Genomic DNA, 72,089 nt, shown 5'->3' with positions numbered 1-72,089 from the left:
TTGGAATCTTGGAGACGTCTGGGGGGATGCTCGGCCCTGGCGGGGCGGGGGGGGGGGGGGGGGGGGGGGGGGGGGGTCTGGGGCTCTTTCTGCTAGCCTGGCTGCATCTTCAGGCCTGGGGCAGTGCTTGGGTTTACAGTAGCGGTTCCTGCACAAACATTGGTCTACAATGTACTGGCCTTGGACTGTGGGATAAAACTGGTACTGGGCTTAACTTTAGACATGTTGATCCTAAATACCTGTTTTAGGTATTACCACTCACTCCTTCTCTCTGTACACAGCCACCACTTTTATAGCTAAGCTCCACACTGGTCACCAGACTGGTTTGATTACACAACACAATACGCACGATATACACAACTATAACATCACATCTCACTCTCACTTTACAATAATCAGCTCTTCTCCACCCTTTCCATTTTCTACCTTGACTCCCTCTTCCCTGTTCCCTTCCCCCCATCTAGGTGTAACACTGCCCTTTCTTTTTATGTCCTCCTTTATAAAGTATGTCTTACCTTTCCTTATAGGGAGGGCTGGTGATGGTCACATTATACAATAAAATAAATTATTTTATTTAATTACACTAACAAAACATGAATTGCTGTCTATGAAATATTGCATTTCTTGTAATGTTGACCTTTAACATCATGTGCAGACAAAGAGAGAAACATATAGTATTGTTATGTCAAATCTGGAAGTTTTGTTTTTTTTCACAAAATGTGAATGTCAATAGAAAAACATTTTAAATTAAAAACAATCTTTGATGAGCCAACACATCACTATCTATCTTTTATCAGTATCTTGTTTTTGTGCAATGCTTTACTGTAATAATATTAATAATTTGTAATTGAAACCTGTTACTAAAATATTTAAATTGGCTTTTATTTACTTGTTTGTGTAATTTTATATGTGAAACACTTTTATCAAAATTAAATAAAATGTCTAAAAACATTCATTTTACTCATGTTTTCTATTTATGTGAAGCGTCTTTGTGGATATTGTATAGACCATTATGTAAGTGTTAGAAATTATTCTGATAATAATAATATAACAATAATGTAAATATCAATTGCTTGATATATAAAACACCATATAAGAGGGGCCAAAAGAAAACCTGTCCTAGAGCACCAAAGAGGATAGTGTTGTCATTGTGTTAGTGGCTAGTGGTATTATAACATGTAAAATAAATATATTTACTGTCCTCAAAATAGATGTAAATGTTTTAGCAAAAGTGTGAAATGGTAGAAGTTCTAACATCCATTGTTCCTCACACCAGCCTCACAGTAAATAGTCAGTCACCAGATTATCTGGATACTATTTGGACCGTAACACTGTTAAGATCACCTACACCATAAAACAATGAACTTTAAACGTGAGCAGCTTTATACGAGCTAAAACATCCACCATTTGGCTGGTCCTGAGCTCTACGTCTGGTGTCAGCAGTGAAAGTGTGGAGATGTTATCTCTGTGTGGCTACCGTTAGCTGGAGGTTAGCTGTGGGCTACATGGTGCTGCGGTGTGATGGACGTCTGATGGTGGCTCAGAGTGGGAGTTGTTGTGGTAGAATGTTCTCCTGTGCATCAGGACTTAAGGCCTGTCTGAGGGAATGGGTGAGGAAGCTCCATGACTTATTTACCTGTGATGTACCATGGTGATAATTGATGGACAGAAAGACATCATTACATTATGTTACATGTACCGTAATATGCAATATTACCTTAAGTTGTTTAGATTTAAACTGACTTGTAGAATACTTGTACTCTATTTTCTTCATCAGCACTTTAAACATATTTTATTTTTATTCATAATTGTAGTTTTAAATGATAAATGTCTTTTAAATCCTCTTTTTGTGTATTTCTATAAACATAACTTTGTTTGACTGGTGCTCAGGGACTATGGAGGACCAAACCTGCCTAACGTATAAATAAATAAATGTATTAATAAATATTGGAATAAATAAATAAAAGAATGACTATATAAATAAAGAGATAATTAAATGCATAAATAAATTAATAAAAACTGGTAAATAAATCTGACATAAACAAATAAATGTCTTAAATTGATTTATACATTTATTTATTTATTCATGTATTTATTTCTACTTTTATTTATTTCAACATTTATTTATTTCAACATTTATTTATTTCTACTTTTATTTATTTCAACATTTATTTATTTTAACTTTTATTTATTTCTACTTTTATTTATTTATTCATGTATTTATTTATACTTTTATTTATTTCAACATTTATTTATTTATACTTTTATTTATTTATTCATGTATTTATTTCTACTTTTATTTATTTCAACATTTATTTATTTCAACATTTATTTATTTCTACTTTTATTTATTTCAACATTTATTTTTTTTAACTTTTATTTATTTCTACTTTTTTTTATTTATAAATTATTTTTTCAACATTTATTCATTTCCACATTTATTTAATTCCACATTTCTGTGTCCGTATGCTAATGAGGTAGGAGGGACTAACCTCAGTCTCATTCAGGATTGGTCAACAGAGCGATCCAATCAGATCCACTTCCTGTTGCAGCAGATGGGCGTGGCTTAGATGAAGAAGTGAAGATGGCTGATTTCAGAGTTTTAGTGAATGACTTACGAGCTTTAGCTGATGAAGTTGAAAACAATTCACCAAATGACGACCTTCACTTTTATCTGGATAGTTTTATTAACAGCTTAGCTCAGCTAAACTCTGATATGGATTTAGAAGTTGACCCAGCAGTGTTTGATGGTCTGGAAGAAATTTCCCACCAGTTCTGCATCTTCTCAGAGACTGAAGAAACAACCTTCAGATGCCCCTCCTACTTTTTACCCCCATATGATTGAGGCTCACCTCCATTCAGAGAACACTGCTCTGGACATCACAGAGATGTTCAGTGTGAGTGAGAGAACAATTAGTGTGAGGATGGTACATTATGAGATAAGGTCATTTTAACCTACTTCTGTCAACATCTGTTTTGTAACTCTTGTTTGTTTGAAAGTAGCAACAGTAGAACTATATTAGTGTGTAAATATTACTCATGTTAATGTGTATTGATGGTAGGCTAGGCTAACGTTGCATTGCTATTCCATTTCAATACTTATATTATGAAGCTATAGACTGGTCATATTATATGGCATATGTTCAGGTTCTAATGTCATGTAGACTACACAACAATTAGGCTACATTAAAACAATCTGGTCTGTTTTAACAGCACATCAGCCCTTGTCCTTAATATCAGCTAATGTATAAAGTCATCTAGTATTGTTTTGTCCTTGTTATCTCTAGCATCTGTCCAGGTTAGCAGTAGTTTTAATTTAGAGTTCAGTAAAACTTACTTTGTCAAAACAAGCACAGTTGTAGCTATAGTGTGCTAATATATGTACATGTTTGATCATTAAAAATAGGCTACATTATTATTAGTCTATGAGTTTTTATTACATACAATGGTTAGATCATTTCACAGACAGTTTTCATTTCATGTCTATTGTGACCTTTCTCATTGTTTTGGATAAACAGAGTCCATGATTTATTCACTACATTGTAAGACAATGATTTGGATGAAAGTATAACCTACATTCTGCAGCTCCATCACAACTGTGGATACAAAATGATGGTTGGACACCTGAATACACAAGGCATACACATACAAAGTAAGTATTATTAGTATTTAACCTAAATTGTTCTGGGATTATTCATCAATAAATTGGTATTTGTCCTACTTGCTGATTTATTAAGATGTCAAAAAGAAGCTTCTTTACTGACAGTCATTCTAGATTTTTGGCTATTTGTGAATTTTCTTCCAGGTTTGGGAATGGTTAACAGTTTAGATATTCTTTATCTGTGTTTATTGTATACATATTCATACCTTGTCCTTTCTGACTCATACACTAACATTTACAACACATGAAAGCAGGTTTATGGTCCTTGATTAATATCTGGTCAGTATCGGGTTTGAACCCATGACTTTGGCATTATTAGCACCACGCTCTGACCAGCTGAGCTAACTGGCCTATGAAGCTGCAAAAATGTGTAAAAATATGGTTGAGTTAAAACGATTACGGTTCTAAACACCCAGAAAGTTGGCAGGTGAAAATTCAGCAGTACTCATCCCTTAGCTTAAAGCTGCAGTATGTTTTTTTTTTTTTTTTTTTAATGTTATTTGGTGAAAAGTCCATAATCATCTTTGAGCATATTGTAATCCAAAGTGTTCTGAGTAGACAGTGAATCTTTTCTCCTTCTCCAGGCTCTGAAAATGAAGTTGATCAATACAGAATGGATGTCAGCCAATCAGAGTTCTTTCTAACAATGGGGCCATCCAATGAGCTGTTTTAAGCATTACTATTGGCTGCTTGAGCTGCTCATTAAAAGTCAATGTGTGTTCTTGATCTGAGAGTAGATAAAGTCTCATGACTTTATATTCCAGCAGAAATCTCTAACGTGACTTTTGTCAAAACAAGAGGAAAAATGAAGACTGAGGTGGAGAAGCAACAGAATAAAGGCACAAATGTTTTCATGAGGAACAGAGTCACAGAGGTTCCTCTGACTCTGTGTGTGTGGTGGACTTCACTTGATCTGCTTTCAGTCCGTGCACAGTCTGCCCTGAGTCAGAGAGAGAGTGATAACAAACGAGATAAATAGCTTGTAAAACTAAGAGAAACATTATCTAAGGTGGAGACAGAGAACAGACACATTTCATCTGCAGTGTGGAGTGTGTCTGCTCTGATCAGCTGCTTGTGTGTGAAGATCAGCTGTGGCTCTGAGCCTCTTACTGTCCTCACAGCAGTGAGTGATACATGCTTTAATGTCTCTAAAACATCAGAAAACTCTCCAATAACACAAGATAAAGTCTCTACATTTGTTTCTAGTCTCTATGGACAAATCTTTGCCCAGAAACTAAAAGGTTTATGTGTGACTCACTAAAAATGAACAATATTAATACTTTTGAATGATAATCTTTGTAAAATGCCTAGTCAGCTGATTGAGGCTGTGTGTGTCAGACACTTTCTGTATCCACGGACCAATCAGATCATTCATTCATTCATTATACACTTTCATTATACACTGTGGTGACGCTGACAGCCTCAGCAGGAACATACAGCAGTGGTGCTGCTATACACAAAGTTTGGGGGTCCTTTCTCACCCCTGTCACAGGAGCGTGCACGTAGCCAGGCTGAAATCACCTGGGTTAAGAGAGTGAGTTGATATCTCAGTTCATAGTGTAGCTGCTCTCTGACAGAGAATGTTTGGTTAGGTGAAACCCGCTAACAGAGATAAATCCAGGATATACGTATCCAGCTTTGTAGTACAGGCCCACAGAGCTACACATCTTTAAACTACAGATGATCAGTGTGTGAGTGTGCGTGTGTTTTCTCACCCTGCAGCATCTGTAGCTTCAAACCCTCCATGAGTGGCTCTGATTGGCTGCAGGCAGCTCAGAACTAGATACTATGGCACAAATAATCCTAAACTTCCTCAATATCAGCGGATATTATTTAGATATATAAATAAATGTGTTTATCACATAACAATGGATATACACACACACACACACACACACACACACACACACACACACAGGGTCTCATAGCTCAGAGGTTAAAGCACTGGTCTTGTAAACCAGGGGTTGTGAGTTCAATTCTGAGGCCTTTACTCACTATTACCTACAGGTCACAGACTGATGGGGGTGGGGCTAAGGGTTTCGTCAGGGCGTGTTCACACCCTTTAACTGCTCTAGGATTGGTTTGAATGGAAAGCGTCACTGGTGTGTGAAGTCTACAGAGGACCAGGGTCACTGGTTCCACCACGTGGAAGTTGACTTTTATTCTGAAGGATAAGACACACAGCAGGCTTAGCCTCAATTACATTTTTCACTTAACATTACGTTTTCAATTACAATGCAGTTATATTTTTTTATCCTCAGAAACTTAATTACAATTAAGTTCTTAATTACTAATGTTTATTACAATTCAATCAATCAATCAATCTTTTATTTGTATAGCGCCAAATCATAACCAATGGTATCTCAAGACACTTTACAGTAGAGCAGTCTTAAGGACGGACTCTTCATTTTATGGATACACACATATGCATATATACGTATATACACATACATATAGAACGACGGACCTTCATTTTGCTGACTTCATGGATGGGGCCCCTAAATGCTCTGTCTCTCTCTCTCTCTCTCTCTCTCTGTCTCTCTCTCTCACACACACACACACACACACACACTGAAAAAAAGGCCACTCTAAAAATAAGCAAAAAAAAAGTTAAAACAAGATATTTTTGCTTGAAATAAGCAAAAAAATCAGCCAATGGAACAAGTGAAAATTCTCTTGGTAAGATATCTTGAAATAAGACAATATCTTTAAGCCTTAGAAGATTATGGTGATCTTGAAATTAGCTGGGAAAACTCCTTTTTAGCTATAATTTACTAGTATTGAGATGTTTTTAGTCTCATAATAAGCTTGTGATGCTCAAAAAGAGTATTTTCCCCTCAAAAGTAGCATCTTCACCCTGTTTGTTACAAGCATATTTAACTCATTTTTATTTATTTAATTGTTACACTGTTCTAGATTTAAGTCCACCACCTTCTTGAAATGGGATTAGAAACTGGCATTTTGAGACAAAACGTCTTGAAGTTATCATTCCTGACTCATATTAGGCAGTGCTCTTTTGCAATAACAAGACATAATTGACCATTCTGTCATCATTTTAAGTGTATTTACCTTATTGTAAGTGCTACAAAAGTATTACTGTTCTAGACTCAAGACATTCACCTACTAGATTCAAGACATTAACTTCTTCTTATAAGACAGAAAGAATGACAATTAGTCTTGCACTTTACCAACTGTTTATTTAAACAGCAGCAAGTCCCAGAGGACTGCATAAAAGGGAAACAGCTTAATTTACCTCAACATTTTGGCTCACAGTATCTATGGAACTGCAATATAAAAACATAGCAGAACATGCCAAATATGTGAGTGAGTTAAGGCCAGGTCCAAACATCTGACCAATGTGCCCCTCAAAACATGTACAAAATGCACATTCAAAGCACTTGCTACACTTAAACTGCATCTGCTGAACAGACAATTAGCTGTTTAAACTCAATATCAACTGTTAAGTTAAAATAAAAACATAAGCAGAATCTGCACTAAATTATGCAAATAACACACAATATATAACATCGGTATGTACTAATGTTGTTGTGTACCCCAAATTAAACTAACTTTCAACTGACAATCAATACCAATGAACAGGAACTGTAGTACCTTTTGAAGGGAGAGGGGCAGTGCTATGCTACACCATATCTGACCACTGGATTTATTGGCCAATAAAAGCTTTCCACTCAGTCATGCTCTTCTTGTAAGACGATGTGAGATCTCTCTCATGGATTTTGTCTAAGAGGACCTCTGTCTGGATGACTGAAAGCAGAGTGGCTACACACTTTGGATAAGTCAGGTGTAGTGTATAATAGTAGGCCATGAGGTATAAAACACTCTCGCTAAGCTCGTCTTTTGGAAAGGTGGTTATTGCCACATCTCCTACCGCTAGGAGGCAGTTGGAGGGACAGACAATCACGACTGGGCAGGAGAGAGGGCATTTCTTCAAGTAGGAATTGGGGTCTTCTGCTTCCTGTAACACATAACAGATATCCTTCCGTTAGGATAAAGCAATTTGGTCATTTGGAACCAAGGGTAGAGGGTTGTTTACAAAACACAACTTTACAAAGCAAAATTCTGACAAAAGTTACAGTATTGAGAAGCTCCACCTTAAAGCGCTGTTTTTAAACTATCCCCAGTGCATTTACTGTTACACACACATCTAGCCTTCCAAAAGAACTAAAAACCAAGGCAAGGCTATTCTTGCTTGGCAGCAGGTTTTTTCACTCTTATAATAACCATGTAATGCATCCGTTCTTGTTCATACTGTGACATAACCAAAGACATCTACCCAGTGAAAATCATCTTTCTAAAAAACACTTAAAAAGGTAGGGTCTGGGATTCTCTTTTTTGGCCATTTTTGCAAAATCACTTGAAATCCTATTTCTAACCCATTTACAGCCACTAAGTTGGAAGCACTGACATGGAAATGAAACAAGTTAATCATCTGTGGAATGGACAGGTCTTGAAAAACTCCAGCCTAATATTTCCAAGACCACCTAGTAGCATTGGACAGTAAATTTGTCAATCAAACGGTCGTCGAATGGGTGGAGTCAGGGGCAGCGTTGGAGGCAAGAGGGGAGGACCATTTGGGTTGTGTATTTTCAAAATCTGCCAGCTGTTTTGCGAATCCCAGACCCTACCTTTAAGGCTTAGAACATACAGTATGTGAATAGGAATTACATTGGGTGTTGTCTGGGGAAGCACCTTCAGTTATCATTTTTACTACAGTCAAAATGATCCTGCAACATTTTACACAGCTCACCTCAAGGACATGCACCAGAGCCTCACTCGCATCTCGTACCCTCTTTGGAGGAGCAGACGAGGGGAACAGTGATGGCAGCACACGTAGGATCTCAAGAGCCTGTTCAGCTGTTCAGGAAAAAATGTATGAATTTAACACTTGGACAAAGTGCACAAGGTAAAATCAGATAAAAAAAAAAATTTAAAAAAAGGTGTACAACAGACAATGCTTAAAAAACAAAACAAAACATTCAGCAAATAATCGGATAGCAACCATAGATGAAAAAGGACGACAAAACACTAGCTCATGTACTTGACAATAAACATGCCTGAAGGTCCACTCTTTACCCTATTCTCTAATAACACCAAGAGAGCATTCCCTACCTTTGTCCATTCCCATTGGGGGTTTCAGCACCTTTTTCCATACTCCAAAAAACTGCACCCTCTGGCAGAAGTCATGCCATCTTCCCTTCAATTCATTGATGAAGTTGGCATTATCCTTATCCAAAATGCGCTGAAGCTCCTCCATCACCTATGATTTAAGAGGTTATTGGTATTTTAAACATTGTGTGTGATACCATGGTTTTAATCATGCACAGTCAATAATGACTTACATGTCCAATGTCTTTAAAACAAGGATATGCTTCTAAAATCTTCTTGGGTCTGTCCTCCTCACGAACGGTATTTGAATCAATGAATGCTCTTCTGGCTACAAATTCCAAATCCAAGAGATGAGAGACATCCTGGTGGTTTGGATTTTTTCTTTTATACAAAGTTTGTAGGGTCTTGTAGTGCCTGACCAAGTTTGCTGGACTGTCAACATCTGCAGACTTGTTAGCTGTAAGACACAAAAATGCATAATTAATGCATCAGTTTAAAAAAAGTTCATCTCATGTTGTTGGATGACAAAAAAAAAAAAACCATCAGAAATGTCATTATATAGCACCTTACAACAACGCTCAGGTTGATAAATGTTCTTTACAACTGTGAAAACCCACAAAACAGATAAAGCAGAACTATACAGAGCAAGAATTACCAGAAAGGGACAAAGTCAAAAACACGCCAAAACCATACAGTAACAACAAAATTATTAAAAGAATATAAAAAACACCTTAAAACCAAAACATCAAAGTGCTAAAAATCTAAAAAGCCTGTTTAATTAAATGGGTCTTGAGTTTAGCTTTGAACAGCGGCAGGTCAGTGATGGAGCGTAACTGTTGGGGAAGATTATTCCACATTGTTGGACCTGCCACTTAAAAAGACCGGCACCCCCCATTGCTTGTATCTGGATCGAGGCACCTCCAACAAATGTTGACCAGCAGAATGTAAAGCTCTGCTGGGCCGGTGGGTTTTCAGAAGCTCCGACTGATAAGGTGGTGCAAGACCGTTCAGGGCTTCTAAAACACCAGTAGCTTAAACTGTATCCTGAACCGAACTGGGAGCCAGTGCAGAGACATGAGGACAGGAGTGATGTGATCATGTTTACGTGTTAGTTAGGAGGCGGGCGGCAGAATTCTGCATCAGCTGTAAACGGGAGGTGCAGGTTTTGTTAATACCGACATATAAAGCGTTGCAGTAATCGAGTCTGGAGCTAATGAAGGCATGGACGGCCTTCTCCAGATCATTGCGGCTCAGCAGCCGAAGCTGAAAAAAAGCTTATTTTTACAACAGAATCTACTTGTTTGTCCAGTTTTAGGCAGCGGCCCAGTTTCACCCCCAAATTCCTCACCATCTGGAGGTTAAGACCAAGACTGGGCAAAGCCATTTCAGGTTTATTGGAGGCATCAAATAAGATCCACTCAGTTTTATTATTGTTTAAATGGAGGACATTTTGGGAGAGCCAATGTTTTATGTCTTTAATTAACAATTAACATAATATGCCATAAATAGTATATTATCTTTTGTTGTTGTTATTATTATTATTATTATTATTATTATTATTATTATTATTATTATTATTATTATTATAAACAAAAAACTACCATAAAAATCATATATTAATATTAGATCAACTTTAAATATCAGCCCTGATCCTAAATACCAAACAACTATTCATTTCTGGAATTTTAACCATTTAAATGCCATTTAAAAAACAAAACAAAAAAATAAATGCATGAGAACTAATTGCAATCTCATAAAATTGCATGTACGCACAAAACTACACCCCTACACAGATGCACATACCCTGACTACACACAGTCATGAGGCAGTTGGACAAACTCACCATCAGGACTGGAGAAGGCAGAGGGTGCTTCTTCAGGAAGGCTTTGGGATCTTCTTCCTTCAACACATAACACAGAAATATTTCTGATAGGATAATGTACTTTAAGGATAATTTTGGAACTAAAATTATTTACATTCAATTAACAAGAGCAAAAATGCCACAGATGAGACATATGGGTTTTAAATACATAACATTTGATATGCTGGAGAGGATATAGAAAGTAATAATACCAGCTTTTTATTAATACCAGATTTCTGGTAGAACTTAATTTTTACAATAATGTTAATACTTTGAAAATAAAACAGTACAAATATAGTGTAAACAAGAATCCTCTGATGATGTCAATTTAAAAGCTTTTCACTTCTGTCATGTCAGTACTGTTATGATGATCAATAAAGTGGGTTTATTAGTTAATCTAAAATATAAATACCTCATAAGGACAAATGTGTAAATGCAAAGTTGAAACTCACCTTCTAACTCACTTTCTTTACCGTCTAAGCCTGGGCTGCTAGTTCCTTCTGTGGACCGATCCAGAATTATAGTTGAGTCGCTTGAATCCATTTCATCCGTGTCTGTTGGCGGCTCAAGACAGTGCCTCTTTGAAGAGCTGCAAAGATTAGTCAATCAATTAGTTGTCAACAACTAAAATCAATCCATCTGACTTTATTTGTATAGCACTTTTCATACAAACAAAATGTAACACAAAGTGCTTAGTAATAAAGCAATATCCCCCGCACACATCCAAAGCAATTACCTTGTGGTCAAACACTAAAATAAGAGCATCCATTAAAAAACAGGAAGTGAGGAATTTTTTTTTTTAATGTCCAAATATGATTGAAGTTTCTATAATGTGAAAAAGTTCTAGCTTCTTTAGTCCTCTATGACAGTGACATTAATATCCTTAGGTTGTGGACCAAACAAGACTTTTGAGGACATCACCTTGGACTTTATATTGACCAGACAACTGATCAATTAATCTTTAAAATGATTAACAGATCAATCTTTAATGAAAATAATCTTTAGATACAGCTCACCTCTTTGAATGTCTCCAATCTGGGGTTCTTTTTTGGGGGGATCTCACATTTTGTAATCTTTTGTAGAGCTGTGAGTACACAGTGAGCTGCACAAGAAATTTAATACATTATTCAAATCACTGCTAAAAATGTCCAACATGAAACACAGTCATCAACTGGATACATTTCACTTACCCATGTATGGAGGCCTTGGTCCTGCAGCATGGGATAGTACAGCACAATTCTTTTTGCCATTGCTGTAATTTCTGGCTTTGATGGGTATCTGTGTGATTCTCTATCACCCTTTGCCCTCAGGATTACGATCATACTGGTCATGGTGTTTCGAATGAGCCGGCATCTGAGCTCCTTTGACATCTGGCAGTTAAGCTGTTCACCTCTCTTCGACAACTCAAAATACTGTTGTCGGACTTGCTCAAGTTCTGTGTCGGTGTGCAACACATATTCCGGAAAGGTTAATTTCACAACCTTTTCAGGGGTTGTGTACTTTGCAGGACTTGCTTTCACAGGAGTGGATGTCTGTTGCATTGGTGATGTATTACAGGAGGAACTGCTCGATGATTTTGAGTGTTCTTGGCCACACTCCTGTAAGATAAAAAAAGATAATGAACTACTGCAAAAGCAACATTTGTTTTTTTGTGACAACACAAATGTAGCATTGACAGCTCTGCACATGTATAAATAAACAATGTTCCATTTTAGGGGTGAATTGCTTACATCAACTAACTGAACACCTATCAATCTAAACTGAATTGATCACACATGTAGACTACCATGGCTGTTCCAAAGATACCATGCTGTTAGCTCAATGTGCTGCTGCCAACTTAAATAGGTGGATAGTTTCGGCCACTTAACTGAGAAACTGACCTCATCCAACGCACCATGACAGGCACGCCAGACTGCTTTTCTCCGTAAGAAGTTCTCTGGGCCTGGGAAAAGATCCCGCAAGTCTTCACGAGACAGGGTGTTCATCATTGTCTCTGTGATGTTTGCAGCTATGAAAACATTGGAAGACAAACATAGCAAGATGAAACAGTGCCATAGCAATGAAACTGAATGAGACTGTTAGAAGTTGACACTACATTCAAATTAGGCAGGTAGTAGGGATGTAACGATTCACTCAACTCCTGATACGATTCGATTCACGATACTGGGTTCACGATACGATTCTCTCATGATTTATTTTACAAAATGGGAATGTAGACAATTTTTTTTTTGGGAAAAAACTAGAAAATACTATTATTTTCCTTTTATATTTCATTGTCAAAAGAATCCCTTGATAAACTATTCAAAACAATGAAATTTAACTAAAAATAAATCTTGAATGAAATAAATAAAGGAATAATAGAAATGAAAATGAAGCCTATTAATTTAAATTCTGGTTCTATAATAAACAATGCAAAACTGCATAATAGTTCTTTTTCTTTTTAAAAGTGCAACTGAAAATGTATTTTGTGCCTTAACAATTGGGCTTAAAAAAAAAACGTGATTACACTGATTTAGGTCATATTTGTTTGGACCAGCAGAGGGCGCTGGTAACACAGTGGTCGGTTGGCATGCAGAAATTCTTGCAGTGAAGAAGAGAAGCTATGCTAGCAGACAGAGGTAATAGAAAAAGGGGACTTTTACAGATACTCAAGTAATATTACAGATATTCTTTCGGTGCTAAAGGGGCAATGAATCATTTATTAACATATTTAAGAGTAGAAGGCGGCCAGAAAGAAAGTATTAGCAGACTCCGCCCGCCGCCTACACTTGTACACTTGCCCTCTGCTGGTTAAAAAAAGTACTGCGATTCAATTTTCAGAAAATCGATATCAACCGTGATACCCATGAATCGATTTTTAACTGCCTTACGATTAATCGTTACATCCCTAGCAGCTAGTGTTAACCAGCTTAGTATAGAAATACAGAAACCTCATTGGTTGCTGTTGGATGGCATATAGACGTTACTAGTACAACAACTACAGCTGCCACCAACTAAGAATTTTCCTAGTGACCAACAATTTTCATTTGACCATTAGTTTACTAGTCTTCACAGTTTATGAATTTAGCTGGAAAATTCACTTTGCTTTTGGTCTGAACACAACATAATATTTATTATAATAATTTGTTATATAAAATTTGTCATAATATAACATTATCCCCAAAGCGCAATTGAGTTCCTACAGTTCACCGATCACACACAACCCTTCACACAACAGGTGGGAAGGAGCGTGATGTGACCAATGGGAGAGTTTGAGGCCCACAGTCATATGTGGAGCAGCCAGGAAGCAATTAGCTTCTTCTTTAGCTTCAATGAGGTCTCTGCATTCCTACGTTCAAAATGATAAAGAATAATATTTGCATACATTACCCCTTAAAATCGACACTGCGACATCATCCAATTCTTCCATGCTGTTAGCTGACTTAGCTAGCTAGTTAGCTCCGCTAACCGCAGTTCGCCTAGCTGTCTCTGCTCGACTGCAACGATACACAATATATACTGAAAACGCACAAAACATCGATAACATTCAAAGTGTGTGAGGGATGAACTACAAAGAATAAGCACGTATGTCGAAGGCTCAGCTTACAATGAAACACACCGTCAATCCTAGTTCAGCTAGGCGGGAGCTGGGTAGTCCTGACCTTTGACCCGGACCAGCATGCTTTGCGAGCAGCGAGATGCCGAATCCGCGCTTATTCTTTATAACGTCAGATTACATTGGTTTACGCCCAAATTCTCATTTGCAGCAGCTAGCGGGCGGGTGTAACCATAGTAACGAGGTTTTACGGCAGACTTGCTCTACCGCCTGTGACGACTAGTTAACAGTTATCTTGTCTGCGACATCATTGCTTTCAACATGATTTGGCGTTGCTTCATGTGCTACATATTTGTGGCATTGTCTCTGAAACAACTTCTGAGTCACATTAACACCATGCACAGTCGCAGCCCTGACTTTCGCGTCGTGTGCGGGATTGATGGCTGTCCAAGCGAGTACAGGGTGTATAACTCCTTCTACTATCACGTGAAGTGGACACACGCGCATCACCTTCTCCATGTTGAAGCGGCGGAGGAGGAAGGGTCGATTAGTAGAGGTTTACCTGGAGCAGGTGAAAGGACAGCCGCAAACGACCAAACTAATGCACGCCCTGTGGCTGAAGCGGAGGCCTCTAGCATCGGCATCCCTGCGGTAAGTTACACTAAGCTAACATTTAACGTAACATGTAAGTCAACTGTGCGTGATCCAAGCGCGTGCACTAAACATGTTTGTTTTTAGCCTCAGGTTGTAATTTTAAGATAAAGTAATAGCAGTGTTGAAAGTAATATGGTTCTGTAATTCCACTAGTTTTGGCAGTAACGAGTAATCGAGTAACCAGCCTACTGAGATTTAAACATATGAGACTCAATCCTGATAAACTTACCTTGGCTGAAAGGTGTAGTGGAGTGCAGATACGTAGATATAGTGGACTGCAGCTTTGTTTATCTGCCTCCTGCTGCTGTAGGTAGACAGTTGTTACTCATCCATCCCCAGGTAAATGCATTCAAACTTAATAGCAAGTCCCGTTAGTTAAAAGTTGTAATCCAGTGTTGAAATAGGTTGGAATCAGCCGGATGTTTACATATGCGTTCAAGTTGGGCTCAGTAAAATTACTATTAGGCAAAGTTAAATAAAATATCATCATGATGTGTTCAAATGTCAACGTCAAGAAAAATAATTTAGGTATACTAAAATAATTTAAGTGTATCGACACATTAATTAGAGAATTAAAGAAATGATTTATAAGTAACACAAGTTCCTTTTCTGACAACTGCTTAATTTTATATGCAGTAATTGGTAACTTAATTCACTTATTTGATTATTAGTTTAATTTGCTTAATGTAATTATTAGTTATGTAATTCAGTTGCCAGACTTAACTGAAAAAAAATCAGTAACATTAATGTTAGTCATTTAAATAACAAACTAGAAATTACAGGTTATCCTTTAACAGTTTCAATCAAGCATAGAGGCTGTAATATGTGTATTATTGGCTTATCATTGGCTGGTGAGACATGTGTCATGACAGTGTGTGACAGGAAGTTGTCTCCTTCTAGCTTATTGGACTAAATGTTAAGTTCAAAGGCCTTTAGTAATATTCATTTATTGGCAAGAGAGCAGGTGAAGGAAAACAATTTAGTATGTGTGTAAACCGTAACACTCATGAAGTACAGATTTTTTCTGATGCTGTCAAAGTCATTGTTTTTTATAGTAGTTTTTTGTTTTCTTTTTATTAGTAGTTTTTGTTATTTTATATACTCAAAATAAGGACACCAATCAGTAAAATATGCCCATCTTGTACCTTTTTTTTATAGGAAGAAATCTAACCAGCTAGCTTACCCAGGTAGTTGTCAGATTGTCTGGAGGTGCTACCTACAAATGCCAATATTTTCCCTGTTTTAATAGATATGTTTATTGTGAATCTTTTTCAGAGTGGATTTCAAGAAGATGGAGAGGGTCGCATGAATGTTGACCTTTCTAAACATGCAAGTGCATTTCTTCTTCAAGCCAGAGAAACGCATCGACTGACACAGGTAATTTATGCCATTGATTTTCCAATTAGTTATATTTAATTTTTAGTAGCAAGTTTAAAAGCAATAAGCTTAAACTTTCAAATAACTCAGCCACTGTTCAGACCTGAAATCTTGATTGATCTGATCACAGGTGGACAGTTAAAAGTATGTCAGAGAAACACCTGACATTAGAATGTGTCTCCACATGCTTCTTCAGTGACCACTTCTGATCAAATCTCACTTCCCCGCTATATATGCATATGGCCATATACCTTGCTTACAAAATCTGTCCATCCACTATATTTGTTGAGCATGAGCTGAAAATAGAGACAACATAATACACCCAACACTTAAACTTTTATTTAGCACTGTCCACTTGTGATCCTATTGCTCAAAACGCATTTTAAGACAAAGTGTAAACAAAGTCTTAAAGCAGCAAAAGGCAACAATATTTCATGATAGTTTTGCTGGAAATAGCCTATTTTGATCATCGCACGTCACTAGCAATATGTAATTGAAGGGTTATTACTTTTTTTTTTAAAGTGTCTGTGAATTTGCATGTTGACAGCATTTTTATATAAATTTTATAATGTAGTATTTTTTTGTTTGTTTGTTTTCTGCTCCCCAGAGTGCTGTTAACCAAATGGTGATTGGAGTCCAGCAATATCAGGCCGCATTATTGGAGAACCTTAAACAGAAAATGAGCAACGTGATTGAGAGACATTCTGGGGGCCCGGTTCAACTAAAGAGTGATGCAATGGGGATATTTGACCAGTTTGTCGACCCTTTCTGTCAAATTTCTTCCACCCATTTGCAGGATAAGACAATCAAAGAACTGTTAAAACCAGTTGAACCAGAGATTGTTGTCGCAAAACAAACAGTATGCTATGTGAAACAAGGAGACTCCAGAGTTCTTACCATTAAGGACCATTGTTTTCATTATATACCGTTGGTGAAAAGTTTGGAGCAGCTGCTATCACATCCAAGAACAATTGCAATGATTGATGAGAGGCCACAGACATGCAAGGATGGATTTTTTCATGATTTCATTGATTTCCCACAGCATTGCAGTTAGTTTTATATACTGATGAAATTGAGCTATGCAATCCTCTTGGATCTCGGGCAAACAAAAACAAATTGTAATTGATTTATTACACTTTAGGTAACATCAACCCTAAATACAGATCAAGACTTGCTGCCATTCGTCTGCTTGCCATGGTAAAATCAAAAGATATTTCCCGTTGTATTGATGAGATATTTCAGAGGATTAACCATGACTTAACTGAGCTGTGTGATGGTGTCCAGCTTGTCACTGCAAATGGTGAGAGGACAATTTATGGGGCACTTATGTCTGTGTGTGGAGACACTCTAGCTCAGCATGAAGTGGCTGGATTTAAGATAGGAGTGGGATTTGCCTACAGTAAATGCAGGCACTGCAAATGCAAGTTTGAAGACATGCAGGAGAAATTTAATGAAGATTTGTTTGTTAAAAGGACAATGGCAAGTCATTACAGGCAATGTAATGACATTGAGAAGGCAAATACTGACTTTCTGAAAGAAAATCTAAAAATGACATATGGCATAAACAGGAGAAGCAAATTAACAGAATTTCCTCACTTTGATATAATCAATCAAACCCCACAGGACATCATGCATGTCATTCTTGAAGGGGTTGCCCCTTATGAAATAAAATGTGTTTTAAAGCATCTTGTGCTTTCAGGGCATTTGGACTTAGATGTATTCAACAGTGCAATTATTTATTTCCCTTATTCTCCTATGGATGCAAGGGATAAACCTTGTCCCATATCTGTCAATACACTGTCATCAAATGACAATCAATTGAAACAGTCAGCTGGGCAGATGCTGGTTTTGTTAAAGATCCTGCCATTTCTCATTGACAAAATTGGAGAAAATGATTACACACAAATGCTACTTAAGTTGTTAGAGATAGTCAAAATTCTGTTTTCACCTATTATTGCTCTCTCAACTCTTTCAAGGCTGAAGCTTTTAATAGAGCAGCATTTAAAACATTTCAAACAGCTGTTTCCAGATGCAAATATTATACCTAAACAGCATTACTTGCTGCATCTTCCTTCACAGATTAAGGCACTTGGTCCTGCAGTGAGGCATATGTGTATGAGTCAAAGCATTGCTTTTTTAAGCAGTGTGCTTTGAAAAGTAGTTTTAAAAATATCTGTAAGTCTCTTGTGAAGCACAACCAACTTTATGAATGTAGTCAGAATGTGCATGAGAAACATCCAATTTTTTCAAGTGAAGTTGACATGGGCCCAGCCTCTGAGGTGAAAGATGCTCACTATGTTGAAGGAAAGATTAAAGACTTCTTAGGAATAGAGCATGTCGAACATATAGTTTCAGTACGGTGGATTATGCAACATGGAAATAAGCATACATGTGGAAAATCTTTGGTTATTTCTATTGTTATCAATGATACTCCAGAGTTTGCACTTGTGAAAAACATTTATATTTTAAATGCGTCAGTGTATTGTTTTGAATGCCAGCCTCTCTCTACAGTTGGGTGGAATGATCATTATTTAGCTTATGAAATAGAAGTTCCCGACCTAGCGCAAGCCAATATTTTCATGGATGCTGAAAAGCTTGTTGATTATACACCATACTACTTTGTTAACTTCAATAATAGCATGTACATTCCCCTGAAGTATGAGCTCACAGATGTCATCAAACATCATTCTTCATGAGTCTTTGAGTGGGGTACTTGTGCTGATTTTTTTTTTTTAAGGACAAACACAATTGATGACAGCATTTATTTTTACTTGTTACTTTTGGAATAATGTGGTGCAGTATGTATGAGTGTAACAGAACAGAGAAGGAAACATAATTCCAGCTTTTGCCTCTGTCTTTTTTACATATCACATGGTCATGGTTTGATGGAAATGTAAGAAATATAGCCACACTGTACTGCATTGTGAGTTGGGCATGTTGCAGTTTTCAATAAAGCAGATTTGTTGTCTCAATTCAAGTTAAGTCTATTTCTTGAAACAAGACAATTCATCTTTTGCAAATAACACAACAGCTTAAAAACCTTGTGAAATGTCAAAAAAGCTTGTTTCATCTGACATATGACTCAAAACAAGATGTTTTCAAGACAGTTTCACTTAACAAGGTATTCAAGATGCACTGTCTAAAAACAAGTTCCTTTATCTCACTTAAATCTTGCTCTTTAGGTGATTTTGTCTTATATTAAGTGTGATAAAATATTTTGACTAGAAATTAGAAAAAAATACTTGGCAAGATTTTGAGTTTTTGCAGTGCGCCAATCAAGTACGGTGATTCTAACCATGGTTCCACTATTCTTCTAGCTATTGGTGACCCCAGTCACCACTGAACTCAGTCAATGAAGACGAGTGATGTCCTTGATGCAAATGATGATTTTTGCTTATCTAGATGTAATAGAGGATGATTTTTGATGATTCATGCCATTGATAATAATGATGAAGTTTTTTAAGGTTTATTTCCACATTTTTCTTGATATATCTGTGCCTCACAGAAGAATATATTCAATGTTTGACAATAACGATGCTAATGGTTAACCCTGACAGACAGCAAAGGTGGAATACAATAATTTCGTTTCTTGATTTGGTCGTTGATGGCAACCAAAAGTGAGGAATGTTATGGCAATTTTTTTATTCATCATAATATCGTCAAATGTGTGTTCATGTGTACAATTTGTCATGTTTTAATACATGATGACTCCATTACTCTTCGCACTTTTGAACAGCTGAATCATGTTAGATTAAACAGTACAGATCGTATTGTACTCAGTGCAAAACAGAGTCTCTGCTGAAGGCCATACACACAAAAACACACACTATCAAGGATAGATAAGAGTGGCGCCCAATCTTCCTCATAATATACACGTCTTTATCATCCTCAAACATTTCCACTGTTGGGCATCTGACCCCCTCCTTCTCCTCACCTCAGGGTGGAACTTTTTCTGTTATCTGTATGAAAGCTTAAGCTGTGAAACTGTTAGTTAGAGTGGGTCTTGCCTTTTTGCTCTGCCATGAGCCTTTTGCCTTTCATTCTTTCAGGATGGAAGCTTCTTTTTTACTCCTTTTTTATTTAATTTTATAATAAACCTTTTTTATAAAATCATCAATGCCTTGCCTGGACTCCATCATTCAACCAGAGCAATAAATCATGTCTCCAAATGAGGTCAACCGCAAATTTGCCGTGACACACCACTTTTAGTGGTGTCTGAGACTAACAGCTCTAGTGGAAAGATGATATGTCGTGTTGACTTCAAAATAGTGTTGGATGAATGTTATAAGATGGGAGCAGGTCGCTGATAAAGAAAAAACAGGCTGCGATCAGTGGAAGGGGCCTATAATGTCACTGGAAAATCCTTCGCCGTCACATTCTAAATACTGTATCTTGGTTATTTTTCAATGGATTCACATCAAATTTACATTTATTACTGACCCCAAGATGAGCAAAAAGTTACATTATGACTCTGCCCAAAACCAAAAGGAAGTCGCCCATCTAGTCTGTCTGTCTCACAGAAGACTCAGAGACATGTCTGTCTGTCTGTGTGGCTGTGTGTCTGTATGTATGTCTGTCTGCGTGTGTGTGTGTGTGTGTGTGTGTGTGTGTGTGTGTGTCTGTGTAGCTGTGTCTGTCTGTCTGTCTGTCTCTCTGTGTAGCTGTGTGTGTAGCTGTCTGTCTGTCTGTCTGTCTGTCTGTCTGTCTCACAGAGGACTCAGAGACACTGAGGAACCATAGGACCAAAACCCAAACCCAGGATAGAGAGTGTCAGTGAAGGAGGTACAGACGGTGTGGATGAGTGTCAGAGAGTCAGAGGAGACTTCATAGAAGGACAGACATCCAGCAGTACGGTCCACATACACTCCTACTCTACCAGAGGAACCACAGGAACAGGAGGAACGTGTGATTATATTGTTGTGTCTGAAGGAGTAAAAACCACTGTCGTATTCCAGAATCCAGGACTGATTATTAGATCCAAACCAACAATCATAACTCCTTCCTTTTCTTCTGATTCCTCTGTAACTCACTGCTATAGAAACATATCCATTCCACTCCACCTCCCAGTAACAGCGACCAGTCAGACCAGTACTACACAGAACCTGATAGTAATCAAATCTGTCCTGATGATCATGATGAAGCTCCTCCTCCTTCAAACATGTCACCATCCTGTTGTTGTCAGACAGTCTGAGTTTTCTGTTGATGGAGTTTGTGTCGAGGTGAATGTGACAGAAATCTGATGAGACACAAAGAAACAACCGTTGATCATGTGATGCTTCATTGTCTCTGTATCACTGACATGTTCATTCACTCAGAGCTTCATGAGGACACTTTGAATGAACACACACACACACTTACACTTCCTCACATTAGCGTTGATCCACTGCTCTCCTACATGGTCCGCCCTGCAGGAGCAAACACAGGCAGTGATTTACACACCTAAAGAGTCCAAAGTGCTGCTCAGAAACCTGATGCCATCTCCATCAAGCTCTCCATGTTTCTACTGGTTTGTCTTCAACAGCTTCACCTTCTTCATCTCCTTCAAAGTGTTCCTCTCTTCATCCTCACTGATTGGTTCCACCTCCTCTGATCTTAACTATACACTATTATATATATGTATATATACACTATTTGGTCAGCTAGGCTGAAATCCAATCAGAACTCATGTGATCATGTGATCTAACGTATTGATCACATCTAATCTGTCTGTGTTTACAAACATTACTATCATCATAAATCAGGTTGATCAACAATAACTGAATATTCAGCAGGGCCACAGGAAGTAGTGGTGCTGGGGGTGCTGCAGCTCCCCCTATTGGTGAGAATGTAGGTGTTTAAATGTAGTCTATGAAAAATATTTAGCACAATTTATAAATTCCTTATGAATATTTAGGAAATTATTTTGACACACGTAGGCTATTACGTGTATTTTGTATTTGAATGTAATTATTTTTAGACCTAATCAACACAGGTTCATGTTGACGTTTGAAGACATGGGTACGCAGCACCATGACCCAGAAAAGACTCACACACCTTTCTCTGATACACACCCACACACAGATTCTGACTCTCTGGACATTCGTCACCTCATGAGAGACTTTATCTCCACGCCCCCAGAGCACACCTCCACATCTGGACACCTGTAACCATGGCAACCCTCCCTGCAGCTCAAAGTAAGAGCATGGTGCCACCGTACACTTTCATATTTATTCATACAGTTTAACGTCACACTACAGTATTTTTACAAGGTGGTGGTGATGGAGATGGAGTGTGTTATTATGATTGTGTGTTCTGTGTGTAATGGATGTGGAGAGTTTTTAAATAATGTTTAAATAGTCAGATTATTTCCTTGTGGTGTGCATAAAAGGATTTTGGAGTCACGTGACATAAACATAGATGGTGCAGTGACTCAGGTTCATGTCAGCTGATCTAATCTATTGCATTGTTATAGTGTTATTGTGAAGTTTAGCTAATAGTGCATATATTCATCTGAGAACTGATGATGTCTGTGCGTTACAGACCCTGGCTGTGAGTGTGCACCAGGGGCGTAGCACCACATTTTGGGTCCTGGGTACAAACCATCTTGTTGGGCCCTTCCTGTAACTTTTAATATGTACACTTATTTCACCTTGAAACTATACTAATATTCTGATATAAACTTTATTTTTTTGTATTTTATTTGAACTAGATTTATATATTTCAGAGAGTTAAAGTATAGGATACAGTTATTTGATATTATATTGTATTTGTATTGTGTATTTGAAAAAAAATAATTCCAAAAACTTTAAAAATAGAATTTTAATCAGTTTTTACCTACTTTTTAACCAATTACGAGACATTTAAACCCCATTTAGTTCCAGGCTGACCTCACATGGGTTAAACAAATACTTAAATAAGTCAATAAATAAATAAGTTGATCTCCAAAGCCACCAAATATGACAACACAAAATACTTTTGTTTTAATGACAATTTACCAAAAACTTCTTGGGTAATGCTAAAATAAAATAAAGAATCAGGACAACTTTGTTTTTTGAGAATAGCCAAACACAGACACATTATAAAAACATATAGACACAAACACCAAAACATCAACCTATTGCAAAACAGGAATATAACAATAATAATAATAATAATAATAATAATAATAATAATAATAATAATAATATAACAATAAACATAAAAATAAGAGTAATATTAACAATAATAATATCATTATAAATATGAAATAAAAATAATAAGAAAAATGATAAATAATCTAAATGAGACTGATCTGTGACATGCCATCTACCAGTGGCTGTTAGTGATTGGTAGATGACCGTTGCTATGGACACGCCCCCCCCGGCCTGTGGTTCTTGCACTGGCGGATCTGCGTCGGGGGTGGCTGGTCTGCTGGTTGGGTGCGCCGGACCCCGTGGGCGCTGTGCCGGGGCGGGGGTCTTTGGTTGAGGCGTCTTGGGGCGCGTTCTCCTGCCGTCCGCCCGGGAACTGGCTGCCGTTTGGTGTGGCGCCGCGCTGCCTTTGGCGGGGTGGGGCGGGTGGCCTGGGGCCCGCCGTCCTCCGGGCTATGCTGGCGTCGGGGGGGTGTCTCGTGTCGGCACGCGTGTGGCCGGGGGTGGCCTCCGTGGGGAGGGGGGGCTCTGCTGGTGCCACTTGGTGTTAGTTGGTGGGACCTAGCTGGGGGTGCTTGGGTTCGCCCGCTTGTCGGTTGGTGGGTGGCGGGATGGCCGGGGCTGCCTCCCTGTAGAGGGCATTGTATCGTGGTGCCCGGCGGGCCTGTGCTGGCCCTGATGCGGGCGCGGGCTTCTCTCCTGCTCGGCCGCTCCCTGTTGCGGCGGGGGGGAGGCCTCCGGCCGTGCTGCTCGGCGTGTACCTGGGGTCCGCTGTGCCGCGTGCCCGTCTGAGCCATCTACCCTCTCCGGTGGCCCGCCATGTGGACGGGCCGGGCTCGCACCAGACAGGCCTCCTAAAATAAACACCTCACTTCACTCCCAGCTGGTCTGGCTCACTCACTTGGTGCACCACACACCCATACCCAAACCTTGGGGGGCTGGATGGTGGGGCTGAGGGTGGAGGGTGCCGCCACCTGTGCTACTGAGTAGTGGCGCGGGGGCGGCATTCCCACCTAAAATTGCCCTAACAATCCTTCCAATTTTAATCGCACCTCAACACACCACCCCCCGGAGGGTCGCGGGTCTCTCCGGGCAGTGTCGGTGGGTCCGGGGCGCCCGTTGTTGGGGACTGCTTTGGGTGGGTGCCTCCTTTCTGCGGTGGCGGCCGCCGGTGGGTGGCATTGCCCTGTGGCTTGCGCTGTCCGGTGGGCGGCGGGGCCTGGGCCGCTGTCCTTGCGCCGTCTGGGGCTGTGCGGTCCTGCTTGACTGTGGCCGGTTCGTGGACTGGGTTGAGGGGGGGGGTGCTCCCCGGTGGGCTTTTTCCCGAGGTCTCGCCCTTGGGGGCTCCCGGTCCCGGGGGGGTGCTCTTGGGGACCGGCGGGCTTGACTGGTCCTGGTAGTGGTCTTCCGGGGTGGGAGGTCCGGGCCACGCTCTTGCATACCAGTGGGTGCGACGTGGGGTGGCCCCTGCTTGGGCGGTACCCAGAGAACTGCTTCTGGTTTGCGCGCCTCCACAGGTGGGCGACCCCGGCCCCCCCGACGAGAGAGGACGCCACCAACCACCCAGGCAGGGCCACCCCGCCAGCCACGCGAGCCCATGCATCCCCAGCAAGGCACCGCAACCCCATACCAACGTTGCCAGCAGAACACCCCCCTCCCACGGAGGCCACCCCCAATCACCTACGCGCCACCTCGCCCAAAGCGGCGTGGCACCCCGCTGAACCGCGGCCAGTTCCCGGGCAGACGGCGGGGGGGCGCGCCCGAGACGCCGAACCCAAAGAGCCACCCCCGCCCAGACACGGCACCCATGGGGCCCGGCGACCCCAGCCAGCAGACCAACCACTCCCGACGCGGATTCCCCACACACACCCACCCAGCATGACCCAGGGGAGGCCCCAGTGCGGGCGAGGCCCCACAACTCACCCTTCCCTCCCCCCGAAGCTACACAAGTCTGCCCCTGCGGTCCCCCAAGTGAGCCCCTGGGGAGGCAGCGGCCCGGCCCACAGCGCCAGCGGCACCCTCAGCAAAGGCGCGTCCCAGGGAACTAGGCCAAGGCGCCCACCGCAACACCCCGCCACCCCACCCCAGCCCCCGCCGCCCCGAAGCCATGAACCCCACCACCCCAGGCCCCCAGACGAGCCAACGCTCAAGCAACCCACCCGGCGCAGCCACACCCGCCCCCCAAGCGAAGGCCACAGCCCCCCCACCAGCATCCCGGGCCGACAGGAGCCCCCCACGCCAAACCCAACGGGAGAGCAGGCACAGCGCGAAGACGGAGGAGGGGGGGAGGACGAGACAGCGGGACAGAGAGCAAGAGGAGAGAGTGGCAGAGAAACATGCAGGCCCCCAGCCCCAAGGGCCACCCAGACGTGCACGAAGGGGGCAGGAGAGCAACACCAAACCGCACAGGGACCACGAGAGCACCCGAAAGGGACGCACGCCCCCGCAAAGGCACCCAAAACACCCCAGCAACCCACTCAAGCCACCCAGGTCAAGGACACCCCACAAGCCCATGGAGGTCCAGGGCTACAGTTAGATCAGTGTGTTAGTAAAGACTGGTGCTATTACTCACCTTGTTTATAACCCACCTCCTCACTACAGCTGAGTAAGAAGCCGGGGATGCTTTCAGTTCATTCAATCGATACATGTAACGCACTGCATTTAGCGTTCAGTAATGATAACGACTTTGTAACGACATAAAAAGTAATTAGTTAGATTACCCGTTACTGAAAAACAAACGCTGTTACCTAACGCCGTTATTTTAAACGCTGTTATTCCAAACACTGGTTGTGAGTGAAAAATGTACCAGGGCGTGCCTTTGAGTGAGTGATCATGTGATAAAAGGATAGCTGTTTGCACAAATATATACATACACACATACATACACATACATACAGACTTACACACATACCAGTTTTTGTTTAATTCTTTGTAATTTTTTGTTTATAACATTATTTCATATATTGAGGAATCATATATACTGTATAGACCCTGGCCCAGAATGCAAAACAGTGGCTGATCACCTGAGGTTATAAAAACAACCTCACCACCTAAAACGTCTAATCAAAGGTGGGGGGGGTGAACTGTACATGGTACGTGGTCTATAGATTTAACTAGGACTCTTTAGAGAGATAATAAAGACATAAATACAATCAAAAATTAGTAATATTTAAATAATCATAATCAACCTTTGAAATTTATATAAATATAGTTTTTTGTTCACAGGATACAGACATCACCAGCTGAGAACAGAAACCATTGGATAAGTATTTGATTTAGTCTATTTTTAATTATGATTTATTCATTTTTAATAAATACAATAAGTTACAAGAAAGGGCAATGATAAATTACTTTAAATGTAAAATAAAATAATCTGAAACAAACCACCTGCTCAGTTAGGAAATAGAACAGCTGATAGAATAACACTAATTAACTAATATAGATTCATATAATTGTAATTTAAATGAGTAAGCGATATCACTGTGCTTTAATTGATTTTTATTCAACAAAAGTTTCTATATTATATTGATGGATTATTTTTACACAGTTTATATTAGAGGGTTTTTGTCGTTTGTGCTTCAAAAGCTTCCATATAAATTTGATAAAGATTGATAATAATTTCTGAAAGTCATTTCCTGATTGGTCGCTGTGGGCAGGCAGGACCGTGAATGTATTTTTCCTCACTAAGAAATAAGAATCAATCAGTTAAGGTTCCTGCTGTGGGTTTTCACATTCACATGGAAAGAGAAGTGATATTAAAATAAAATACACACACACTACATAGCAATCATAGACTCACCACACTATGTGGTTGTATGTAATAAAGAAATTATAAAATCTGTATTGAATAATTCTTACAACACCTTTTGTAATCATGTGATGTTTTATAAGATTGATTTTGATGAGCATGTATTCAGTTATTGTTTGTACAGATAAATATAAGTGGATAATTTCAAGTTTACTGTGTATATTCAATTTAAACACAAATCATGTTTGTATTCTGTTCTGTTCTACTTATAACTTTTTTATTATATTAAAACAAAGTCTAACAGTAAATCCAAATAAATGTAATAAAGTTAAATAAAAGTTTTTGGCCCACTCTAACAATTGTAGGGAACCAAACCCTCCAAGTTGATCTTTGACTTAGGACACTAGTTTCACCAGTCAATGGAGTCAGAGAGTCTGTCTCCTACTGTGAAATGCAAATATGCCCCACAGGGGGATCTTCTCCCTCTTCCTGTCCGAACAAAAGAACAGGAGAATCCAAGAACAGGTTTCCTCCTATATCACCTCTCTGTTACATTACGATCAAAAGGAAACAATCAGTCAATGTTTACATGCTAAGTTTTCAAACTCTGGGCTCCGACCCCCTGCAGATGTTGTCACCTCCAGAACCCAAACCACTGGTAAATGGAATGGACTTGGACTTGATTTTATATAGCGCTTTATCCCCACACTGAAGCAGTCTCAAAGCGCTTTACATATCAGCTCATTCACCCAATCACTCTCACATTCACACACCAGTGGGACAGGACTGCCATGCAAGGCGCTAGTCGACCACTGGGAGCAACTTAGGGCTCAGTGTCTTGCCCAAGGACACTTCGACACATAGTCAGGTACTGGGATCGAACCCCCAACCTCTTAGATCAGAAGACGACCCACTACCACCTGAGCCATGGTCGCCCACTGGTCACACAGGACGTTGGAATAACACTAGCTCTCCTGCTCAAATGAGAACAAAGAACATGTGCTTGACTGGAAAGTCACAAAAGAAAGGATTATTGTTACGGGTTCCTATAGAAATTGAAATTGCAAATAGTGTCTGTCCTATGCCACTCTTTTCATGTAATTCAATAACCAACAGAATGCTATTTTAAAATGTTTATCATTTAAAAGGTGCTTGAAATACTAGAAAACATCACAAAGCTTAGTTCAAGGTACTGAATGCTAACCATATGATAAAGAAAATTCCTTAACCCGAATTTTGACATTCAGGTTTATTAAGTACTAACTATGCTATTTTTCAGCCGTGTCTGTTATCTAACTGTTTCATTAGAGATGAACTAAACATAACAACCCTGGATCAACCTGTCACTGCGAAATGTTCATGGACATAATATTTTCTGTTTAAATGTTCACCTGCACTACTCATCAATGCACTACTGCAATATTATCTTATTTTTATTATTGTATTTTTATTTTATTTCATTATTATTATTATTATTATTATTATTATTATTATTATTATTATTATTATTATTATTATTATTATTATCTTGTTGTTTTTATTTAGTTTGCACATATTAGTCTAACTACTCTTATATTTATGTTTATACTTCTTTTTTTTCTTTATTTTTCTTTATTCTAGTTGATTGTTATTATTTAATGTTGCACTATCTGAGAGAGCACAGGTTACCAAAACAAATTCCTCATGTGTATTCATACAATCTTGGTCAATAAAGTTGATTCTGATTCTGATTCTGATATGATGTTGAAAAGATGTTTTGAAATATGTGGAATTAATTATTAGGCATTATTTTATGTTTAGGAACTCCCTCTGTTGTCTATGTCATTCCACTACACACCCACACTTGAGACACACCCACAAGCTGAAAGCAGAGACATTGACCAATCACCGATATGATCTCAGAATGATCAACCAAGACACCTCCTCCAAAAGGCGTCTCCAAATTCTTTTAAAAAAGACGCGCTGCCCGAAACTTCAGTTTTGGACGCGTGCGTTCATGCTCACACGTGTTCCCTCATGTTTCCAGTCTTTCATTTCATTTTTATTTTATTTGTAGTTGCATCAGTAAGACTTTTTAAGAACCTTGCTCGCAGTGAAAGCCTAAGACGCAAAAGAGCGTGCCTGAAAGCCGACCTTCCAACATCTGAATCGTGGACCAAACCGTGGTCCCTTTTAGTCTGAAACCGGCTGCGATCATCCCAGAAGGGGTTGTGGATCGGCCAATAGAAACCCTGCTGTTTAACAAAACAGAACTCAACGGCGGCACGCCAGCGCAGCTATACTGCCACACGAACGATGTTCCTGCAAACCCAGAACGTCTCCAGGTCCAACCAGACCGCATCTCAACGTATGGACCAGTGAACAATGGACTAGCAGAACTGACTCACTTAAACTACCATACAACCTCATACTTACACTCCACTCACAATCCACCACACATATGTTTGTCCGTCTTCCCCCGTCTGTCTTCCCTCTTTGTTATGATTTTATTCTTTGATTTTACAATAGTTAGTCTTGATTAGTTTAAAATAGTGATTCACTTTACTTCATGTAATCCTCACCTTATTAGCTTAGAAATGCATTTCATCATGGTTTAATCACCGCATTGTTCTTGTTTCTTACTGGATTACGCAAATAAAAGGTTAAACTGTAATCTTTGATTCCTCTGATTCATTAAAGCTGTAATGATGGTGTAGACTTGCTGTTAGAATCCAATTCCCTGATTTAATACTTTGTTTAGTCTAAAGAGAAACTTAGACATATTTCCTCTTTTTAAGAGGTGGCACCCAGTAATTCGTTGAGCTAATATTAATAATCATAATTAATATCCTCATTCATATAACCCATTATTTTCTTACCCTTGTTCTCCTACACAATGGTAAACAAAAAAGGAATAAAACTTGAACACGTCAAACAGTGTGAAGAGAGGGAATGGTAGAATGGATTATTATTCATGGTTTCTTCTTGTGTGTAATACTATAATTATATATCTTTATACTCAATAAATCTATTCATAAAATATATTCAGATCAACTTGTTAGCTGTCATTTTCAGAACAAGGACAAACAGTTTCAGAACATCTGATTTTAACTTAATCTAAATCTAAAAACAACACAACCATGTACATAAACGAAGAGACAAATCAGATATAAACAAGACAATCAGATTAACACTAAAATGTCAGTTTGACCCAAAATGTACAAAGTCTAAATCATTAACAAATAATTATAATTATATTCTAAAATTAAATTTAATACATGTTAAACAACTCATGTTCTATATATCTAAATAAATTAAATAAACAGACACCATAGACCCCTAAATAATCAATAATAATGAATAAATCAACAAATCTTAAACATAATTTGTATTGCTTTAAATCACCAGTAAATGACATCTTTAACTAATTACAAGGAGCTGATCATTTGATTTCTAAATATATAAAAACACTGATAAATCTATGTTTGGGGTCCAGGGAGTGAGCAGACCCTGAGGACCACAGCTGTGTTTTAGATGAGTGTCTGTTCTTCTATTGACTTGTTATGATTTGTTGATTCATTTTCTGTTCATCTCTAATAAATTGATTGATTGATTCAGCAAAACCTCTGACTATGTCTCTGTATGAAATCTCAGGTACTGAACACCAGAGTTAGCTCGAAAACTCTAACAATTGTTAAACAATGATATTTGTAATATAAGTCTACAGTTTGAAATAAATTTAAAACGTTTTAAAAACATACATATTTCTGTTTTAATAATTGTATGAGTGGGTCAAGTTACATTTTTTATTATTTTATTTTATATTATGCATTGTTGGAATATCAGTGCTAAATAAATATTTTCATATTTTAAACGTAGGGTAGGTGATTTTTGAAAGCTAGCATGATTTTGAATGGAGCTTACCCCCCTCCCCTCTGTGCTCTGTCTCACTCACTCAGAAGTGGATTTTCTTTGTTCCTTTTTCAGAGAACATAAGATCTTAATTTCTGCCAGAACGTAAAGAAAATTTCAACCAAAAACTTAAAAAGTGTATCTGGAAAAAATCCTCTACCCTACCTTTAATTGATTAGTTATTTGAAACATTGGTTTTGATTTATATAATTGCAATGTTTTAATTTTAGTGGTTAGTAACATATAGGAAATGCAATAATTGTGTGAATGCAAAGCATTCCCACTTTTAAGATCCGTTTTCTTTATTATTTTTCTCATTCTTCGTACGTATTTTGGTTCGCTACAGCTCAGCTAATTTTTAACCGATCTACACTATTCAAATGTGTAAATGTTCCACTAAAGTATGTCAACACTGCTAAGTAATTTGTAAAATGCTAACACTTATATTTTTAATGTAATATTCGATTTTACGGTTTTACTGTAAACTGCCATAACTCTGTTAATATTTGACTCAGAGACTCAAATATAGCACTAAAATGTAGCCCATTCTCTAATCTACAATTATCAGTAATTTGTAGAGGTTGCACTCTGACAAAAAAAAATTATATGAATTTTTTAATAAATCCCATTTTTCATTAATTATGCAAATCTTAACCGATTTACACCATTCAAAGATTAAATTGTTCTGCTCCTCAGTGACAATCATAATATCTAATTTGTAGAATGATAAACCTCTTACTTTTAATGTTATTTAAGATTTTGTGCAAATTTTTGTGATCATGCACTGATTGAGTGGTTGATTAGGTCACCTGTTGCTCTTTTACTCTTAGCAATACTGCTGTTAAAGCTTTAATTCTGCAGCTAGAGCTACAATTTATAACTTAAAATGTTGCTACAATCTTCTACTTTTTTTAATAATTATACTTTAAGTTGGAAGGCTTTGCATTTCCTGTTACTTTGCTTCCACACGGTGGACTTTTTCTCCCACTTCTCACGGGCAGCTGTAGCTCAGTATTATCAGAGCCTGCTCCTTCAATCAAGCAATCATCCTGAGGACTCTGGTTCAAGTCCTGCTCTGGGCAGTCTCTGCAACTCTAAATAATTCTTTCTTAAATCTTCAATTACTGAACAAAGTGCTGTTGATTATCTGTGGATTTGCATTGCAGCAAAGTTTTTGGTTTTGGTTCCACCTCCTCTGATCTTCTCTCTCATTCCTTCATCAGCTCCTCATAGTTCTCCATCAGCCTCTCCTCACTCCTCACTACCTTCTTATCTCTGTCCTTCATCCCTCTAACCTGTCCCAGTCCTCCTCCTTTAGTGTCCCACCTCTCACACCTTCATCACATTCCTCTAATACAGCTCTCTGTCACACATGTGATGGGGATTGATGTGAACATGTGATGAGCTGCTGTGATGTGTCTCACCTCAGAGTGTTCAGTATCTGAGAGAGCAGCTTCACTGCTGAGTCTCCTGGATGGTTATAGCTCAGGTCCAGCTCTCTCACACTGGAGGAGTTGGAGCTCAAAGCTGCTGCCAGAGAAGCCCCGCCCACCTCTGTGATGACACAACCTGACAGACTGGATTCAGAAAAACGTCCACAACTCAGGAAACAAGTGAGGAGAAAAGGAACAGGACAATGTTGATGGAACATGTGATCCACTGACCTGAGATAGTCCAGTTTACAGTGAGGACTCTTCAGTCCTTCACACAGCAGCTTCACTCCTGAATCCTGCAGATCATTGTTACTCAGGTCCAGATGTTTCACACTGGAGGACTGAGAGCTGAGGACTGAGGGCAGAGCTGCACAGCTTCTCTCTGAGAGACCACAGGAACTCAGTCTGTGGGAGAAAGACATTCACTTATTAATAATAATAATCATCATCATATTATTGACAGGATTCAAACCTCTGCCGTACACTTCATCTGCTTTATTACCTCCACCAAGGAGGAAAGATTTCAGCTGCCCGAGGGACTCCTGATCAATAAACTGATTCTGGATCAGTTTCAAAGATAAAAAATGCCTATCTCTCATCATCATATAAATTCATATCTGGGTTTGTAATTGATGGATCTGTATTAAATGTGACTCAGTTATATTGTGTTCAGAGCTTGGTGGAGGTTTACACTTTCCTCTGATCATTTAGTCGACCAAATATTTTCATCATAGTTTTTGTTGATTAAAGTTTTTTAAGTGACAGTAACTAAACTACGACTAATTTAAGAAAAAAATACATAATAACAAAAACTATATCAACATATATTTATATCTTGACTAATAAAAACTAAACTATACACTATTATATATATGTATATATACACTATTTAGTCATCTCGGCTGAAATTCAATCAGAACTCATGTGATCATGTGATCTAATGTATTGATCACATCTAATCTGTCTGTATTTACAAATAATAATAATAATAATGAATTTTATTTATAATGCACTTTACATTTCAAATAAAATCTCAAAGTGCTACATAGTAAAACAGGATAAAAAATACAATACAATACAACGATAAAAGCAGGACAAGTTAAAATTAGCTTTAGGCTTTTTTAAAAAGGAAGGTCTTTAGTCCTTTTTTAAAAGCATCCACCGTCTGTGGAGACCTAAGGTGGTCAGGAAGGGCGTTCCACAGACGAGGAGCGGCAGCTTCAAAAGCCCTGTCCCCCATGGTCATGAGCCGTGTCCTGGGCGTGAACAGACGGTGCTGCTGGCCTGACCGGGTCCTGGTTGAGGTGTGTGGTGTGATATATACCATCATATATCAGGTTGATCAACAGTAACTAAATATTTAAAAAATAAATAAATGTGTTTATTATATGTTTTAGTGGACTATATCTGTAACAGATTTTGTTTTCATGTCATTTAAATCAGTGTTTCTCAAATGGGGGTACGCTAATATAAAACTCCTCCTGGGTCCTTTCTGTTGGAGGCCGGTGCTCCTGCATTGGTATCATCACAACAGGTGCTCCTACTTGTTATGCTAATTGCTGCCAATTACCATGCTAACTGCTGCCACTTGCCATGCGAACCACTGCCACTCGTCATGCTAACTGCCGCTACTCGTCATGCTAACTGCCGAGGCAGTCTTCCAAGCTGTCAAGACACTTCTGTATCCTTAAAACACTGGTCCAGGAAGCAAATTGTGTGTTTGCGACAAACAGGCATGGTCAGTATTATTAACAAATCATATCCCATTTATTAGTAGACTTAAGAGGTGGCAAACTTGGTTGTCTTTGCTGGATAACATCATTGTCCGAGCGGCCCGGATACCCAACTCGCTGATTCTCTGTTTCTATTTCATTTTCACACAGCCCGCCAGCTGCTTTCAAGAGCAGCTCCATCCATCCTGGTCTGCCCCTCATTCTCTCAAACAGTGTTGGATTAAGCAACACTTGGCAGGACTGCATGCAATCCGTGGCATACTATATGCGCTCTGGCGTGGCTAAATCTACAAAAAATGTTCGACCCCACATGGTCTTACTTTAATTATTTGCGCCGCTTTCTTTCTTGCAATTTTGCCATTAACATCCCTGCCATATGCACCATCATAGTCCATAGCTTTGAGTCTCGCCATTTGCAGCCTTCCTCCATTAAAGGTCTTTTAGCGGGTATTCAATTCCATCTATGATGTTTGGATTCATCTGCAATTAGCCTGTTGGGAAACCCATCCATCTCCTGCTAAATGGCCTCTGGAAAGTAAACCCTCAAGGTAATGATACTTGTCTCCCTCTCATTACTCTTAAAGGAACGGGGTGTTCAGTCCTTCTGCTTCTTAGAGGTAGCGGATTTCACTCCATGCACAAGATCCTTCGATCCCTCTCGGGACCTCACCATTGCCGATGTTAATATCAACAGTCACCATTTTTTCTTTATTTTCTGAAATAGTTAAATAAAAACATCAATTTTAATTTCTGAAACTAATTCTGCCTTCTGTCCTCTTGCATCTATGATTCGTTACCTGAGGAGCCGATCTCAGGCCAGGAAACCAGAGCCTCTCTTTGCTACGGAGGAGGGGGAAGTCATATCTTGTGCCTGGTTTTGTCACACCTTTGCCTGCTCTGCCAATCCAGAGGACTCCCTCCTCAACGCTACACGACTCATTCATTCGGCATTGGAGCAGCAACCAGTGCAGCATCCATAGCACCATCTTCTGCCTTTGAAAGGTGCCTGAGGCTCAATTTATCCTTATGCTCAAAAAAGCTTTGAGTGCTCCGTAAATGCTGGCAGTATGTAAACTCCTCAGCAACGAATTAAATCTTTTGGCTCCGCGGCACCTGGCTCTAATCTTGATCCATGCTGCTTAACTGCTAGCTTGGAATCAGATGGTCATGGGGGTCTCTCCCTACCTCCGGCTTTCCATGTAAGCTCGTGGAAAAGGCAAGGAGGTCCCAGAACAGACCCAAACCGCCAAATATACGATTGCATGCATATGCATGTAAAAGCCGCTATATTAATCCTAATGCACATTTATTTTGACTATAGCGGTCCTGACTGAAATTGAGCATAGCGTTAGTTCAGGCACGTTGCGGACGCCAAGCCAGCCACCCCTCTAATCAACCAACGGCCAAGATTGGCTCCCCATTGGTCAAAGCATACAGGATGCACTACTTAAACCGTGACAGCTGCCTTTTACCTCCTCAGTAAGCATCTCGCAACCCACCTCCACCCCAACTCCTCCAGGTCAGTATGTATCCAACTAACTGGGTGTCATTTTTTTTGTCATTAACATACGCTTTGATCTGTTTCAGGAGGTTTCCGCTAACCGCTCTCCTTGCTTTAGCCTTTAGCCAGGGCTCAGAGAAGGTCAGGGAGGAGTGCTCTCCCTACCTCCGGCTTTCCACGTAAGCTTGTGAAAAGGGCAAGGAGGTCCCAGAACAGACCCATACTGCCAAATATACGATTGCATGCATATCCATGTAAAGCGCTCAAAGTCACTATATATATCCTAAAGCACATTTATTTTGACTATAGCATCCTGACTGAAATACATTTTTGTCCTTGTTTAGGTACCTTTGTTTTCCTTGTAACTGGAATAGATGCTGCCTCAGAGCATAACTCTGCCACATTAGTAAAAATTGCATCAACAATAGTTGCAGAACATGTATCATTAGTTTTTAAATGTACTCTTGTGAATTCAGTGACAAGTTGTGACAAATTACAAGTATTAGCAAATTAAATTAATTTACTCCTTAATGCACAACTTTCCAATTTCCAATCTATATTTAAATGTCCTAAAAATAAATGTTGTCTCTTGTGTCACATACAGTGTCCAGCATTTCACATATTTGGTTAAAGTACATTATAGCAGCATTGGGTGGTCTGTAACAACATCCAATAATAGCAGGCCTCATATGAGGTAACCAAAACCCTTCTCACATTACTAAACACATTCATACATACATCCACACACACACAAATCTTTAACATTGTAATGAAATCAGAAATCAGCTGAGCTGCACCTGCTCATGACATTATCATTTTCAAAGTAAATATTACATATTATGTGGGCTTACTTTCCATCATACAACAAACTAAAACACAGCCCTTTCTTTAGTCTTAATAATTTATTCATATCCATCCAGCTGTCCTTCAGTTTATTGTCATATTTCTCCACTGTTCTTTAACCCAGTGTAGGAAACCAACCGTACCAATTTAGAAAAAGACTCTTTTTGAATATTTGTTGAAAGAAAACTCTTCTTTCTAACATGAGTTACAAGGAAGAATTCCAAACTATCCTTATCTATGCATTCACTTTCTAAAATATATGTGTTATGATTGTCTGAAAAGCCTTTCCCGGGTAAAAATCCCAATATTCAGAGAATATTATAACTGTTTACTGTAAAAGGTTTAAAATGTCCAAAACATCACAAATATTTTTTTAAAAAGTATCCCACTGTTTAATCTCATCTAATAGGAAGAAGAACATGATTTTTGAACAATGTTTCACCGTTAATACCCACGGCTAATTTCTTGAAGTGATACTGCGTTTTTTATAAACCAAATGTGGTATTAAAATGATCTATGAATGACAATATATTCCTTTTTGATATCAAACAGAAGATTTGAATTATGCTGAATTGATTAGTATGGTTTTATATGTTTAGAATCTTCCCTTTTGTTGTCTGTCCTCACTGACACACACACCTACATGGCTGTAAGTGGACACGCTGGAGATCACTGACCAGTTACAATTATGATTTTTGAATATCTAATAAAAACCAATCCTTTAGGAGGTGTTCTCCAAAGTTACTTTTAAAGAACGCTTTTTAGAAAATCTTCAGTTCCTGGGGTGCTGGTCATCTTTAGACTCACCGCTTTTCATTTATCATCCATTTCTTTCGTTTTAATTTAAATTTTAGCTTTCAAACTTAGATTTTTGGAAACACCAGCTGGTTCGGTTCGGACGAAACCAGCCTGCAAACCGGAGCCACAGACGATCTCAAGACAGGCGCGGTGCGCCGTGCCAAAGTGCCATTTCTCCAATTCAGCGGCTGAGACTAGAAACGTCCAGTCGGCTGAAAAGGGCTACTCTCTGAACACAACAAAACCCGGTAATGCTCAGCTAAACCTTCTTCAAAGAGAACAGAACTTGCAACGTTCTCTCTCAAAACGAACTTTGTTCCTGCAGCTGAGAGTGCGGAACTCTCCAGCCTTCCTGCCTCCAGATCCCACCGGAACTACCTACGAGGTACAAAACCGAGGCCCACAGACCTGACATACAACACAAACTCTCATAACACACACTTATAACATGATTCACCCACTGATACATGTCATATCTGTTGTCTGTTTCCCCCTGTGCGTTATCCCTTTTTGTTTTATGAGCTCAGTATCATTATCTTTAATTTTGATTTCTTTATTCTAATATGTACTTACTTTTATTCAAATATTTAGCTCAGTTGGTTTCTTAGAATAGCGATTTCACTTATCTAGGTATAATCCCATTTTATCATCTTAGAAATGCATCTCATTAAAATTAATAATAATATTAACGCATCATTTTTATATAGCCATTTTTGGACACTCAAAGTCGCTTTACAGAATAAAGGGATTAATCTTTCACTCCACACTTAGTGGTGGTAAGCTACTGTTGTAGCCACAGCTGCCTTGGGGCAGACTAACGGAAGCGAGGCTGCCATAGTGCGCCATCGGCCCCTCCGACCACCACCAACACTCACTCACACACTACAATCATTTTTTTTTTTTTTACCTTGTCTGCACATGCTGTCGAAGGTTAACACTACACGAAGTGCAATCTTTTAACAGCAATGCATATTTTATTATTGCAATTAAATAAATTTATTTATTTCATTGCATAATTGTGACCGTCACCAGCCCTCCCTAGGGAAGGGTAAGAAATACTTTATTAAAGGGAGGATGTAAAAGAGAGAGGGCAGTGTTACACCAAGGTGAGGGGTTGGAGGGGGGTGGGGAAGTTAACAGGGAAGAGGGATACAAGATAGGATATGGAATGGGTGGGGAATAGTTGATAGGTTTCAAGTGATGCGATGTGAAATTGTGGTTGTGTATATTGCACTTATTGTTGAGTTATCAAGCCAGTTTGGTAACCAGTGTGCGGCTTAGGAATAATGGTGGTGGCTGTGAACAGAAGAGGAAGTGAGTGGAAATTCCATAAAACAGGTATTTGGGAACAACGTGTCTAAGGTTGAGCCCAGTATGAGTGTTATCCCACAGCCCAAGGCCAGTGCATCCATGACAAATGTATTTCCAAGAACCGCCACTGCAAAACCCAAGAGCCGCCCCCGGGCCCGAAGAAGCAGTCAGGCCAGCAGCAAGAGCAGGCAGCCTAAGGGCCCCCGGCGACCACCCCACGGCCAAGCAGCCCCCCGAACGCCCCCAAGATCCCAAGCCGAGAGGCAGCCATCGCCCCCCCCATACACACCCGAGAAAGCCCCAAGGAGCCAAGGACCCAGCGCACCACGCCACCGATCCCACCCCCAGTCAGTTCCACGTTGGTTTTACACAAGGCCTCGCACTTTGTCTCCAGCTTTGTGATCCTACTGGCCATTTTTGACAAAAGTTCATCCACTTTGTCAAGTCTCTGCGCACTAGCAGAAATGTCATCCGTGATAGTGGTAAGTCTTGCAATCACCACGCTGATTTCCTCTCTTATGATAGAGCGTATCAAATCAGACAGCTCTTTCGTACTGTCTTGCTCACCTGCCATACCACTTTGCTCCCCCCGCACTTCCGCGTCCTTGTTATTGTCTTGTTTAGACTGCACTCTTGGCCTTCTGGTGGGCATGACACTGCTAATCGTCTTATGTTTTAGGTCCGCCGACTTTTGGACACTATATTAACTGAGTGCCACAATTTTAACAAATTGTCAAGGCTTGGCATTCTCACCGTGTTCTTAGCTACTGCACATGCGCATCATGATAATGATGGTGATCATAACATTACCTAAAATGATAAAGGTCAAAGAGCGCCTTCGGCTGAAGATGCAGAAGAAAGACAGTTTCGTGAGGAGTACATTGGGATGGGCTTCACCTGCACTTCACAGCACCCTATGTTAGCCCAGTGCTTTTAATGTGGCGAGCTGCTTGCTAACAGAACCATGAAGCCCTCCCGTCTCCAGCGGCATCTCCGGACTAAACACTAACCATATGCTGGGAACACGATGGAGTTTTTCTGGAGAAAAGTGACTGAATTCAGCAGGGCCACAGGAAGTAGGGGTGCTGGGGGTGTTGCAGTACCCCATATTGGTGAGAATGTAGGCGTTTAAATGTAGTCTATGAAAAATATTTAGCACAATCTATAAATTTCTTATAAATATTTAGGGAAATGATTTTGACACACGTAGGCTATTACGTGTATTTTGTATATGAATGTAATTATTTTTAGGCCTAATCAACACAGGTTCACGTTGACTTTTGAAGACATGGGTACGCAGCACCATGACCCAGAAAAGACTCACACACCTCCACATCTGATACACACCCACACACAGATTCTGAACTCCCTGGACTTTCATCACCTCATGAGAGACTTTATCTCCACGCCCCCAGAGCACACCTCCACATCTGGACACCTGTAACCATGGTAACCCTCCCTGCAGCTCAAAGTAAGAGCATGGTGCCACTGTACACTTTCATATCTATTCATACAGTTTAACGTCACACTACAGTATTTTTACAAGGTGGTGGTGATGGAGATGGAGTGTGTTATTATGATTGTGTGTTCTGTGTGTAATGGATGTGGAGAGTTGTTAAATAACGTTTAAATAGTCAGATTATTTCCTTGTTGTGTACATAAAAGGATTTTGGAGTCATGTGACATAAACATAGATGGTGCAGTGACTCAGGTTCATGTCAGCTGATCTAATCTATTGCATTGTTATAGTGTTATTGTGAAGTTTAGCTAATAGTGCATATATTCATCTGAGAACTGATGATGTCTGTGCGTTACAGATCCTGGCTGTGAGTGTGCACCAGGGGCGTAGCACCACATTGTGGGCTCCTCCTGTAACTTTTAATAAGAACAATTTTCACCTAGAAACTATACTAGTATTCTTATATAAGCTTTTTTTTCTCCTCACATTAACCCAGAAGTTTCCAACCTTTTTTGGGTCGTGACCCCATTTTAATATCACAAATGTCCAGCGACTCCTGGAACGACAGCGACATTTTTTTTTTCTAGAAATAGTTTCTGATCATGTTTTTTAAAGTGTGTTACAAATACACAGTAGCCAGGATTATATATTTATATACTGTATTTTATTTTAATTAGATTTATATATTTGAGAAAATGTATATATAGGATGCAATTATTTGATATTTATTTTGTGTGATGTGTATTTGAATAACAATAATTCAAAAACTTTAAAAACTGCAAAAACTTATGACTCCATATCCATTACTTGTATTTTATAAAATCTGTTCTACTATATTTTAATGGTTTATTGAATGTTGTGTTTGTGACATATTTTTGCTACAATTTAAGGGGCGGCTGATAATTTCTTGGAGAGAGGGCGTAAAACTCACATAAATATGTATATATATATATATATATATATATACACACACACACACACACACACACACACGCAGACACACACACACACACAAAGCAAACGTGTACAAAGGTTAATGAAAGGTAAATATAGAAAGAATGATTAGATTCATGGGGACACTCTGGACACCTACTTAAGAATTAGTGGCAGCAAAATGTATTTATTTCTATTTAATATTTGACGAGCAAAAGGAATGTTCCAGCATTTAAATGTGTGAGTGCACGTAGTTAATTTCAAACTAAATAATATATTGTCTAAAAAAGATGTGAGTGTTTTAAATCTCTGAAGAACTGAGTAAACAGTTGTTTTCCCTCATTTCACCTTCTCTCCCTTTCTTTGACTTTTTGTCCTGGTTTTCCTTTCTTGAGGAAAAACATGCTGCTTTCTATCTCCTGCTCCACGTCACATCTACAGTTCAGACTACCTGTATACATATACCTGACTCAGCACTGCAGACTACCTGTATACATATACCTGACTCAGCACTGCAGACTACCTGTATACATATACCTGACTCAGCGCTGCAGACTACCTGTATACATATACCTGACTCAGCACTGCAGACTACCTGTATGCATATACCTGACTCAGCGCTGCAGACTACCTGTATACATATACCTGACTCAGAGCTGCTGAAGCACATGTGGGTCGTACCATTTACACTGTTTTAAAGGGGTGGTAGCTAGGGCCCTGATGCAGCAGGAATCATTGTTTTTAGTAAAAAGCCCTTTTCATTCCAGTATATATAATCTAAACATGTTTAAAATGCATTTTCGTACATATATAAAAAAAGACTCCTGAGCCCTCCCCCCCATCCCTCCCTGCGGCCCTGGAATTCAGGTCATATCAGGAAAAAATGCAGAGGGCTACATCAACATCAACAAAGGCGCTGGAAGCTTCATATGCTATGTGGCTACTTTTAGCAAAGGCTAAGAAGCCATTTAGCATCGCTGAAGAGCTGATCGTCCCCGCGGCGGCTGTGCTGGCAGAGACCATGGTCGACAAAGCTACGCCCACAAAATTCAAGATGGTATCGCTGTCAAATGACACGGTTTCTCTGATAATTGACAAGATGGGGAACGATATAGTGGCACAAGTAGTGGAGAAGCTCAAGGCAGGTGATTTTACAATGCAACTGGATGAGTCAGCACATATCAGTGGGCACAGCTGGTTGCTTTTACACCATATGTTGACAGTGACAACAACAGGAAAGCATAGTTTTAACACTGTTGATTTTTTCTTTTTGGACAAAAAAAGCAGCAGTGTGGAAGAGAAGTGGTTCAAAAGGTGACTCAGCTGTTTCCCTCTGATGATTTTGTCTCCAATGAGCAGACACTGAGAGACTAAATATAAACAGTTGTGGATGATCACTGACTAACGTTATTGACAACTTCAAGAAATACTTCCCTGACCTTAAGCAAAAATGTCAGCAGTTGGACTGAGTCAGCAACTTTCAGTTTTTCTGTTACAATTGGAAACCTTTGTATTTGAGAAACCCTAGTTCCAGTACAGCAACCAAATTAAATTATATCAACTATGTTAATTAATAAAAATGGCCTGTGTAAAGGCTTTTTCAAATAAAAAAAAATATCCAGTGAAATCTGTGACCTGTTGACCTGCACAACTCAAAGAAGTTTTAAAAGTATATTTCTGTTTTAATAATTGTATGAATTGGTCAAGTTAAAGATTTTATTATATTATTTTATATTATGCATTGTTCCAATGTCAGTGCAAAATAAATATTTTCGTATTTTAAAGGCAGGGGAGGTGATTTTTGAAAGCTAGCATGATTTTGAATGTAGCTTACCCCCTCCCCTCTGTGCTCCGTCTCACTCACATGCATTAGCACAGCTGCTGCAAAAGTGGATCTAAGCTCATCACTTGTATTGTGTAGAAACTACGTTGTCACATTCAGTAGTAAGTAAACACTAAACTTTATCTTCATATATGTTAAAAAAACGTTACTAAAAACTCTGTTTAAATCCGTCACCTATGACGCGCTTTGAGTGTGGGCTCATGCACACGAGGGGTGGAGAACGAGCAGGGAAACAGAGAGACGTGATTGGTCAATAAAAATGAACCGACTTTTTTATTGGTCAAAGTTTTTACAGATTTACAGCTGCTACACATTTTGGATTTTATTTGTTCCTTTTTCAGAGCACATGATATCTGAATTTCTTTCAGAACATTAAGAAAATTTCAACCAAAGACTTAAAAGTGTATCTGGAGAAAATCCCCTACCCTACCTTTAATTGATTGATTATTTGAATCATTGGTTTTGATTTATACAACTGCAATGTTTAAATCTTAGTGGTTAGTAACATTCAGAGCTGGAAATGCAATAATGTATTTTGGTTTTCAGCCAATAATTTACATATCGGTTCATCCCTAATTTTTTGACTTGATAACTTGTGTCAGAAAAAAGATTAAAATGTAATTTCATAAGATATATTTATATTTCTGTCTGAACACAATCCTCACTGATTGGTTCCACCTCCTCTGATCTTCTCTCTCATTCCTTCATCAGCTCCTCATAGTTCTCCATCAGCCTCTCCTCACTCCTCACTACCTTCTTATCTCTGTCCTTCATTCCTCTAACCTGTCCCAGTCCTCCTCCTTTAGTGTCCCACCTCTCACACCTTCATCACATTCCTCTGATACAGCTCTCTGTCATACATGTGATGGGGATTGATGTGAACATGTGATGAGCTGCTGTGATGTGTCTCACCTCAGAGTGTTCAGTCTCTGAGAGAGCAGCTTCACTGCTGAGTCTCCTGGATGGTTGTAGCTCAGGTCCAGCTCTCTCACACTGGAGGAGTTGGAGCTCAAAGCTGCTGCCAGAGAAGCCCCGCCCACCTCTGTGATGACACAACCTGAAAGACTGGATTCAGAAAAACATCCACAACTCAGGAAACAAGTGAGGAGACGAGGAACAGGACAATGTTGATGGAACATGTGATCTCACTGACCTGAGAGAGTCCAGTTTACAGTGAGGACTCTTCAGTCCTTCACACAGCAGCTTCACTCCTGAATCCTGCAGATCATTGTTACTCAGGTCCAGATGTTTCACACTGGAGGACTGAGAGCTGAGGACAGAGGACAGAGCTGCACAGCTTCTCTCTGAGAGACCACAGGAACTCAACCTGATGAAGAATCAGTGAAAACTTACAGATGTTTGTCTGTGACAGAATTAAAGACATGTTCTTCTGAAGTCACATACTTAACTTTCTTGGAGGCGTTGATCACTGGGAGCAGCTTCAGAAAAGCTTCCTCTGAAGGAGAGAAACTCTTCAGGTCAAAAACTTCCAGATGTTCTTGTGATGACAGTAAGATGAAGACCAGAGCTGACCACTGAGCAGGAGACAGTTCCTCTGTGGAGAGACGTCCTGATCTCATGGACTGTTGGATCTCCTCCAGCAGAGAGTGATCATTCACTTCATTCAGACAGTGGAACAGGTTGATGCTTCTCTCTGTGGACAAACTCTCACTCAGCTTCTCCTTGATGTATTCAACTGTTCTCTGATTGGTCTGTGAGTCACTTCCTGTTTGTGCCAGCAGGCCTTGTAGGAGCCTCTGATTGGTCGGCAGTGAAAGACCCAGCAGGAAGCGGAGGAACAAGTCCAAGTGTCCGTTTGGACTCCGTAAGGCCTCATTCACAGCGCTCTGATGGAGAAGGTTTAAGTCAGGCTGACCTCCACTATGAAGACGGTTCAGAGTTTTTTTATACAATAAAAACATCCATGAGTTCTTCTTCAGTGGTTGATGTTCCAGCAGGTTGACGTTAGAACTGATGAAGGTCTGATGGACATGAAAAGCAGCCAGAAACTCCTGAAGGCTCAGGTGGATGAAGGTGAACACCTTGTCCTGGTACAGGCTGCTCTCCTCTCTGAAGACCTGTGTGAACACTCCTGAGCACACTGAGGCTGCTCTGAGGTCCATGCCACACTCTGTCAGGTCACTCTCATAGAAGATCAGCTTTCCTTTCTGCAGCTGCTCAAAAGCCAGTTTTCCCAGAGACTCCATCATCTCCCTGTTCTGTGGACTCCAGTGTGGATTTGTGGCAGCTCTTCCATCAAACTTCACCATCTTGACTTTAGTCTGAAGGACCACATAGTGGCTGTAGATCTGAGTCAGAGTCCTGGGCAGCTCTCCCTCCTCTCTGCTCTTCAACATGTCCTCCAGAACTGTAGCAGTGATCCAGCAGAAGAGCGGGATGTGGCACATGATGTGGAGGCTACGACACGTCCTGATGTGGGACATGATCCTGCTGACCTGCTCCTCATCTGTTGACCTCTTCCTGAAGTACTCCTCTTTCTGAGGGTCAGTGAACCCTCTGACCTCTGTCACCATGTCCACAAACTCAGGAGGGATCTGATTGGCTGCTGCAGGCCGTGTGGTTATCCAGAGGCGGGCTGATGGAAGCAGTTCTCCTCTGATGAGGTTTATCAGCAGAACCTCCACTGAGGTGGACTCTGAGACATCAGTCAGGGTCTGAGTGCTGAGGAAGTCCAGAGTGAGCCGACACTCATCCAGACCATCTAAGATGAACAAAACCAGGAAGTCCTGGAAGCTGCAGATTCCTGCTTCTTTGCTTCCAGAGAAGAAGTGATCAAGAAGTCCCACCAAGCTGAAGCTCCTCCCCCTCAGCACATTCAGCTCTCTGAAGGTCAGTGGGAATGTGTAGTGGACCTCCTGCTGGGCTTTGTCTTCAGCCCAGTCCACAGTGAACTTGTGTGTTAAGAGTGTTTTCCCAATGCCAGCCACGCCCTTTGTCATCACTGTCCTGATTGGTCGAGGTCTTCCAGGAGGGGCTTTAAAGAGCTCTTCTAGTGTGATGGCTCTTTCTGCTGTGTCTGATCTCCTGGATGCTGTTTCTATCTGTATGACCTCGTGTTCCTGGTTGACCTCTCCACTCCCTCCCTCTGTGATGTAAAGCTCTGTGAAGATCTCCTTCAGGAGGATTGGACTTCCTGCTTTAGCTACGCCCTCAGACACACACTGGAATTTCTTCTTCAACTTGGACTTCAGCTCACATTGGTATCGATGAGCTTTTGTTCCTGAATGAAGACAAACTTAATGTTAGAGTGGAAAAGTCAGAGCAGGTTTGAACATTGGAGATCAAAGTGTGTGATGTTCTCAGTCTGGATGGTTCCTCAGATTAAATGTTACTGATTGAATCATGTTCCTCGTGATGTTCCTCACAGTGAAGATGTTCACATGCTCTTACTGCTCTGCAGACGCTCAGCCAACTCCTCCTGCTTCATCCTCTTCAGGAAGTACAGTGTGATCTTCAGAAAGGCCTCCCTGCTCCTCCTCTGCTCCTCATCTTCACCCTCCATCTGACTCTCTGAGCACTCTGGATCATCTCCATCCACAATCTTCTGCATGTGTTTGAGTTCAACCTTAACAAAGCTGATGATGTTGTCCTTCAGCAGCTGGAACACAAACACATTAAAGGTGATGAGTGTAGGTCTGCTCCAATCATCTGTGTGTGTGTGTGTGTGTGTGTGTGTGTGTGTGTGTGTGTGTGTGTGTGTGCGTGCGTGCGTGCGTGCGTGCGTGTGTGTGTGTGTGTACAGTGGTTTGATCACAGGCTGACACAGGTTTAGTGCCTTTGTAGACGTACACACCGTAAAAATGGAGTCAGGCTCAGCTCCAGAGGAACCATCCACACCCTCCAAGCTGCTGTGGAGAACACACAGACACTCAGACATGCTGAGGAGCAGCTGGAGGAAAGCACAGGAAGCTCTGCTGGGCCACAGTGCAGTGAGTGTGGAGCAGCCTTTGGAGCTCAGCTCACGTGTGGAACATCTCAGCATGTTTCCACTGAACAGGAGAACAAGTCTGTTGGACTGAGGCTTTATTTGTCTTCAATCCTTCACAAATCTGAAGATCACACATTGTCTAAGACTCACCTACACACTGGAGACCATTCCTACAAAGCCTTTTCTCTTTCACCTTCCACTGTTTGCTGAGATTTACATCAACACCACTTCAAATAACATAGTTCATCAAAAGTGCTGAGTCATGTTTACTGGTGCTTTATCAGTGTGAAGAACCTGGACCATCATGAAGAAAACAAACAACCTTATTTATGTTCACTTACTGTGGGTCAATCGATTGTTGTCCTTTGAAGTCAGTGAGTCTGTCCATGGACTCGTTACTTCCAAAGGACTCACAACTATGTTCAGTGTCAGGTCCACTTAGTCTGGGCTCGGTTCTGTTTCAAACACATACAGAGTTGTTAGTGTGAAGAACCTGAAGCCTCATTTATCACATGTTCATAAGCACAGATCATTCCAATCAAATAATGTTATTGATAAAGTGTGAGCACAGAAGCAGGTGTAAATCTAAATATAATATAAACATGTTGTATGATGTGTATTAATCATTCATTCATTATTCTGCAAAAGAAATGCTTATTTAATCATTACAGTTATTTGCCTGTTCTGACATGTCACACCTGTTTTCAGCTTTTTGTAAAGACACAGCTGCGAAGTAAATATTGTTAAGTGATAACCATAATATAGCACCTTTTATCAACAGGTGTTAGAAGTATCACTTTAAGGTGTTAGAAGTCACACTTTACTTAACAGGAAGACAACGCCTTGTTATGTGTCAAGTGTTAACCACAAACAACAACACTTAGTTTGTAAACCACCCTTTGAAAAGCACCTGTTATGCCAGCTGGGCCACGACATCTGTGTGACCTTTTGTCCTATTTTTCTATTCGCTTAGGTGGTCAGATCATGTATTATGGCATATTATCACGCCATGCTTCAGGCTATATATACCACTGATATATTGTGTTCTGGGGCTTCTCTGACACGGACATTCTAGTTGTTCATGAAACCCCCTTCTTTCTCTATCGGCTGATAGTTTAAGACTTTGATACTTTGAGGCTTTTTTGATTGACTTTTGATTTTTGTAAACCTTTAATAAAAATCCATTTACTATTAAAGAAGCCTACTTGATTAAATTAACCGCCTGACAAACCCACACCTGAGACAGCACCTTGTTGGAGGACACACGTCTAGGCCTCTGGTAAGTGAGCCTGCCCTTGGTATCCTCTTCAGAGGGGTGCCCTGGGTGGGCTAACTCATGCTGTTGTAAAAAAGAGTTGTTTCCAGCTTTGACCTATAATGGATAGGTCTTAATATCAATCCCACAGAACTAAGGCGAGACTTCTCAAGAGACCAAAATAGGATTGACTTCCAATAGGAGGAAGTACACTCAGTCCTTTTCTTTATTAGATAACAATAATAGAGAATAGGCAGCCAGCTTCGGTGACAAGGTAGAGGGGGAATTCTTGTATGAGTGCGACAGTTTTAGATCCCCTGCCGTTATAAAGTCCCGCGGGCTAAAGACAAAACACCAAGTGGTAGAACAGTGATATGGGGCTATTATTTTCTTTGATGTAATATATTATTATTATTATTATTATTATTATTATTATATGTCTCACTGTCGCAAGGAGCCAAGGCAATGATTTATCAATTTATCATATTTATAAATAGTTTTGATAGTTTAGTAAAAAAATAAAAATAAAAAATGGATTATTAACAGAAAGTTTGTATGGTTTCAGGAATAATCGAAGCACATTTAATCAAAAAAATAACTGATAGTGTTGATAAAAATGAATATATAATTGGAGTGTTCATAGATCTTAAGAAGGCATTTGATACAGTTTACCACAGTATACTTATAAAAAAAAAAGGAAAAGTATGGTTTTATGGCTATTGTTTTGGACTGGATAAAAAGTTATTTATGAAACAGAAAACAGTTTGTACAGATATCCCAGAACAAATAATGTTTAAATATGAAATGTGGGGTACCACAGGGGTCAGTTTTGAGGCCAAAAATGTTCACAATGTATATCAATGATATTTGTAAAGTAAGTGAAAAACTAAAACATGTATTATTTTCAGATAATACCAATATGCTTTGTACTGATGTGGACTTGCAGCAGCTCTTGAGGATGGTCACTATGGAGTTGTGAAAATAAAAAAAATGGTTCGATCTTAAATTATCATTAAACCTAAATAAAACTAGTTTTATGTTATTTGGAAATCACAAAAAAAGTATAGATGTAAAAATAAATATAGATTTTACGTGCAGGAAAACTCTGCACTATTTTGATCCTCCTCTGTTGTTTCAGCAGGCTAATCAGCTGCCTGCTGCTGTGCTCACCTGGCCTCGTTAGCAGCCCTGCAGTGTATATAAGGGCTCAATCAAGCACACTGGGAGAGAGCAGTCTGGAGAGAGCTGTGCTACGTGGTGGCCTGCCCTTTGTTTTTGTTCTCAGTGTGGTGGTAAGGTGTAGGGTTAGGTCAGACGAGGTACCTCTTACACTTTACACACCTAGGAATTTGTCTGTCTAGGAACACTAGGTAAGTTGTGAGTGCCACCCCATGTACGTTTTGACCATTTCTTTAGTTAGTCAGTCAGGATTTTTGTTTGTTCTTTTCGATATTGCAGTAGAGTTTGAGGGTGTACTCACACTGGCAACTGGGGCCGTTCCAAGCTCATAGCAGGAATCCCCCCCTCCCTGTCCCTTTTCTGGCATGGTAGAACGGACGTGATCACCAGCTCAACTCGGTTCCCACAGAGAAACACATCATCACGTTAATTTATGACACGTATGGCGTTACGTCACCATTAAGCGACTCTGGGTTTGTTGTTGACAGTACATTCTGTTAATTTCATATTTTCTGTTGCGTAGGGTAACTATAAACCAAGATTTACCCAGACACGTGCTCTTTTCACGGATTGGGTTTCCCAGGGCCCCTGAACGCATCACGTTAATTTAAATGACCGTAACTCTGCTCATATTTGCTCTATTGGAGAAATTCCACCAGTTTATGAAAGATAATAAGTTGCTCTTTACAGCCAGTGTCGGTACATTGCGGTAATTTTACTCACACGTAACGGAAACATTAAAGATGCTGCTTTGTTCTGATGAAATCGACCCAAGGAACAGAGAGAACCAAGTGAGTGAGAAAGAAAGAGATTAAAACAAACCAAATAACGGTGGATTTATTAAAAATGAAAGACTCTCTCTGACGATAAAAACCACCATGAATGGAGGTTCAAATGGATTTGAAAACAAAGGAAACTGAGCCTATAAAGGTAAGATCAGTTTAATTTATGGATCAATAAATGTCGGTCTGATTTTGTGGAGCTAGTCTTTGTGTACATTAATATAAGTGTAAATAGATGATTTTAATGTGTGAGACAGTTTAGGACAGAGTATTTGTGTGTTTGTTTAAACTTTGTGTGTGTGTCTGTGTCCATCTGATCATATTTATCTCCACTTTCAGTTTTCCTTTTGATGAACATGACATTATCTAACTCTTCTTTTATTTCTTCTTCTTTAAGTCCATGCAGAGTGGCCACGCCCCTCCCTGGACATTAAAACCATGAGCTGATCCTAGTTTCATCATCTGATCTAGACCCATCACTTCCACAGACAACAGACAGAATAAAACTCAGAGTCAACATGGGAACATGGGATGCACTTATTTATTGAAATGTATCTTAAATGATTATTTAATTTTCTGTAATTTTATTTTTTAGGAGATGTTTTTATTTGTTTCAATAATTTAGAGACTTAAGGAACAGATTGTTATAATGCATAATAAAGGTGATTTACTTGAGTCAGCACTAATTTCAGATTGTTTTTATGTCTTTGTATAAAAATACTTTAACAGGAAAACAATGATGTGCAGAGCTGCAGTAATGTTGGCTTCATACAATAATAACCGCTGCACACGCCACCAGAGAAGCTTCCAGTGAATAATTTACAAATAAAAAAAAAATTCACTGATGGTGACGTTGAGATCTCAATGTCATCAGTGAGCTTTTTTTTTTTTTGTAAATTATTCACTGGAAGCTTAGATATTGTGTGACAAAGATATCAAAGTTTGTTTATTTTGAGAAGAGTCACATTTATGATTAAAAGTTATGATTGTATTATATTCTAAAGTTTATAATTATCTGACTCGTCTTCCTTTCTTTCTGTTCACAGCATAACCTTATATTTAGTTCTACAAAATATGTTTACAGCTAATTTTACTGATTATTGTTACACATCATCCTGTATGTACATTATATACAGTATAAATGTGTAGATTTAACTGTTACAGAAACTATTTTATTAAATACAAAGCAAACGACATGTAAATAGAAAAACAAAGGTAGAAATAGTGTATTTAAATTATGAAATTAGTGAGTTGTTAAAGTGCTGAGGTGCAGCGGAGGGTCTTCTTCTGCAGAGACGTGATGATGAGGGGTCTGAGTAAAACCCAAAATTCCATGGTAATTTTGAGGGTATAAACATGCATATAAACACATTACTGGTATATTAACCCATATAAACCAAAAAATATAGAAATGGGACATTTTACGGCTGTAATGTGTAACATATTACTGGTATTTTGAGAACAGGACACATGTAGATTTCTGAGCAATTCATTACAGGCAAGGCAAGGCAAATTTATTTGTATAGCGCATTTCATACTCAAGGCAACTCATTGTGCTTTACATGATAAAACATTCAATTGTTTAAAATCAATAAGAACATTTAAAATCATCAGTAAAATCAATTAAAATCATCAGTAAAATCAATTAAAATCATCAGTAAATTCATCATGACATCAACAACATGACAAAAAATCTCTCAATCATATGCAGTAGAGAAAAAAGTGCCTTTAACTTTGATTTAAAAATGTTCACATTAGATGCTGACTTCAGCTCTTCTGGCAGTTTGTTTCACTTCTTTGCAGCATAACAACTAAACACAGCATCACCATGGTTACTGTGAGCTCTGGGCTCCACTATCTGACCTGTGTCCATAGATCTGAGAGACCTGCTGGGTTCATACCTGACTAACATGTCACTGATGTATTCTGGACCAAACCCATTCACAGATTTATACACCAGCAGCAGAACTTTAAAGTCTATTCTGAGGCTGACTGGGAGCCAGTGGAAAGACTTTAAAACTGGACTAATGTGTTCTGACCTCTTTGTTCTGGTTCAGACCTGAGCTGCAGCGTTCTGAACCAGCTGTAGATGTTTGATGAAGACCATTACAATAGTCCAGTCTGCTGGAGATAAAAGCATGGACCAGTTTCTCCTGATCTTTCTGAGCCATTAAACCTTTCACTCTGGAGATGTTCTTTAGGTGGTAGAAGATGTTTTTGTGATAGATTTGATCTGATGCTGAATGTAAGATCTGAGTCAATCAGAACACCAAGATTTTTGACTTGGTCTTTATCTTATAAAGATCCAGACTCAGATACTTGCTGACAGCAGTCCTCTTTTCCTTGTCACCTCCATCTTGTCATGATTTAGTTGAAGGAAGTTTTCACTCATCCAGCAGTTTATTTTTTCTAAACAGTCACACAACACCTCAATGAGACCATAGTCATCTGGGTTCAGTGATAGATATAGTTGTGTGTCATCTGCGTAGCTCTGATAATCAACCTTACAGTTCTGTAAAATTTGTCCTAAAGGAAGCATGTAAAGGCTAAACAGAAGAGGTCCAAGAACAGAGCCCTGAGGAACCCCACAGGACATTGGTAATCTGTCAGATTCAAAGTTTCCAATGCTTACAAAATAGCTTCGCTCCTCCAAGTATGACTTAAACCATTGCATTACTTTCCATTCAGTCCAACCCATGTTTACAATCTGTGCAACAAAATTGTATGATCTACAGTGTCAAATGCAGCACTTAGATCCAACAGAATGAGAACAGATACTTAGTTGTGCAGGACTAACAGGAACTCCACATACTGAAAATTGGTATTGCCACATATGCACTAACACGACACGACCAAAGAAGAGAACTAAAATAAGATTAAAAATAAATAGTTGCAACAATTTGCAGTCTTGTTCCAGGTTCTGCTGTCATAATATTCCCATCCTTGTAGTTCCAATGTTTAAATGTTTTGTTTTTAAGGTTCATGTTACATTTTGCAAAAGGTTGCACTTTATTTCTGGCTTATTGATTTTTGTTTGGAAAATTATTACCCTTTCTTTCAGACATTTCATTTATTTGGGCTGTATTTGTGATGTTCTGTTTTTGGTTACATTTAGATGAATAAATTAATACACTACACTTTGCTCCTCAAGACACTGTGTTTGTTTTCATTCTACAGAGTTAGTGAGTATGTGTCCCAGAACACTGAAACACCATATATATATATTTATATTATTTATACATTAGCAGCAGTACAATGTCCAATTTCCATTTTTTTCTGGGTTATATAACAGCCAACCACATGTGTCCTGTCCACAAAATACCAGTAATATGTTACACATTTGCAGCAGTAAAATGTCCCATTTCCATATTTTCTAGTTTATATGGGTTAATATACCAGTAATATGTGTTTATATGTATATTTATACCCTCGGAAATACCCGGACCTGATGATGAGCTGCTACACTCCGTTACTGTCCCGCTGTAGGCTGAACAAAGAGAAGTCCTGATGGTCATGTTGTCCTCTTCCTCCATGAGTTCTCTGTGGTGTTGTTCATATACATATCAGGTAACGCCAACTCTCAACTTTTCATCGGCTAACGAGCACTTCTGACACCGCTATCATTGTGGAATGCGGATGTTTATGTGCCCACCCAGGAAGTGTTCGTCCTGGTGTTAAAGATGAATAAACTGTTAAAAACTGAACTGTCTTTGTGCGTATTTGACCGTTTTTGGGCACTCGGGGCGTAACAATAGACAATGTTAACATAAAAAGAGTAAACAAAGTAAACACATTTTTGGGTGTGATCTTGGACCACAGGATACATTAAAGGGAAGTTGGTGAGGAGTATTTCTATTGCTGTTCTGGACAAAACATGACTCATTCTTTACCAAAAAGCATTGCACACTCTTTTATACACTTGTTTTACCACATTTGAGTTACTGTCTAGAAGTTTGGGGAAATACATACATGACGAACATCCAACCGTTATTAATAATGTAAAAAAGATCCATCAGACTGATACATAATGCAGGATACAGAGAACACACCTGGATTATTGTTAAAAACACTAGATTTAAAACTCCCAGATCTCATAAAACTCTAAACTGTCCAAATGATTTATAAAACAAGTAAAGGTTCACTTTTAAAAGGGTTGCACAAAAGAATTATAGAGGAGAATATAATTTGAGAGGAAAACTACATTTAAACATACAATATGCTAGAATAACATTAAAAAAGATGATTATAATAATGTCGAGGTTAAATTATGGAACTGTCTAAACGATGAAATAAAACAAAGCACCAACATAAACCAGTTTAAAAAGCTTTTTAAATCATATCGTTAAGAAAGACCAGCAATAATATATCAGAAATATGTAATGGTATAACATATATGAATACATAATAAAAGGTTTTTATTAATTTATATATTGCCACTCTAAATTTATTTGAAATGTGTGTTGTAAATATACAATAGTTTCATATTAACATAATGCACATGTCATAGACATTCATCTATATGTATGTACAGTATATGTGTTTGATGTGAATGTATAAACTGTATATAAAACTTGTGCAGAATATATATTGAATGTTTATTGTGAAAATAGTAATATAAGTAAAATATTGTTTTGTAGTGTAATATTATGTAGAGAACCTTGTGTAGTTTTATTGTGATAGGGTAGCTACTGTATATATGAGCTTTGCTTCAACCTACACACTTTCAGCTGAAGAATTACACACACACACACACTTATAGCTTTGGTCGTGTCAGAATCCACTGTTCACTCATTCTTAAAGGGATGCTACTACCATATATGGTCAATTAGAGGCGTGTCTTATTGCTAACAATCATTGGTGGAAAGTGAAGTCACATGATCTAAACTCTAACACATGTCCATCATGATCTCAGATCAACAGTTAATCTCATCATCAACTAAACACTTCATACACATCTCAACAGAAGCTCATTGAACCACAACACTAACACATAGTGTTACCATGGAAACACACACTGAACTACACAATACTAACAACAAAGAGCATTACATTAAATACATCTGATCTTTAACTTTGAATGATTTATGTCAGGTTTGATTATAAAATAAGATCTTTGATGGTTCTAAATGATTGTATATGATGTAATAAAGACTAAATCAGTCATTTACAGTAATTAACAACATTTGTGCTTTGGACAGATGGACATGTGTTAGAGTTTAGATCATGTGACTTCACTTTCCACCAATGATTGTTAACAATAAAAAACTGTAAAGTATCCTGTACTTTTTATTGAGATGATCACAGTCTCCATGTGTTTAAACCATCAGTAATAATATGTTTATATAAATATACGTGTTTATCTCCTCTGTTTACCACACAGTATATGATCCATTCATTGATCAGAGATTAATACAGTTTATTTTATATTGTTAACAAGCATTGGTCCTAAAGTGTGTTAGTGTTTGAAAAATGTGCTGTAAAAGTTTAGTGTTTATCAGGTGGTGAACTAATTATAATAATGTATAATTATTAATAATAATAACTAGTGACTGAGGAAATAGTTGGTGACTGTATTTAGTGTGAAAACAAAGAAAAGTGATTGACACTTTAGTCCACATGGACTGAGAGATGAATCAACAGTGCTGTGTGTACGACCTCTGTCCACACGCTTCATAAATACTGATTCTTTTTGTACTGGTGCACATTCTTCATTTCATTGGTCTGAACGTATTTAGAACCAGTTCTATGAACGGATCAATAAATGAGGCCCCTGGACCATCAGGAAGACAACCAGCAACCTTCTTTATGTGGACTCACTGTGGGTCAGTAGATGGACCTCCTTTGAATCCAATGGGTCTGTCCATGGACTGGTCACTTCTAAAGGACACACAGCTGGGTCCAGGTCCAGGTGTGAGCTGCTTCCTGGTCCTTGAACACACACACACACACACACACACACACACACACACACACACACACACACACACACAGTGTAACACTGATGTACAGAGGTGTGAGTGCTGAGTTCTGACGTGGTCTCACCTCTGATCTTCAGTCTGGACCTCATGTTGTTCCTTCACCGTGTCCTGATCCATCTCCACGTCATGAGATGATGAGCTGAAGATATGAGTGTGAGACAGACAGCGCTACCTGAGTATCATGGTAAAGAGTGTAAACACACATTAGAGAAGATAAAAGATGTCAAAGCTCTGAGTTTCACAACAGATATCTGGAGCTCTGAAGTTTATCAGCACACTGACTGGATGAGAGTTAGTGCTACACACTGTGAGGCTAACGCTAAATGCTACACACTGTGATGCTAACGCTAAATGCTGCACACTGTGATGCTAACGCTAAATGCTCCACACTGTGATGCTAATGCTAAATGCTACACAATGTGATGCTAACGCTAAATGCTACACAATGTGATGCTAACGTTAAATGCTACACACTGTGATGCTAACGCTAAATGCTACACACTGTGATGCTTACGCTAAATGCTAAACACTGTGATGCTTACGCTAAATGCTACACACGGTGACGTTAGCGCTAAATGCTACACACTGTGATGCTAACGCTAAATGTTACACACTGTGATGCTTAGGCTAAATGCTACACACTGTGATGTTAGTGCTAAATGCTACACACTGTGATGCTAACGCTAAATGTTACACACTGTGATGCTTAGGCTAAATGCTACACACTGTGATGTTAGCGCTAAATGCTACACACTGTGATGCTAACGCTAAATGCTACACACTCTGATGCTAATGCTAAATGTTACAAACTTACGGTCACACACCAGCTACGCTTTTCAATTTAATTTTACATTTTAAATTGCACTAAACCATTTTGAAGAGCTGATTTATGTTTATTGTTAATGTTTTTCCACCAAGCAAGTTAAGCTATTGTTTTTGTTTTTTTCTTCTCAATTTCAGATCCTTTATTATTAAATTTTTATTTAAGTTTACATTTTTGATTACACTGACTGAACCAGTGGTATTGGAAGTCAGATTGTATATTCTTTATTTACTAAGCTCGAGAAGCTGTTTTTCACTAAACCATTTTAAAGAGAAGATTTCTGTTATTTTTAATGTCTACCAACCAAGCAAGTGAAGCTGTTTTTTCTCTCAATTTCATTTCCTTCATTATTTAATTTTTATTTACTTTTACATTGTTAATCGCACTGACTGAACCAGTTAAATTTGTTATGTTTTACATGTTACTTGACCAAGCTAGAGAAACTATTTTTTAGAGATTATTGTACTGGTGTGGAGTTATTAAATGAACAAGTAACTCAGCACATTTATATTTGCTTATTAAAAGAAAAAAAACAAAACATAATTAATTAATATATCGGCCCAGTATCGGCCAATAGGAAACACCAGATATCGGTATCGGATGCTCTGAAGTGCCAGATTTGTCCCCCAGGCCTTGAGTTTGACACATGTGATGTAGAGTTTTCTCTTACGGGAATGTCCATTATATGTTTACATTTGAGTAGTTTTTTTCTGTGTCTTTGTGCTATACAGTGCTTGTCTTTTCCTTTGTGTATCACAATGACATGGTCCGTCACCAGTTTACAGTGTGGCACCAGTATGTGGACAAAGATGGAGGACAACGGCCTGTGTGTTAACATGGTCCTATTTCATAAGTGACTTTATTACTAAAGCTTTTAAAAACATTAAAAACTGCATTCATACAAAAAGGGAATAAAATGAACACAGTATAAAATGATCAGTGCTAAGGCTAACCATGAAGAAGAGGAGATAATGCTGAGGATCCCAGGGAACAGAAACAACACATTCATTACTACACAATGAAAACTAGAATATTAGCTTTTCCTGAAGAAAATGCAAGTGAGGATGCAGGTGCTGGCATTGCATTAACTTAGCATTAGCTTTAGCATTAACTTAGCATTAGCTTTAGTATTAACTTAGCATTAATATTAGCCTAACGTTAGCATTAACTTAGCATTAGCTTTAGTATTAACTTAGCATTAATATTAGCCTAACGTTAGCAATAACCTCGCATTAGCAATAGCCTAGCATTAGCACTAACCTAACATTAGCTTAGCATTAGCAATAACCTGGCAATAGCATTAGTCAATCATTAGCACTAACCGAACATTAACTTATCATTAGCTTTAGCATTAACTTAGCATTAGTATTAGCCTCGCATTAGCAATGACCTGCTGGCTCTGGGCCCACTGGCGGCTGCCCGTTTGGCGCGGCTCTGGGCGTCTGCTGGGTGTGGGCCTTGGCTCCTCTGCTGGGGTCTCGGGCGGGGGGCTCTCTGGGTCATCCCCTCGGGGGATTGGGTGCAGGCGTGGAGGTGGTGGGTTGGATGTCATGGGGGGGCCTTGGGGTTGGGGGTTGGGGTCGGTGGCGGGATGCGCTGGGTGCTCGGGCTCCTTGGAGCTTTCTCAGATGTGTGTGTGGGGGGCAATGGCTGCTTCTCGGCGTGGGATTTCGGGGGCGTCTGGGGGAATGCTCGGCCATGAGGGGGTGGCCTGGGGCTCCCTGGCCCCCACTCTTTCTGCTGGCCTGGCTGCATCTGCAGGCTCAGAGCAGTTCCTGGGTTTGCGGTAGCGGTTTTTGCACATATACTGGTATACGATGCACTGGCACGCCTTGGGATGTGGGATAAAACTCATACTTCGCTTAACTTTAGAAACAATCCCAAATATCTGATTCAGGTATTACCACTCACTCATTCCCCCTGTCCACAGCCACCACCATTATAGCTAAGCTTCACACTTGTCACCAGATTGGCTTGATTACACAACATAATAAGCACAATATGTTCTACAACAACTTCACATCTCACTCTCAGGTAAAAATAATCATTTTTTAAAATAATCAACCCTTTCTATTTCCTGCTTTGAGGTTCTCCTCCCTGCTCCCTTCCTCCCCCCCCCCCATCCCCCTCTACCTAGGTGTAACACTGCTCTCCCTTTTTATATTCTCACACTAATAAAAGGTTTCTAACCCTTCCTTAGGGAGGGCTGGTGATGGTCACAATTAAGCAATAAAGTAAATCAATTTATTTCATTGCAATAACAAAACATGCATCGCTGTCTCATAATAATTACACTTCTTGTAGTGTTGAAAATGACTCCTTTGGTGACGTCACCACAGGAGCTGAATCTGAACAGCCTGTAGGAGCGCCGTTTTTACCAGTGGGTGGACTGCAAAGACCATTCAGGAATCACTTATTTTCCTCATCCTGGGAGTTGGAAAGACCAGGGAGGACCAATTTAAAGATCTAGAAATCAGAATTAGACTGTTTTTCATAATGTGGGACTTTTAAAGAGTTTTTTAAGCCAATAAGTGAAGCTAAGCCTGAGCTAAAGGTTGTTTCTATGGTTGTTTTCATGGAACAGCAGTTAGCGTAGCTCATAGCAGCAGTTAGTGTAGCTCGTAGCAGCACCTGTACCGATGATGCTAAAGCAGGAGAACCTGCCTCCAACAGACAGGACACAGGAGGAGAAATAGGTTGGAAAAGTTTAAAAAAGCTTAAAGTGTAAAAAGATTATTATTTAAAATATAGCATAAATTAAATTATTTGAACAGTTTGACAGCAAACTTGTTGAAATGTGTTGATCATGCAGGAGTAGTTAAAACAAGAGGGAAGAATATTAATAAAAACTATAATAAGAATAAGGATAATACTAAAAAATCATGGTTAATTACCAAAACAACTCTGACACAAATGTAATAAAAAACCTAAAATATAAATAAACTACAGTAGAAGCTATAAAGCAAACACCATTAGAGAAATTAACAAATTACAATTATATTACAACTTAAACACAATGTAAACAATGACAAATGTCATGATTAAAGAAGAATAAAACACACACACACACACACACACACGCACACAAACACAACCCAATGCTCCATCAGGCAGCACACACACACATATCCATCAATCCATCCATTTTCAGAGCCACTTTGTCAGCACACAAACAAACACACACAAATTTCCACACTTTCGTATTACTCCCACATCATTCATTTATTTTACTTGTCTCTCTTCCTCATACTGTTCACATGGTCACATGGGACTATATGTGTGAAAGCACCCTTAGTGTCACTGTTGTATTAGGATTTTTCAGTGATCGGTTGCTACTGTCTTGGGAGAGCAAAGGTGCGCATGTAGCTGTGGGGTGGGGTAGTGGGCGGGGGTGTTTTTACAACAGTGACATAACCAAAAAGGATCTTTAGGGGGAGCTCTGAGCTCAAGTTCCTTAGTTCAGCTTTAATGTTGAAGTATTTTATACATTTTTTTTATTTAACTTTTTTTTTCTCATTGTCTGCACATGCTATCAAAGGTCAACACTACGAGAAGTCAAATATTTTAAAGACCGCAATGCATGTTTTGTTATTACAATTAAATAAATTAGTCCAGTGCCCGTTGGAAATATGCATTCATGTAGTGGGAGGAGCTTCTAAATAGAAGTTGGTTGTATGTATAAAAGTTGTATGGTTATTAGTATGTCAATAAACATTGGGATGTGATTGATTTTAACAAAAGTTTAAGAACATTAAAGAAAATTCAAAGCAATACATTCTGTATGCAATACATATCAACACATTTTAAAATAAATTAATGTTGGCCTGAACTACGTCAAAAAGCAGATAAACTAGTTGTTTACACTAATATTTAAAACAAATTAACGTTAGGATAAAAAATTATTCATGCAACTAAATAAACATATATTGTATATACACATACATATGACGGTGTACTGTATAAATATTGTAAATCAATGCCGTTATTGATGACAAATTACCAAAAATCACAGATATGTCACTAGGAATCATTTGATTCTAATTTCCCACCAATAACTTCCTGTGAAATAATTAATCTCCATGAATCACATGATGGTCAAACATTTTAAACTTCTATTGTTACAACTCTCTCTATAAACATCTCTGACACAGTCTGATTCCTCCAGCTCATGCTGGTCACCAGTTTGCTCACACACTGCTCTGAGATGACATCACATTTTAGAACCACTCCATGCCTTCATAGGACAACATCTCTATGTGGTGCTGATTGTAAAGTTGTGCATGTTAAAATAAACAGCAACTTTTGCTACATTTAGCAACAAATCATATTTAAAAACTTATTTTTGACCAGATTTACAACAATATTTTTTTTAAATTTGTGATAGAGTTTTTTTCTTTTAAAAATGTAATGTCAATGTTAAATCTAAATGTTAAATATATATATCAATCTAATATTTTAATCTTAAATCTAAATGTACATCTAAAGCTAAATGTTGAATCTACATAATACATGTTAAATCTAAATGTTTACCCTAAATGTCATGGGTGAAACTAAATGAATAGCTCAAATGCAAATTCACCAAAAGCACCAAAATAAAAGTATATTTAAATGTAATATCTAGACTTAACATTTGGATTTTAATTCAATGTTTAATATTTTGATTTAGATTGACATTATCTTTTTACAAGAAAACAATTCTCACAAATATTGCTGTAAATCTGGTTAAAATATTTTTTTTTTTTTGCTAAATGTCGCAAAAAGTTGCTGTTTCATTTAGCATGCACAACTTTAATATTGGCACCTCATACATCAATTAAATATTTATGTAAATGTTTGTTTATTGTGTGAATCAGGAAGCCCTGTGTAGAGAGGGGAGAGAAGAAGAAGAAGCTGACAACCCTGCAGGACAACATTTCAGGCCTCTACGGCTCCTTAGACGTAGTTTGGACAGTAAGACGCCATTATTTTATGATATTTGAGATATTCTAGAGGACATTATTCACTGTTCTTTGATGCATTGCTGGATGTTGTGTTGATCACTTGTACTGGGTTGTGTTTGCCTGGTGTTGTCTCAGGGACATTTGCAGCCTGTGGTTTGGTGCTTCCTGTTTCTGCTCTATCTAGGCTGTAATAAACTGTCAGTCTTACACAGGAAAGTGTGCCTCTGTTCATGTGTGCTGTGTATCTTTATCAGTTTCTAGGATCCTGTAACTGTAGTACATGAAAATAAATTATTATTTACTTTTGTGTTTGTAATGTTAATGTGTTAAAGCTGTTTGATTTTATGTTGCTTCTATTTTATGTAGCAAATGTGTGTGTGTGTGTGTGTGTGTGCGCGCGCGCAGAGTAGACAGTGAAATATGCAGTAATAAGTTCTTTTTTTTATATATATATCCCGATATTTTTAAGCTATACCACGATATACGATATATATATCGATATTTTGCCCTTGTCTTAAGATGATGCTTTGATGCATAAAAATGAACCAGAATGTCAATACTTAATATATATAATAATGTTTTTTCTGTGATATAATTGGGGTTTCCTCTAACTATTATAGCATAACATACCTGTTAGTTAAATTTTTCAGAGTCAAATCCTTAAAATAAGGTCAGTCAGTTAAAGCCACATGTCTAATGTCACACAGCGACCTTTATTAACATAAGTGTAGAGAATAATATCAACATTTATAAAATAAATTATGTGCATTTGTGCACATTTTAAAAGCAACTTCAGCTGACCAAAGTGCTGTACATTTTTTCATTATTATAATTAATGAATTATTCATCTATTATCACTGACAATTGTGAATTTATCAGATACATAATATATAAACAGTTGCCATTACTAACGCGCACACGCACACACACACATGCACACACACACACACACGCGCTGTAATGATAGCCTTCTGAGGATTGTCCTTATAAAGGAGCCATGGTAACCATGGTAACGTAAGGTCAGAGTTGAGTCAGACTTGCCTACTTCCTGATTTGTACTGAGCGCATGGATGGAGCTTTATGTTACTTTTCTGTTACCATCCCGTCTGAAACAATATAAGCAGTGTTTGATCTTCCCCTGCTTACAATAAACATGCAGTGTGACGTAACGTGTTGTTTTGAGTTCTGTTTACAACATTATTGACCCACGGAGACCTCTGGATCACCACAGCTCACACACACACACACACGCACACACACACACACACACACGCACACACACACACACACACACACACACACCACACACACACACACACACACACACACACACACACACCACACACACACACACACACAGTTTTACTAAGCATTATGCCTGTCATAGACAGGACCATGTCCTTAGTAATATGGTAGGCTAATGCTTTGGTAATCTCGCCCCACTTTTAAAGCACAGCACGAGTCATTGAATCTTTCAGCGTAGTTTGTTTTGGCTGCAATCAGAGGGACAGAGCAAGAGAGGGGGGGCGGGGTTAAGAGGGACAGATGGTAGGAGGAGAATAAAACATACTGGTGGCTTTACGGAAAAATTTTTTTTTAATGTTATGTTAATTATATCGATATTACGATATAGTCCTATGCTATATCTCCTGAATAAATATATCAATATTTATTAAAAACTTGATATATGGCCCAGCCTTAGTTCTGTCTCATACAGAGAAGCTCCGTGACCTGGAGATAAAGTACAACTGGGTCTATCCCTCTACTCTTAGAATCAATGCAAATTTCAACTGCTCCGTTCTCCTGATGAGGTGGAGGTGTACATCCGCAACGTATCCAAATGATCCACACGACTCTGGTCTGTAAACCTTCTTTCTTGCGTGTCACTTATATTTAAGTTTCTGAGCTGCTGCGGCTGACTGTTGACTGTTGTCACGCTGTTCTCTGTTTGCCGTAAATGGTGGCTGTCGTGATTCAATCACGTGATGCATATCCCGTCTATTTGACTGTTTGGAGCAGCAGATTCGACTGTTATAAAGACAATAATATTAATGGTTGTGTAGTTTCTGTTTCTGTTACATTAATTAGGGTTTATTTATTTTTTCTCTAACTAATCCCATGTCATTGATTGATATACATTTTGGTATGCTATCTAGTTTAAGAAGATTTTCCCTAATTTAATATTGCAGACTGAGATTTATGTTTTGTTTTTGTTTCTGTTTGCTGTTTCTTGTATTATGTATGTATGTGTGATTGTGTGGTGGTGTGGAAGTGTATGTATGACTATAAGTGCTCTTGACTGGTTGTTCTCACTCTTATTTGTTGTAAATCGCTTTATATTTTTTTTCTATATTTTCTTTTTTATTAAGTATTGTTAATGGTCTTAAAATGATTCATGTGAACATTAGAAGCTTACTTCCTAAAATCGACCAATTGAGAGGCTGGATAACTTACAATAAACCTAGCATTATTACAATATCTGAAACATGGCTTTCTTCTAGCATCTCTGACAATGATGCTCATCTGGAGAATTATACTTTGTACAGAGCAGACCGAGGCTCTAGCGTAGCCACCTTTATAGCATCTAATCTTCAATCTCTGCTTATTCACCCAAAAGAAAAACCAGTGCACTTTGAAGGTCTGTTTGTAAAAGTTATTTTACATGAAAATAAACAATTAATCATTGGTAATATTTACAGACCTCCTAACTCCCCTTCTGATTCCGTGAAAAATATATTGTCTACAGTTTCATCCTTAGGCCGTAATAATGAGATGATATTACTGGGTGACTTTAACATAAACTGGTTGGCTCCTTCCTCTGCATCTGAGTCAAACATTATTAATAGCTCAAACGTTTCCCAGTTGATTAATGACCCTACAAGAATTAGTCCCACATCACAATCTCTTCTTGATCTGATCTTAGTAACTCACCCTGAGCGCTTTTTAAAAAGTCAAAGTCAAAGTCAAAGTCAGCTTTATTGTCAATTCCTTTGCATGCACAAACATACAAGGAAATCGAGAAGACGTTTCTCACTTCCCACGGTGAACAGATAAAGTGCTCAGGCACAACAGAAAAGACATTCCTATACTAAAGGTAGACATACAATTTTTACAACAGATAAAACCTTTACTAATACCAAATACTAAAACTAATACTAATATATAAATACTAAATACTAAATACTAAAACTAATACTAATATATAAATACAGTGTGTAGGTGGGAGTAGCAGCATGAGTTCCTATATAGTAAAAAAAAAATTCTGTATATACAGTAGTAGTGCAAAGAGCAGTCAGTAAAACAGTAATAAATAACAGCATTTTCAGTCTTTTTGCTATTTTGGTGGGGGGGAGGGATTCAGCTGGTGGATAAGACTGAGGTGACAGAGGGGAGAGAGTTCAGCTTCCTCTGGTGTGTTATCTGACTGTTTTAGGGATCACTGTATTGTGTATTGTATATGGAAAATTAAACCTCCATGTCTCCCCCAAAAATTATTAAAGTTCGTAGAACAAAATGGTTAAACAGTGAAAACTTTATTAACGATATTTTAAATATTAACTGGGACAGACTTTTTTCAATACCTTCAATAAATGAAGCCTGGGACTATTTCTCCTCTGAACTTCTAAATGTTATTAATCTTCATGATCCATTTACAGAAATCACAGTTAAAGGAAGCCATCTTCCCTGGGTGAATGGAGAACTCCTCAGTCTGTTTAGACAACGGGATAAGGACTGGTCAACTTTTAATCACACTAAGCTTTCTGCTGACTGGGACGTATATCGACACCTGCGAAATATATGTACCACGCAAACTAGAAATGCTAGATCAAATTATTGCAAAAACAGTCTTACAAATAACTTTAAACAACCTAAACAGTTTTGGAAGCAAATAAACAAATTATCAGGTAAATCTAACTCTGCAACACATAATATGCTTATTAATGATGTAATTACTAATGACTCTGGTGCGATTGCTTCTGCCTTTAGCCAACATTTGTCACAACTTCCACAGGTCCATTCTCCTCCCCATGCTTCACTTTCTTCCTCTAATGCTCCATCTTGCAGCAGTTTCTCATTCAGTAGGGTAAGCCCAGCTGTAGTAGAGCAGATCATAAATGAACTTTCTCATAGCAGTGCTGGTCCAGACGGCATTGAGACCAAGTTTATCAAGCTTGCCTCTCATGTTTTCCTTTAGCCGATCTGTTTAACTATCATTTAGTACATGTGAAGTTCCCTCTGCCTGGAAATGTGCAAAGGTCATCCCCGTGTACAAAGGGGGTGACACTAGTATTGTAAATAACTACAGACCAATCTCTATGATTAACAGTATTGTTAAAGTCTATGAGAAAATAGTCTTTAATCAACTATCTGAACACCTCTCAACCAATAACCTCTCATCTCCATTTCAATCTGGCTTTAGAAAACACTTCTCTACTACATCTGCTTTATTAAAATTTACCAATGATATTTTCTCTGGCTTTGACAATAATCTGCTTACTGGTGCTTTATTTATAGATCTCACCAAAGCGTTTGATATGGTCGATCACTATTTGCTTTTAGACAAGCTTCATTCTATAGGCCTGGATAGGTCTTCACTCCTCTGGTTCAATTCTTACCTTCATCATCAGCAGCAGTGTGTGTTTTACATTGGCAGCTACTCTGAATTTTTATTTATTGAGAAAGGTGTTCCGCAGGGTTCTTCTCTTGACCCACTTTTATTTTCAATATTTATTAATGATCTCTCTCTTGCATGCAATGACTGTAACATCCAACTTTATGCTGATGACACTGTGATTTATTCTGCAAAATCCAATATCTCTGATATAAATCACTCTATTCAGCATGACTTTAATGTAGTTCAATCCTGGCTACAATCTAATAAACTATTACTCAATAACTCTAAATCAAATTTTATGTTGTTCCAGAAGCGGGTTCGCCCAGTTTCAGCCAATGAGATTAAACTCACTTTTTCTGATTTGTCACCAGTCCCAGTTGTTGATCAGTTTAAATATCTTGGTCTATGGCTAGACTCCTCACTGTCATTTAAAACTCATATACAAACTATTACAAACAAAATTTCTTATCGCTTAAAATTGCTTTATCAATCACTTAATTCTTTTAGTTACTCAGTTAGAAAAAGGATAATTTTACAATTGATTCTTCCCATTATTGATTACAGTGATATTATTTATCAAAACACCACTGCCACGATTCTCCAACCACTTAATGTCACTTACAATAGTCTGTGTAGATTTATCCTCCGCTGTCCCTTCAGAACTCACCACTGCCAAATGTATGAACATATGTCATGGCTCTCTCTGGCATCTAGACGACAGCTTCACTGGCTATTATTTATATTTAAATGTATTAATTTAAGTTTTCCTGATTATTTAAAACAATATGTAATTCCTTTCAGATCGTCATACAGTTTGCGTCATGCTGATCAACCATATCTTGTAGTCCCTAGAGTCAAAAAAGAAGTCGGTAAATTTTCATTCAAATATAAAGCTCCATTTGACTGGAACATTCTCCCATTATCGATCTGCTCTCTAACCTCTGTGTCTCTGTTTAAAAATGCTCTTGTCCTCCATTTCCAGAATATCTGTCAGTGTTTTTGATCATAGGCTATGTAACCTAAACCTTTTTATTTATTTAATCTAATGAAAGTTCTTACTATCATTAGATAGCTACTATTAATGATATCACTATTATTACTTATTTATTTTTTGTATAAAATATTTACTGTTTTGAACAACTGTCAAATGTATACTGTGTGTGTGTGGGTGTGTATGTGTGTGTGTCTATCTATACTTTGTTGTATTTATTATTTCTGAAATACTGAATTCTTGTATTGTCTACTCTGCTGTATCTGTCATCTTATGTAAGTTGAGGACCCCCTCAAAAACGAGATGTTCCATCTCAAGGGGCTTATCCTCCAATAAATAAATAAAATAAATAGATAAATAAAATAAAACATTTTCCAACAGTCTGCTACATTACAACAACCATTCTTTTCCTTTCTAACCTCCACAGTCTCACTGCAGAGAAGATTTGCTGAAAAGTAAAATCAAGACTCTGGAGTCACAGTTACATCATGTCTACATGCAGGTGAGCAGCAGCTGCTAAAGAAGCAAAGAATCCATTTGTGTGTAAGTGTAAGAGTAGATGTTGCTCTTTACCTTTGTTTGACAGTTTCTGTGATGTCTCTCTCCTTCCTCAGAAGTGTCTCACTGACAGCGTGTGACGTGTTAGCCAGCTTACACTTAATGTCTGAAAAAAAAACCCAAAAAATGTCTAATGATTAGTGCACGTGCAGAAGTGGTGGAGACCGCCCCTATTTAAATAAGCGTTTTGCTTGTTTAATGTGGAGAGGTTTTGCTTGTTTAATGTGGAGAGGTGAGTGCACAGAAGCACAATGACATTTGAGGAAAATCTGTGTATCATGAGTTCATTTGTTTTTTTTTTATTATGTAACAAAAACATGAAAAACGAAAAACACACTCATTTGATATTTGTTTCCAAAACCAAAAAGAAAAAACGGAAAATGCCTTGTTTTTCAAATTCAAGCTCTTTTGCTTCGGTACAGAAAACAAAAGACGGAAAATGAACACCTGTATTCATTTTCTCCATTACCGATTGGCCAAAGTATGTGAAGAAATGAATAATAAATAACATAAAAATAGAGAGAATGAATAAAATATAATTTCTTGGAAGTCACATATACAGTACATTGCAGCCAAAATAGCAACGTCAATCACAATATTACAAAAAGTATTTTTTTTTTTTTAAATCAGTCATCACTATACACCTTGTTCTGTTCCTTCATTCTCCCATTTATTACTGACTGTGTGAACATGTGGAGAACACATATAAAACAAATATGGACTTAATATTCAAAGGTCATAAAAGAGCAATAAAAACAGTAATCAAACTGAAGGCACTGAAATTCTAGGATTTATTCAACCACAAAACTATTCACATTGTGAACAAAACAAATCACAATCATTGACAAAAGGGTTTCCAAAAGTGATTTCAAATAAGAGAAAATAAAGACAATGTGAGGGTAATATACATGTTAAAAACAGCCTGTATGACCCAACACATAAACACACTGTATATCAGTCAAAGGTGTTCATCTATAGAACCATTACAGTGAAGAAATGAAAACCTGTATCACTGAAAAAGTTCAAACATACTGTATGTTTACAAACCAAGCTCCTCTTTCAAAGAACAATGTAGAAAGAACAGTTACAATTACGTCTTCAATTACAACTTAATTACCATTACGGTCACCAGCATTTTTTCCAATTACAATTAAAATTACAATTGTTGTTTTTCCCCTTAATGTTAATTACAATTATGTTCCTCAATGACTGAAGTTCAAATTCAGTTCATCACAATTATAAACCTGGTATTAATATTTATGGTGTGGACGTCTGAGCCTTTTTTCTGTCAGCACTGTAAACCTGAACGTTCAAAGTCATTAAATAGATTAAGTAGTTTACACTCAAAGTTATAGAAAATTTAATATATCTAAGTAATTACATGCTAAGAATGATAAAGTTATTTCTGTTGTTTTAAATGGTAATTATTAAAAAAAAACTTACTTCATATAACACTTTAATATAAATGTTATCAAAAAGTACAAGTAGCCGATCATCCAACCTTTTAAGTTCTGGAAAAAAAGAATATTTTTAAGTTAATCAACTTTAAAAAAAATAAAAAAAATCTGGCAATGAATTGCCTGAATGTTTTTTAGTTGTGGTAACTTATTCATGTTTACAGTGAGTATAGCATAGATTTTATTTATTTAATGGTAAAATGATCCTCAAGTGAAGTGAAAACCTGATATGAAACATATTTTAATCATTGTTAACTACATGTGTGTAAGCCATAGAACTGTAAAATGGTTCCACAGGTTCACGTTTCATTAATTTGTAATTGATAGTTAAAAATAAATAAAAATCATGACAATTACAAAGTCAAATTTTCTGAACTCAATTACAATCAATTATGATTACGACAGCAACATATTGTATTTCAGTTATAATTCTGATTCTAATTCCGTTGTAACTATAATGAATAATGAATTGTAATTGTAATAGCAGCAGATGTTTGACAGCAGTGGATCCACATGGTTGAGTCAGTGTGTGATCAGAGTGAAGCTGCTCATCAGACACTCACTGATTCCTCACCTCACATCAGCTCAGAGCCTTTTCAGCTGCTGCTGTAGAGAAGAAGCTGCGTCTGTGTGTCTGTCACCAGCTCACAGTGTGAACACAGCAGAGTGACGTTAGAGTGTTAGAGCGACGGACATTTGCAGCCTGTGGTTTGGTGCTTCCTGTTTCCGCTCTATCTAGGCTGCAAAGAATGGCTGTAAACTGCCAGTCTTACACAGGAAAGTGTGCCTCTGTTCATGTGTGCTGTGCATCTTTATCAGTTTCCAGGATCCTGTAACTGTATTACATGAAAATAAACTATCATTTACTTTTGTGTTTGTATTGTTAATGTGTTAAAGCTGTTTGATTTTGTGTTGCTTCTATTTTATGTAGCAAATATTCTCTCTGTGTGTGTGCGTATGCCCCTGTGTGCGCAGAGTAGACAGTGAAACATACAGTAATAGGTTCTGCCTAGGGCTGGGCGATATGGCCATTTTTTTAATATCTCAATATTTTCAAGCTATACCACGATATATGATATATATCTGGATATTTTGCCCTTGCCTTGAGATGATGCTTTGTTGCATAATATTCAACCAGAATGTCAATACTTAATATATATACATATATAATAATGTTTACTCTGTGACGTAATTGGGGTTTCCTCTATTATTATTATAAAATAATGTACCTGTTAGTTCCTGTTTTTCAGAGGAAAATCCTTAAAATAAGGTCAGTCAGTTAAAGCCACATGTCTGTCACACAGGGACCTTTATAACATAAGTGTAAAGAACAATATCAACATTTTCAAAACAAATTATGTGCATTTTGTACACACTTTAAAAACATTTTATTATTAAAATTAACTATCAATTATTTAATTATTATTACTGACAAATGTGAATTAATCAGATACATAATATATAAACAGTTGCCACTACTAACACGCACACACACACACACACAGACGCGCTGTAATGATGGCCTTCTGAGGACTGTCCCTATAAAAGAGCCATGGTAACCATGGTAACGTAAGGTCAGAGTTGACTCAGATCTGCCTTCTTCCTGGCTTATTTTCCTTTCTAACCTCCACAGTCTCACTGCGGAGAAAATTTTCTGAAAAGTAAAATCAAGACTGTGGAGTCACAGTTACAAAGAAGCAAACAATCAATTTCTGTGTAAGATTAGATGTTGCTCTTTACCTTTGTTTGACACTTTCTGTGATGTCTCTCTCCTTCCTCAGAAGTGTCTCACTGACAGCGTGTGATGTGTCAGCCATGCAGCTTACACTGAATGTCTGAAAAAAGAACCATAAAACGTCTAATGATTAGTGCACATGCAGAAGTGGTGGCACGCCCCTATTGAAATGAGCGTTTTGCTCGTTTAATTTGGAGAAGCGAGTGCACAGAAGCACACAGACATTTGAGGGAGTTACATTAGAGACAGATGGACTTCTCTGTCTGCTGCACAAACATTTAATAATGTAGAAAACTAAATAAACAAATCAAAATGTAAAAAATAAATAAATAAATAAACAGCAACTTTAAAACCTAATGATATTTTTTTTTATTATGTATTAAATTTTCTTACATTCAACAAGTTTTATATGTTTTTATATTAAAAATGTTAAGTGAGTCTTAGTCATCCATGGTTTACCAGGTTGATTATTTTGTGCAATCATTTGAAGATTGTAAAAAAGGTATTGTTTGCCTTTTTTTCTAAAAATTATTCTATATTTTATTAATTAAGTGCAGTTGACATGTTTGCAGATCATTTTTCACTGAACATGAAAAGTGTCACATTAACACTAGAAGTCCCACAGAGGTGTCAAATGAACTTTTTACCTATAAAACCCAGAGAGGTGTCATTTGACCCAAAGAGAACACAAAAATTATTTATTTTTAATGACAGTGTGGTGTGAGAAATGTGCAAAAGAACAACTGTGATTTGTTTTCAATGGTTTTTATTTAGAAGAATCTCCTTCATCCTCTTATTGAGACTCGTGACATACTTGGCACTGCCACGGTATCTCTCTCCTACATTTGCCACATGTGTATTTGTGGCAATGAACACATCGCACAGTTGCGCGATTGCTCTTGCAGCAATGGTTGATCTGACACTTAGCCCTTTTCCCAGGGCCAGGTGTAGGCGGTTGTTGTTGGCGCAGTTGCTCTTTGAGTGCCTTCTTTTCACTCACATGAGAGTTA

At 38.5% G+C, this 72,089-nt stretch overlaps 1 protein-coding gene and 1 long non-coding RNA gene across 2 annotated transcripts; both read right to left on the bottom strand.

The window, feature by feature from the left end:
• Positions 1-20,815: 20,815 nt before the first annotated feature.
• Positions 20,816-53,092, bottom strand: LOC114459392 (NACHT, LRR and PYD domains-containing protein 12-like; the record flags this gene model as incomplete). Its single annotated transcript, XM_028441657.1, has 11 exons — positions 20,816-21,428; positions 21,584-21,620; positions 23,559-24,095; positions 24,419-24,791; positions 29,931-29,940; positions 32,411-32,540; positions 32,628-32,801; positions 43,730-43,882; positions 43,971-44,144; positions 44,222-46,029; positions 53,063-53,092. Coding segments are annotated over 11 exons (3,933 nt in total), but the record flags the coding sequence as incomplete, so codon positions are not given.
• A 2,951-nt stretch (positions 53,093-56,043) lies between these two features.
• LOC114459384 (uncharacterized) lies at positions 56,044-70,010 on the bottom strand. Its single transcript, XR_003673332.1, has 3 exons — positions 69,919-70,010; positions 67,903-67,993; positions 56,044-56,099 (listed from the first exon to the last, which is right to left on the bottom strand). It is a non-coding gene; the product is annotated as an uncharacterized LOC114459384 (long non-coding RNA).
• Positions 70,011-72,089: the final 2,079 nt, after the last annotated feature.

This window comes from Gouania willdenowi, unplaced genomic scaffold (assembly GCF_900634775.1).
Source record: "Gouania willdenowi unplaced genomic scaffold, fGouWil2.1 scaffold_309_arrow_ctg1, whole genome shotgun sequence".
Classification (NCBI taxonomy): Eukaryota; Metazoa; Chordata; class Actinopteri; order Blenniiformes; family Gobiesocidae; genus Gouania; species Gouania willdenowi.
Note: the sequence above shows the minus strand (reverse complement) of the source record. Positions and strands in the feature narration are given on the sequence as shown.